Source organism: Carassius auratus, unplaced genomic scaffold (assembly GCF_003368295.1).
Source record: "Carassius auratus strain Wakin unplaced genomic scaffold, ASM336829v1 scaf_tig00216880, whole genome shotgun sequence".
Taxonomy (NCBI): Eukaryota; Metazoa; Chordata; class Actinopteri; order Cypriniformes; family Cyprinidae; genus Carassius; species Carassius auratus.
The window spans coordinates 1-70000 of record NW_020528783.1 but is presented as its reverse complement, the minus strand read 5'-3'; the positions used below and the strand labels follow the sequence as shown (position 1 = coordinate 70000).

The window sequence follows — 70000 nt, the reverse complement described above, 5'->3', positions numbered from 1 at the left end:
TTATCACTTTTTATTTCTAAAGTAATACATAAAATATGCATAACATAAAATGTGACTGTCTAACGCAGTTGTATCCTGTACATCTTAGTACCCTGTTACGTAATGATAAGCAGAATATTCCAAAATGGTTATAATAATAATTATTCATTACATTTATATAGTGCTTTTCTAGGCATTCAAAGTGCTTACATAGACGGGGGTATCTCCTCATCCACCACCAGTGTGCAGCATCCACCTGGATGATGCGACGGCAGCCATAGTGCGTCAGAACGCCCACCACACACCAGCTTACTGGTGGAGAGGAGACGGAGTGATGAAGCCAATCAGCAGACATGGGGATTGTTAGGAGGCCATGATGGTCAGAGGCCAATGGGCAAATTTAGCCAGGATGCCGAGGTCACACCTCTACTCTTTTCGGAAGACATCCTGGGATTTTTAATGACCACAGAGAGTCAGGACCTCGGTTTAACGTCTCATCCGAAGGACGGTGCTTGTTGACAGTATAGTGTCCCCATCACTACACTGGGGCGCTAGGACCCACACAGACCACAGGGTGAGCACCCCCTGCTGGCCTCACTAGCACCTCTTCCAGCAGCAACCTAGTTTTCGCAGGAGGTCTCCCATCCAGGTACTGACCAGGCTCAGCCCTGCTTAGCTTCAGTGGGCAACCGGTCTTGGGTTCCAGGGTGATATGGCTGCCGGCTAGGTTGATCATTTTCTATATATGCATATAGATTTGTGAGAGTAAACCTAAGGTATGTAAACCTAGTCGTCTATGTGCATATGTCTAAAATAACTGTGGTAAATGTGGTGACTTTGTGTTTACATAATGTACATTTTGAGTGAACACACAGAGAAATACCTGTAGTCAAACCACAACTCTGGGAGCCACTGTTGTACCTCCATCGAGCGCATCTTCTGAAGCCGGTTAGGTTTTGTGATGCTGGCGTTTCTGAAGAACAAGAAACTTAACACTAAAGCCATGGAGTAGGTGGAATGGGGGTGTTTCATGCCAAAAAGAGAGTTATAGAGAGTTTTATATATAGAGAGTTATAGAGAGTTATATATATATAAAGATCTGTTTTCTTCTGAAAAACACCTTTCTCACCTTTCATCTCAGCTGTATAGACAGCTGTATTGTTTCACATAATTTAGGGTCAGACCTCAAAGATGGGCAGTAAATGTCATGACACAATGGAACTGTTTTTGAGACGTTGTACTTTTCACCTCACTGAAAGTTAGATGTAGTTATGATGTGTGTGGTCAGTGACAAAATATGTCAGTGGACAGCATTACTCACCCAAGGGGCTACTCATCCCACTTGTGTACATCGGGGCAGCCCCCCAAAAACCATACTGACACTGACAGCCTACTATGGGATTATGGTAGAGTATTGTTTAAGATTAAGGAAGGTTTAGTCATGGGCCAAATGATCTGGACATTTGACTCTAAAGATATGATAATTATCATGCTGCGTCCGATAACCTAAAGATATATATATCTTATTGGTTAATCACTAATTATTTATTTCATCTAATTAAATAAAAACACACAGAAATAACAATAGAATAAACAGTTTTAAATGGGAAGTGGCAATGCAATGAATGTTTAAACACTTCAATAATTCTATTATCTCAAAATATTTTAAAGTGTGTCTTTATCTTTATTTTTATTTTATTAACCCTCTGGAGTCTAAGGGTATTTTTGGGGCCTGGAGAAGTTTTTTCATGCCCTGACATTTGTGCTTTTTTTCAGTTTCTTATAAATATCTAAATGGGTAAAGTCTAATCTCCCTGTAATCAGCACAAACTGGGCTATAATAATATGTGAAATGCATTTATGTACATGATTGTGTTTTTGAGAAAAAAAATATTATGCGTGGTTAGTAGAAAAAACAAAAATGTTAAAACACTTGAAAAAGGCCATAAACTGGAGAACTGGAGAGTCTTTTGATAATAACATAAAAATCCACAGGGAACAAACAAAGCAGATCGTAAAATTCGTATGCATTGCAATAATTTAATTTTTTATTTTATTTGCAATGTTTGTGTGCTCCTGTGTGTCCCTGGGTTTAATAAGCAACGTGTTTTAGACCAGCCCATGGACGATGGTTTGCTAATTAAATGACGTGATGCTGGACGGGAAAATTCTAACGGGCAAATACACTTGCGCTGCACCTTGCGTCGCATTGCATCGGGTCTATTATAGGGCCCATTATTTTTGTATTCTTTGCATTCAAAAGGCTACGCTTCATAATGTTACGGTTGAACCAGTGATTTGAGATGGACTATTCTGATGATATCTTTCATACTTTTCTGGACCTTGTCAGTGTAATTTACTTGGTAGTCTATGGTACAGTCAGAAGCCTCCCGAGTTTTCATCCAAAATATCTTAAATTGTGTTCCAAAGACGAACAAAGCTTTTACAGGTTTGGAACATCATGGGGGTAAGTGATTAATGGCAACAATTTCATTTTGGGGGTGGAGTATCCCTTTAAACTCGACAGGAACTGCTTGTACTGCTCATCACACGCTTTGAACTGAAGATGAGGCCACACCACAGAAAACATCCATATACAATGTGTATAAAGAAAGATTCAATTCAGCGTAATATGGAAAATCGCATTTTAGTCGTCACAGTTCCCGTACACTGGTATTACTGACAAGCAACCAAGCAGGCCCCAATTGGCTTCTTCATGTCGTTGTGTCAAACCCACAAGTTACAGCGAATTTCATGATAAACCACGACTGGAGAGTTCCCCCGTTCAAGATTCATTCATGACACATTCAGTGCTCACTATCTGTTTCTTGTTTTCTCCTTCTCTCTCTCTCTCTCTGTTTCTCTCTCTCTCACTCTACGTTTGTCTAAACCACAACTCTTGACATTCGTTGCTCTTCTGACTAGCCTGTGTTTATGGAGATCAATCTGGTGTAAGGTTGTGGTAACTGGGAACTACTTGTCATTCATGCCTTTTGTGTAAATCCTAGTCATTTTGATAGTCATTCTTGTTCAAGGTAAGCCATCATAGACTTTCATTCAGTTTTACTCCAGTGATAGTAACCTGCCTAATTAAAACAAAATGTTTATATATTGTGCAAATAAAACAACACATACTCTGACCATGCTTGAAATTCAAATAAAAATAAATTAGGCCAACAATAATTTTAAGACCATTCACTGCTGTATTTGGAAGCAGCATTTCTTTACATATTTGCGCAGGAAACTTATCAGACTAAAAGGGGGTGTATGTAATAGTTTCTGAGAACTGATGACCCACGGAAGACTTGCTCTAGTTAGGTTTCACTAGGACCCTTGCAAGGGTGGTCTTCATTTTAAACACATGTATGTGTTGGAAATGAGTCAAACTTAGAAGATGACAATTTGATTGGTTCCTTTCAGTATTCCTTATATGGTTGTTACAAACTGCAATGTTTTAAAGTTTTGATACTGTTGAGTCAAACTGGACCCTTAACTGTTTACACCCTGCAGCTTCCGAGAATTTTAAACAGTGCCCCACTTAGTTTAACTTTTCAGGTAGAGACGACCTGCTAATGTGGTCCCCCCTTAAGGTCTTACAGCTAACTGCAAATACCAAATTGCTAAATGTACGAGGTTTGCACTGGTTTGTTAATTTCTTGCACTATTAAACTTTGTATATAAACTTTCAAAAACAATATTCTGATATTTGGGTGTGGGGGAGTGATGCTTTGGAAAACCACCAAAGAGGTTCTCATTAGCAAGGGCATAGGTTTGCTACTGACATTGGTGGGGACATAAACTCTATAACCCAAGAAGCAAGAAGAGGCTAATTTGTTGTTCAAGCGCTCCAAGACTCGCCTCACTGTGTGTGCCCACTTAAACACCAGAGCACCACTTCCATGGGTGCTGAATTGGGCTTTTTCAAATCCTTTCAGTTTGTTGTCAGACTGCGATTTGTATTTGTTCGTTCAGGTCCAGGAGGATGCGAAGGAGAGCTGGGCTCAGTGATGCTGTCCGTGAGATTCGGCTCTCTACGTGCGCACCGAACACAGCATGTGAGTAGCCTACTGAGTTGAGATTTTCCGATTTTTCTTGTATTTGAATGCTTTAAAGTCATTTGAATGTTTAAATTGGCAAGGCTTAAAAACATGTGCAAATGATACGCTTTCGTGACGAGATGCAGCAGTCTACTGTCCTTTAATTTAGCTTGAATGTAATTGTAGTTACTGCAGGGGGGAAAGCTTGAGTGGTTATTGTCCATGGAAAAACTCACTTTTAGAGAGTAGTGGATTGTTGCCAGTGTGCTTCTATGCAGTTGCTTATAAGGTGTTCTGAGTTTCTGACTTTAGATACTAAATAGTTTTTAAGGTGTTCTGGGTTGTTGCCGAAATAGTCAAAGTATTCTGATATTATTCTCCTTAGAAATGACTGAAATTCATCTTTTCTTCTGTACTGTGATTCAAATGTATGCAATCAGTATGAAATCAATGTTTGCTTGCAGTCAATAGTAAATTTCAGTTTTGGGGTCCAGCAAACAATCACCAGAGATGTCTTTTTACTGAAAGATCAAACATTTTGATTAAAAATTAGAGTTCGAAGGGATAAAATATAAAACATACAAGGATGAACCATTCACAGTAAAATCTATAACACGCACGTAGAAAATTTTAATTTAAAGTCAAAGTCTAGAGGATACAACATGAAGTCTAAAGGAAAACTAATACTAGCCAAGCACCAAATGCAAGTAAAAATAAAACTATTTGCCACTTTGCCTACTTGTTCTCTCAAATTACACACACACTTTTCACATATGCACATTCACAGATGATGCAGGCTATTTCCAAGTGACTCATCATGCGGGGTCGAGGTCAAAATCGCAAGTGTGTAGGTATCAATATGTACGTGGTGATGTCCTTGTGTGGTATCCAAACTGTGGCTTTTGATATTAATGTCATGCTCACTTTACAGGTGGTCTCTGCTTTCTGACTGTAGTCATAGTGACATTTAAACACATTATTCACTCATAAACATTTGCTCAATGCATCTATGCATCCCTGTTCCAATATAAGAAACACATCAGCACAGCATGCTTGTGAATCCAGAGTTCTTTTATAACCGCTAGTGATGGATGACAGATCTTCAACCATCTCACCTTGTTCATTGTAAATGAAGCCAAATTGACTATGATGAATACATATAACAACGAGACATAGGTAGACCCCAAGTGCAAACACATCTAAAATGTTTAACCTTAGTGGTGGGGATACCCTTCTTTAAAAAAAAAAAACACATCAGAGGAGGATAGGAGCAGAGGGCGTCTTCAGGGTGATTCGGGTTCCCTGAGGGGTTTCAGTCGTTGTAGTACAGTTTCACTGTGCATCACCATGTTCATGTGACTGTGAGAACCGTTGAGTACAGTATGCAAAACTTGACATTTCTTTCAAAAGGTGAGGGGGGGCTGTCTGGAAATTACTGGAGCATTAAAGCTGTAACTGTTAAACGGTCTAACAGCAAAGCCCCCCGACAAATACTAACCAAACGGTTGGCATTGTGCACTTAAAAATGAAATGTGTAGATTTAACCTACAAAACCTAGCCTAAACACATTCACAAAGTATATATTGTTTGTGAAAAGTTCTACGCCTGTTGTTGGCTTTTAATGCTGCTTCTCTCAGATGTGGTTTTGTCAAGTAAGTGTTTCCAGAACCTGAGAGAAACTAGATGTAAACTGAAAGTGGAGGTTTATTTCAGTGTTAATTCATTAATAATTGTGTTACTCGTCGAAATTTATGTTTACAACTTTCCAAATAACTGAAAATATAGTTAACCCAAAAAGCTATCCACCACAAGTGCTTTAAAACCTCAATTCAACGGTGAACAACTAGTATTCGTGTGTTCTCACTTGTGTAGAAGGTGGGAGGAGACTAAAGAGAAATTCACACCTAGAACTATAACTACGATAACTATATTATAAATATATTAGTGTTCATGAAAAAGGACACTAATGTTCTTTATAATAAGTGTGAGATCAAGTTTTGTTTCCGGCCACTTTTTTAAACTCAACCTGGGTGGATTTAGATTGGCTGTTTTTTTTTTGCTTTTTTTTTTGTGGGGGGAGGGGGTGGCATTTTGGAAGGGATTTTAACAATGTTGTTCATGAAAGCAGCTGGTTTTAGCTGGTCTCCTGATTAGCTAAAGAAGTGGTCAAAACCCCACTAAAACCAGTCTCCAAACCAGGCTGGAAGACCATAATCTGATGCTCTGTTTACATTTAAAAATAACTCCTTAAGAAAGAAATGTGTCTATTTCATTTTCACTAATGAAAACAATGTAACACAAAATCTGTTGTAAATTCGCGGAACCGGTGATTCAAATATGGCATGCACGGAAGCCTCACGTAAATGTTCTGGTGTCACATGATCGGACACGACGTGGTGTGTTTAAAAATGCAATTTATTATATTTGTGAGAGCAAAAGCCCATACGAAGATTATCAGTCAATATCAACAAAAAAAAAAAAATAGCAATTCTTTTTTATATATATATTGGCTTTTTCAGGTTCTGCAGATATCATGATTGTGACTGTGTCCCCATAACACCATTGTAAAAATGGAGAAGCTCAACAATTACGAGAGCAGGTCTTTAATTACGCTGATTTAAAGGAAGTGCCACTTTCCATGACAGTTTCCATGACAGTGTGAAGTATCACACATAATAATTTGATAAAGATCTCCAGCCTCCACTGCAGTGACTGATAAGGTGATTTCAAATAACAATTTGCACACCTTCGCTTTCATTTTCTTCATGGAATTTTTGTTATCTGGTGGGTCGAGTTGCTTATTAACCAGTCCCTTCATTTTATAAAATTGGATTATATCATCAGTGTCGGTAAAGAGAAATGCATGTGTGAATGGATGTTTGTTCAGAGAGATGAGGAGATGACTCTACAATGTTTTATTTATTTATTTATTTTTGGAGAGGGAGTTTCATTTGAGGCCAGAGTGACAGTTTTACTGGCTGTTTTCCATAACATGATATTTTTGTGATTTTTTTTTATGCAAGTGTGGGCAGTTGCATAAAAAAATGGCACAAAAAAAAAATGTGTGCCTTTTAAGGCAAAGGTAGTCTATTAGCAAATAGGAGGAAAGAGTGTTTCCACTATACTGTTCTAGATACGTTTCGGAGAAGCCTGTTTATCTTGTACTGTTCAATATCACCAATACGTATAAGTGGTTGCTTACCTCACTCCCATGACAAATCTATTTATCTTTACCACTTTAAAGAATTAGATTGGCAACCGAAGTTGACACTGAAAAAAAAGGTTTGTAGGTTAGGTCTCAGACATTGCTTGAAAATTGTACTTGTAGTTTAATATTAGTTGAAATACATCTTCATGTCCCCATCATAAATGTCTTAGTGTATCATATCAAATATTAAACTCACTTTTAAGTATAATTGAAATTATATTTATTTTGTTTTATCACTGTTTCACTTATGAGTGAACATGTACTGTCATTTTTGTCATGTTCTCAGGTGCCATTTCTAACGTGAGAAACTTATTATATTCAAGTTTCTCTTATCAAAATGTTTTGTTGGAAATCTCTTAATTAATCAACTTTCTGAGCTTTACCAGGTCATGGTTCTGCATCTATCAGGTATGAGGTTTTAAAAGGACAAATAAGTCAACAGCACAGATGCACTTGACTACTAGAAAAAAAATTGTGAAAGAAAGACATCAAAAAGCAATAGAAGACCAATCACAGATGTCTGAGGTGCAAAGGGGAGGGGCTGGCTTGAGTTTTGAGGTGGCCTTGCTAGATCTCACCCACATGTAGGCTTCCACTGGTCGATGACACCTCTGGTTGAGGTCGCGATGCATGTTAATGCGTCTCTGTTGACTCGTTCGCGGCAGGACACAGCCTCCACCTTGATCGCATAGGTACGTCTTTGAAGGTTTCTGTCAGCCAGGCTTCTTTTCCATCTTCTAGTGTCATCTTGCTATTTCCTATCTTGTCTGCCGTCTGCCTGCATCTTCTCCTCCCCCATCACCAATTGCAGTGCTTTCTATATCTGGAAAATCATCTTTTGATTACAAAAGCATCGGTGCAAAGTGTCTGATTGTGTGTGTTGAGGTCTTTTCTGACTGCAGGCCCGGAGAGGATGTGTCACTGAAGACAGGTTTTCCCCTGTTACTCATGGGCCTCTTTCTCTCGCCGTGTTTCTTTATGTGGGCCTGACCGTTACACTTATGCAGTTTTGTGAAGTTATCACCTGCATTTGAGTGTCTGTTATACAGTCTATAGGTTCCTTCTTCTCTAGTGGTTTAGATTTATGTTAATAGCGCTTTTTAGATTGTTGTGAGCAGGGCTACTGAAGGGCTTTTGTTGGGCAGTAGTTTTACATCTGATGTGCTTTAGTTTCGTACAATGAAGGAAAGGATTCCGTTTGGTTATGGGACAGAGTATAACCTGCGTTTCATATATAGACATTCACAGACCTGCATGGCAGGTAAGTCCATTGCTCATTGCACTATTGCCGAATTTACAGTCAAACTGCATCGCAATTACAACACATCTTCCTCAGTTTCATTCTTCTTATTGTTATGCTCAAATGAGTCTTCAACTGCACCAGGGCTTTAAAAGAAGTTGGCAAAAAAATAATAATAATAATAAGATTATGAACTGGTGAGATATCGTTTGCTGTAGTGCTCTTTGTTTGGCGTACTTGAAAACTTTTTAATTTGCATTTTATTTAGCATTGTTAATTGCACTGTTGTCACAGCAACAATATTCATGTTCCTGTACTTTTTTTTTTTTTTTTTTTTTTGGTTGCTAGAGTTTACAATAGCTGTAGAAAATGTGTGAAATGTATCCTTTTATTATATTATAGCATGCATGTACAATATGCTTTACATGACTAGCTATTTTTATAAAATATTTTCAGATTTGATTATAAATTGCTATAAACATAAAGCAAGAAATGAGTTTCGGCTGGTAGCTTTCGCAATATGATATTAAGGTTTGCATGTATCGCTTGTTTTGCAAGGACTAATAATAGCTTATTATTTTCTAAGCATCATTTTCAGTGTAGGCTAGAAGTACAGTAATATGACTCACTTTTATTTATGCCACAATAGACTATTAATATTTTAGTATAACACATGACTCATATAGCTTTTTCAGAAAAAAAAGGTACACACACACAAGCTAATGCTACAAACAAATGTGCAAAGGAGAAGTAATTTGTTCTGTTGGCAGCCGAGTATATTCAGTTTTAAAGGGACCGTACACCTAAAAATGAAAAAATAAAAAAAATATGTGTAGTCATATACTTATACACTCATGTAATTCCAAACAAAATGTCTTATACATTGCACGCTCGCACAATGAAAACCAATGTAGTTCAGTATGTTTGGACACCAGTGCTCTTCAATGACCTTCTTTTGTGAAGAAATGCGTAATGGCATGAGCATGAGTAAATGACGACGGAATTTTAATTTTGGGGTAAACTATCCTACTACGTTACTTCGTTCCGGACACCATAAGCTGTGTTAGCTAGAAATGTAAACTACGTTGTGAGTGTTTGGGCAGTTATGAAAACAAAGTGTCTGCACACACCTGTTTGCCGTACAGTATTAACATTGAGTTGTTTCAGTTGTTTTTTTCATGCTTTGCTGGGTGTGTGTGTGCGATGCGTGTGTCTCACTTTTAAGCAGTTCAGCATCAATTCTAGTAATCAGAACATCGAGCATTGTCATCTCAGTAAAGTGTGTTCCACACAATCCGTCACCATTGCGTCCACGCTGAGGGGGAGTGATCGTTTCAGCATATGGTTTTGCAGGCATTCGATGATCTTCGACTTTCTTGTTCACGCATTGTCAGATCGACAATATAGCGTTGAGTGAAATATGTGCGTCTCAAATCTGTTACATCTCATTACTGTCCAAAGACGGCCATCTCTTATTCCAGGATGGTCATGTTTCTTATTTAAAGTGTCATTATGTGCACGCATTACAAGATCGAGTATCAAAACCGTCCTCCGTTGCCCCAGTCCGCACCCCACACACTGTCTGCATCGCTTTCTGCGCAATTGTGAGGAATTAGAACGCAGCTGACATGTACTGTAATCAAATGCTTCACCAGACACCACATCACACTGCTACTACAGTAGATGCGTATCTAAACCGACCTACTGTATGGCTTTGATACTATTGTTGTTGATCAAACAAACTTGAACTCTTACGAGTCTCAGCGTACCGGCATTAGTCAGAGTTTCACATTCTGAAGAGGTCTGTGGCTTCGTCACAAAAGCTCAACAACTAAATTTCAAAGGTGATGCAAAATGTGAAAGGTCCTTTGACAATGCCAGACATGTCCGCCTCCGTGTTGTGCCATACATAAAAAATGCAATTCCAGTTCATGGCTGAATGTATTGTGAGATAGTTTCATTTCGTGAATTAGATTGTCTGTCTGATGTATGAAAGTAGGTTAGAGGTGTTGTGACGCTGATGATTTCAGGAAAAAACCCTATTTGGTTCTTCTGAATATGTCTTTCACAATCTCTGAAATTAAGTCAAATGGCCTATATCGCTAAGTGTATTTACGCCTTCAGGCTTATCTATGTTTCAGTCTTTTTTTTTTCAGTATTTCCGTCTGAAAGCCATGAGGTCTCTTTTTAAAACAGCTGAATGATGAAATGTTCGATCATTCCTCAGATGCATGTAAAAAAAAAGAAGTCTGCTTTAGATTGATCATCTTATTCATGACTGTTGGATACCTCAATGTATGTGCCATCTAATGAGCGGACAAGCATAGTTTGAGTTTGGGAACTTTATTTGGACTATTAATTATCTTTTTTCTTTTTTTTTTTTAGATATCCAAACAATATCCAGATACATACAGAAATTGAAGAATTAATGGTAACACTTTAGAATAGGTAACACTTGTTAACTATTAACTACAACATTTCTCTCAATAAATTCTTAATTTGCTGCTTATTAATAGTCAGTAAGGTAGTTTTAGGTTTAGGTATTGGATAAGATTAGGGAAGTGGAATAAGGTCAAGTAGGCATTAATATGTTCTTAATTAGCACTAATACATGGCTAATATTCTAGTAATATGCATGCTAATATGCAACTTATAGGTGTTACCTATTCTAGAGTGTTACAATTAATGACAATTAACCTGTCAATAAATAAGTAAATAAAAAGATAATTCATTAATCAGAGAAGCGTATTATAGTTAAAAATAATAATAATAACATTAATTGGCAGTATATATTAGTGTTATTTTCAGTATATATTGAGTATATAATATATAATATTCAATGGTATAACTTTACCATTGGGCGGGGCTGTATGTGATACATGTGTGATATATATTAGAGTTTAGATTTTATTTTATAATATAGCATATTACACAAAAATGTGTCTTTTACATAATCCAGTTATTTCCATATTTTATAATTTCCTGGGAGATTACTTTAAGATTCTTAGATCTGAGTAGTTTATATCTCTCTCCATTTTCTTTCAGATCGACTATTATTCCTCATTGTCCCATGACAAACTTACCCTCTGTTTTTTCCCCCGTCTAAAGGCTGACATGAGATTTCTCATCTCGACATCAAACCCGATCATCTCACTTCAGCTGCACCTTTCGCTCTTTGAAGATGATCCGCATTCATAACCCTCACCACGTGCCATTTCTGCATCAGACGGAGCAGCTCCGCCAGGCAGGAACCCTCTGTGACACACTTGTCATTGTGGAGGGCCTCACATTTAAAGCCCACGCTCTGATACTAGCCTTGGCAAGCAAATGGCTGAAGCGCCATTTAACAAACCAGCACGGCTCAGGTCAAAAGTACTGCTGCTTAATAGACAGAGTCTCTTCTCACACCTTCAAGCAAATCCTGGACTATGTGTACAGCGAATCGCTGGAGGTGCCCAAAGATGATCTCGAGGAGCTGCTGAGGGGTGCCAGGTACCTTGAGATGGAGTCTTTGGTAGAACAATGTCAAGCAAAACTTAGAGATCCAGATTCAACTAGGACAGACACAAAAGTAGCAAATGCACTCCGAGATGACAAAGCACAGAAGGTCACCGAGCTGTCTAAAAGAAGCCAGAATTCGGATGAAGACCACCTTGATTGTTCTTCAGAAGAAGAACGTTCTTCCACCAAGAGGTCGGTGCACGATGCACATAAGAAGAGCTGTTCTCCCGTGTCTCCTCTGCCTCCCATGTTCTCCAGAGAGACCATCATCTCCTCCAGAGCTCAGTCTCCCACCCCTCGCCTCTGCTGGCCGCCGGTCAGCTCGTCTAGAAGCATGATGTTAAACTGTAGAGAAATAATGGCATTTCACTCCCTTCGAGCGTATCCCTACCCCACACCCATGTACCCCATCCTCCACCACTCGCTCCAGCCACAGGTCAACTCCTCACTTATGGGTTACACAGGGTTGCTTCAGCCCTATCACCCTCTCATACACCCTCCTCCGTTGACTCCAGACAATCCCTTCATTCCTGGTCTGAAAGGAAAGACCACCTCTATCAGCACAGCTTTAACAGGGTCCATGACAGATGATCAAGAGAGGTAAGAAATGACACATAGATGACACTTTCAATGTATGAATGTTATTGGATTAGATCATTTATCAAACAATGTGGAGTTTCTTTTAAAGACAGACAGCACAAGCTGAATTTATAAGGATTTTACTTTTTGTGATTTAAATTATAAAATGTTCAAAGCACCTCACATCTAATGTAATGATATTCTTACATCTTATAAAGAGATTGTTCACCCAAAAATGATCCTATTTTTGTTTTAAACTTGCATTTTTATTTATTTATTTTTAATAATAATATTTTTTTGGTGGAACATCACAAAAGATATTTTTAAAAAATTCTCCATGTTTTTTTTTTTTTTTTGTATGTTCATACAATAGAAATAAGTCGTAACCAAAACTGTTTGGTGAACATCCTTCAAAATATCTTCTGCAGAAGAAAGAAAAGTAATTCAGGCATGAAGGTGAATAAATAATAAAAAAAATAGTTAAAGCCCTTTAAGTGTTCAAATACTTGTTCAGCCCTCGGAATTAAACAATGAATGTTCAATAACGAAATTATATATTTTTTAAACATAGAGCTTCAGAAGCTGTGCTGCCAGCATTTTTTTTTTTTTTTTAATGATATGTTCAACAGGAAACCACATTAAAGTCAGCTAATTTCAGTGGAACACCATTAGCCTGCTAAACTTGTTTTTCACCAATCCAACAACACATTTACAGTTTTAACCTAGAGCAAACACCGCAAAATCTGACCTTACTTTCATTTTTTTTCTGCCTTTGCATCAGTTAACATCACCTCTCATTGAATATTAACATATTGAACATTTTGAATATTTCAATATTTAAAATAGCAAAAAAAAAAAAAAAGGAATAGCTACTACTAAAGTAGTGAGTAATTTTTGTTATGTTTTATTTATTAGATTAAAAAAAATATTTTTCCAAATTTTGGTTTTGTCTGTACAGACCAATATAGTGTGGCTTGATTTATTTAAATTATTTGTGACCCTGCACCACAAAACCAGTCATAAGGGTCAATTTTTCAAAAAAAATTCTATATTTGAATATCTGGAATCTGAAGGGTTAAAAAAAATCTAAATAATGAGAAAATTGCCTTTAAAGATGTCCAAATGAAGTTCTTAGCAATGTATATTACTAATCAAAATTTAAGTTTTGATATATTTACAGCATGAAATTTACTAAATTTCTGGTAGTACTTTATTTTACAGTCCTGTTCCTCATGTGTATACTACTCATACTCATGTGTGTACTTATTAAAGTTATTACAGTAATGTATTATGTAATAACTAGTTACTAACCCACCGAACCTACTCCTAAACCTAACCCTACATGTACAGTAATTCCCTTGTATTACCAGAACTTCTTAGATAAATACACTGTAAATACACTATAAATACATGTAAGTACACATACTGTAAAATAAAGTGCAACCAAATATCTTCATTGAACATGATATTTACTTAATATCCAAATTTTTGGCATTAAAATAAAAATCTTTAATTTTGACCAAGACAATGTATATTTGGCTATTGCTACAAATATAGCCCAGCGACTTAAGACAAAAAATAAATAAATAATAATAAAAAATAAAAAAACCTTGTGATTGCTTGAAATTGATTTTAATAAAAATATAAATAAAAAAAACTGTTCCCTAAAATATTTGACTTCAGTAAACTATTTTTTGTGTTTACACTGTAGTGCCAAGCTAGTACACATGATACTCATTCTTAAATTTTTTTTATTTCACCATTATTTTACTTTCCATTATTTAAATAGTAGTAAATTCTCAAAAGCTTTTTAAACAGTATTGAAGGAGTTCACATGTGCACTAAAAAATCTAACAATTTTTACTTCACTATTCGCTCCAACTCATCCTAAGTAATTAAAAATATTTTTAAACAATAGCTAATACACAAGCATTATATTTATCTACAACACTATTTTATAACATGTTGTTTTTAAGTTGAGAAACAAATTCAGTCAAGTGTGTCAAACTTTTGACGGGTGGCATATATGCTTGCATATGTATTCATAATTCTGTGTGTGTGTGTGTGTGTGTGTGTGTGTCTATGAATGTAAATTAGATGATACCCCTTTTATTCTGTACTTTCCAACGGACACATTTTCCCCAACCAGCCCCCTTTTCCACCTACAACAGTTATCTTTCTACAGGCTCCATTAAAACGAGGGGAACTAATAACAGCCTGTGGTTCCACTGCAGTGGAATAACAGTATTTACGCAATGAAGACGAATGTTAGAGTTGCAATGATTTAAGAATAATAAATATTTTAATTTAAATGTAATTTTAAATGCATCATTTGTATATATGTGCTTAGGCTCACAAGGATCCGTAAGTTACACATTTAAGTAATTTGAGTGTTTTTTTGTTTGTTTTTTTGCTTAATTTGAAGTGTTTGAGCCAGTATAAAAGCACAGAAGCACCATGTTAAATATATACTGGATATGTTGGCGGAGTGTTTTGGAACATAACACTTACTATCAAGGCCGAAACTGAGGGGAGCTCCCCATTTGTCCCCAACTTTACAAACAGTAAACATGAAAGTCAGTCATCTCCACCCTCGGAGCAGGATGTTCTATTTCGGTCTCATTTTTAGCCAAAGTCTGTTCCACTCCCTAATTTGCCACACACACACACACAAACAGGTGCCCCATTCAGACAGAGATCTGGATGCTTCTTTTGCTCAGTGTATGGTGAAATGAAACATCTGAGAGCAGATGCAGTATTTCTTAAGCTAAGCACGCATAGGGAAACAGTACAAGCCACCCACACACCATTTTAGACTCAAATATATCATACTTTGTGGTTAAACATCCCAAATAATGTAAAATGTATAAAAGCCCTTCAGACTAATGTAATACATTTGGAAGGGCACATTATTTCTATTTTGATTCTAAATACATCGAATCGCATGAAATCGGATGAGCTATCCTGCACACTGTAGATGCGCTGCAGGTTGCTCGACTCCGGCAGAGGAAACCATTGTCTGCTTGCTTTGTTTCCTGCTACCTGAGCACAAAACCTTTGTTCCTACTCTTTTTAGTCATATAACGAGGTGATGTAAGTCTAATTTTTATGATTTGCTAAAATAGATTTGACCAGTTCGAATGGCAGTTTGTCGCCTCATGTCTACATGCGTTGGGCTACGGAGCGGTGTGCGCTGTATGTCGATGTTTGTCCGTGTATTTTTTCTTCACACACTTAACACCTACTTATTTCTCAGTATTTTTTTCATTCTGAAACATCGGGTACATCCTGGGATCCTTTATAAAGCTTTTAAGAAGTTCATACAGACATCTGTAGAATGCTTTACCTTCACAACAGTCCAAAAATAGATTAAAAAGATCGTTTGGTGTAGAAAGTCATATCTAGGCATGTGTGCATTCATCTACAAACATCTGATCTACTAGTTTAAATAATGTAAGCTGAAGAATGTGTGTGTGTGTGTGTGTGTGTCTTTTACAAAACTTAAATGATAGTGCCTTTTCTTCTAAATAAAGCCGCAAATATGATAACACATTGGTGGTAATCAGCAGTAACACCTGAAAGCATCAGGTTTCTCACTTCTCATTGACCTTTACCTGCTTGTCTGAATTAGCTGTGGTCTAGCAAACACACTAGAGTGTGGAAATGCAGCTCTTGAAGTGCAACTGAACCTGCAGGTGTTAACTGACCAGATCAACAAGTGGTTTAAAAAAAAAACAGTAGCGGAAAAGGCAGTGACTAAGTTTGAAGATATTTGTTGATGATGAATAAAGTCCTAAAAGCAATCGTCTATGCTAGATAGACATTGGAAAATATGGACCTTTGGATCTTTGAGATGAGCATTAACGTGACGACATTTTCCACAGGAAGCCAAAGGTTCAAGAGGAGAGGGAGATATGCTGCAGACACTGCGGTAAACCAGCTCTGGAAAACCCCTGGAGGCCAACGCCTGGGTCATCAACCTCAGGTAATATGACAAAAATGAGTCTAGACACTCTTTATCTGCCCAGAATAAAGAAGGCATATAGATAATCATACAGAAGCTTGCAGAAACAAACGAAATCCACGGCAGTAAGCTGCAGATTTTGTCCGGGATGCATCTACTTTTTACGCAGATCAGAGGAATGGATGCACACAACAGGATGTAAATGCTGTGTATCTCTCAAAGAGCTGAAAGATGGTGGCTGTGGCCTCTCTTCCGCTTGCAGTAGTAAAAAGAAAGGATAGTAGACAGTGAAAAGTAGCTAGATTTATTCATGCATCTGTAAAACTGAAGTATCGTATGAGTTTGATTCTTTTGAAATCTTTCCGAAACAATACCAAGCCAGAATTTCCCATTAAAATGTTTTTTTGTACATTTATTTTTACACAGTACATTTATGCATTTAGCAGATGCCTTTATCTAAAATGACTTACAATAGAGTAACAAAAGCAATTTTTTTTACAAAGCTAATGATATTAATTTACAACTCCATGTTTACCAGGAAACAAGCCTAGGCCAGACTGAATAAATTATTTAAATTAATTCATTTAAATGATTTTTAAATCACTTTCTTGATTTTTATGAATTAATTTTGTAATGCAATTCTTTTTTTTATCCACATTTTGACTCCCAAGGATTGCACAACTTTTTAAAATCTATACTTTCAGTGCAGTTTAAAGTTGCTTTTGAATAATACATAAATAAATGCTAGCACCTTAATAACTAAAATGTGAATGTCATTGCCACTTCTCAAAATGTTTTTAATTCAAATGCACTGATTTGCAAGGCAATACAGGCTCACTTTTCAAACAGATGTAGTTTTCAGCATTAAACGTATTCAGAGCTTCCTGATTGTCAAACATTAATGCAATGAACTATAACTGTGGATATTCTTCTAGCACATCCGTGTGAACCTGAAGGAAATGACTTCATACTTCAGATTAAAAAAAACACACGCTGACACCCGTTAACGAAAGTAAAGTTAGTTCTGAGAAATGCTCCTGCAGCACAGATGCCGACTAACAAAAACATTCGCGTACTGTAAGTTCCTTGACTGTCCAAAAACACTTTAGGGGTTACTGTGCAGTCAAATGGTGGTTATGCTTTGTCCTGGTTTGCATATTGTTCTCAGGACACAAAGGCAGAAGGAAATGACCCCTTACCTTCTAAACTGGGGTGTAAAGCTGTATGCAAGAGTCCTGTGTGGCTTTTGAATCGTGGTGCATCAGCACAGTCCTGCGGTCGATCAGCTCTGTGCTTCATGGTGGTTTGTATACAGTACCAAAAGAGACGTGTTGGCTTGTTCCTCTTTCATCCAAATTGGGGTTAGAGAGCTTTTTATGTGTGCTCGAGCGTATACACTCCTGAACATATTGGGGTGAGAATGATAGTAACACATTTTTATGAGATGTTTATCTTTAAGAGACTATGTGACTTATGTGGTATATTACATGTGTGGGTAGTTTTAGTTTAAAATAAATATAAATGCATATTTTTGTAATTAGAGGAATAGAGCAGGCAAAGATTGGCTTTGCGTGAAAATTGGCTGAAAATACTGAAAGTATTCACCCTCAGGCCATCCAAGATCCTTCATCGGAACAGCCTGAGAAATTTAGCATTACTTCACTTGCTCACTAACAGATCATCTGCAGTGAATGGGTGCCGTCAGAATGAAAGTCCAAACAGCTGAGAAAAACATCACAATCCACAAGTAATCCACATCTCCAGTCCATCAAATAAATGTCTTTCCAACAGCCAAAAGCTGTTCATTTGTATGAAACAAATCCATCAAGGCATTTTTAACTTTAAAGCCATTGCTAAAATACAAATTCTTTTTCCAGTGAAAACATCGGAATCAGGAGAGAGATATTCACAGATCAAGCACCGTTTATAAGTGAAAACAGTCCAAAACGCTTTTAAACAAACATGTCAGTTTTGCTTTGATGTGAGAGGAAAACAGTGGATGGGCTGTTTGGACTTTCATTCTGACGGCACCCCCTTTTTTTTTAGTATGCATATTTCATATAGTCTCCTAAATATTTCATGTCTAATAATGATAAAAATAACAAAGTGTCATATGATGTCGTTTTAGAAGAATAGCATGCCAACAATATTAGATTCAATTAAGATTCAATTCTGAAAAATAATATTTTCTTTGTCTTTAATGAAAATGTCACAATCTAAAAATGTGGCGGCATATGACTCATTCAACCTGACAACATTAGGTTGCGCCAAACTAAAGTCACTTTTTTGCAGGTTAACATGAACAGTTTTCACTTTTTACAGATCCTCCAGATAGATTTTGGATTTATAAAAATGCATCTAACAACATGAACCCTCAGTTTTAAGAATGCTCAACGTCATCTTTTCCAACAGCAATGTTGTGCTGTAAAGGCGCAGGTTTCTGCAGCAGTTTTATGTTACTGTGCTGCATCCTGAGTTAGTGTGAGTGAGAGCGAGAGCGCGCGAGAGAGAGAGTGTGAGCGAGAGAGAGAGAGAGAGAGAGAGAGAGAGTGAGAGAGAGAGAGAGCGAGAGAGAGCGAGAGCGAGAGAGAGAGAGAGATTGTGTGTGTGGGTGGTATATGGGAGTTTATATATGTGTGAATACACACTTGGGCACATATGTTTGCTTTGGTTTCACACGACTTTCACGTTTGCTTTTGTTTCAGCAAGCTCTGAAGTATAAGCTTACACAACCGTGCAAGTGTCCGTATGATTATCACAAGATCTGTCTTCACGAATATATATGCAGAAAGTGCTAACCATGCTTTTTCTTCACATTTAAGCTGTACAGGAGAGGATGTGGTGTGTATGTATGATTGTGTGTGTGTGTGTGTGTGTGTGTGTGTGGACAGGGAGAGCTATAAACTAGGCCGCACACCAAGAGAGAGTTGCCACAGGATGTGTTTATCTAAAATTGGGCCCCTCGGCTGCGCACTACCAAAGCTCAGATGTCACTTTATTTTGGACCATAAATCACTTTTAATCCCCCTTTACAGATGACTGAAAAATAAACATTTGGTCGCTTTATTTTAACAGAACTGGATATTAACCAGCAAACAATAATGGATGTATGATGTGAATGAATAACAAAAACTTATATATTGAAATATACAAAAGCCCTAAAAGGCCATACATTTTTTCTTTTATCGTTTCACCTTCAGATTTTTAGTGTTTTTTTTTTTTACTATAAGAGAGTTGTGTTACATTTCTAATGGCAGATGCAAACCATTTAATCAGTGCATCATGCAGTCCTCTACACTGGCTGAGAACGACCACATAGATATGTCTTCAATGATAAAGGTGTGGTTTCCTTCCCAAGTCATTTGAGAGTGGTCAATATGAAAATGTATTTTTTATATAAAAAATAAAAAAGGATACAATTCAGATTTCCTTGCATGCAGAGAAACACAAGAGCTTCCGAATTTATAGCAAAGTAAAAAATAATTAAATATTGTATTAAATAAAAAAGGCTAAATATATGCCCCCTTAGTGCTATCAGACTTTGGTTTTATATATTCTAATATAAATGTTTTCGGTGCATTTTTGTGGTTTCTGTAATAAGCTTAATTATATTGATTCTGTTATTTAACACATTAACTGACATTAATAATGAGCAATACATATCTATTAATCTTTGTTAATTTAAGTTTATATTAAAACTGTTCATTGTAAGTGTACGGTTCACTACATTTAAATAGATACTTTTAATTTAATGTATTAGTAAATGTTAAAATTAATTATTTTTCATTGTTAGTTCTTGTTAACGAATGAAGTTAACTTATGTTAACAAATGGACCCATATTATACCCTTATTTTTAATATTAATAATTAGATAACACCATAAGTCTCCTTTCACTTTCACACGTGGTTAACTGGTGTTTTAACGAATGGAACAATTGTCACCAGCAGCGCGTTAGACAACACTCAGACAAATTTAAACACATTTGAGTAGACATGAGGGGCCAAAGAGCTGACCAGTATCACACCTAAAATAACCCTCCGTTCTTGTGAAGCGCTGCTTCTGTTTCGGACTGAGGCTCGGTAACCATAATAATCTGTTGAGAGTTTTAGTAGAAAGGTCACTATTTCTGTCACTGGTTCATTGCGTGAGATACCATTCAAGGTTATTTGAGATGCTCAAAACGCATGCATAGCTCTGAATTGGAAACGTAGGTAAGTGCTAAGATGAGTTGAAAAATTAATCTGTAAATTTTTTAACAAAAATGAAGTGCTCCAAAAAATTTGGAAAATTTGAAATTTCCTCACCCTCAGGTCATCCAAGACGTAGATGAGTTTGTTTCTTCATCTGAACAGATTTGGAGAAATTTAACATCACATGCTCACCAAAGGATGCTCTGCAGTGAATGGGTGCCGTCAGAATGAGAGCCAAACAGCTGATAAAAATAAATAAATAAAAATCACAATAATCCACCAAGACTTCAGTCCATTTCGTTAAGCAAAAAGCTGCATTTTTATGACAAACAAATTCTTCATAAAAGACGACATAAAATACACATCCTCTATCCATATATTTATAGTCCACCAGTTTTTCACTCACTGTTCTCTCGTCATCTGTTGGCAGGTTCGGGGGAGATGGCGCTCAGGTGTAAGTTCTGCGGCCGAGGTGGACGGGACAGGCGATCTCTGCGCTCACTCAGGAGGGGTGTCGGAGGGGAGAAGCCTTACCAGTGCAAACAGTGTAGCAAGAGGTTCAGCCTTAAACACCAGCTGGACACACATCACCGGGTCCACACAGGTACAACCGGCCTTTAAACCCATGGGCCACTTTCCTCCAGTGTTGGAAGTTTCTAGTGATCATGAAGACCTGTGTTTAATCATTGCTGGAGCTGAACTCTGCTGAAAAGTGGCTCTATAGGAGCAGGATCAGATAACATTCATTTAAATAAAGATTTCACTTTCTGAGAAACTGAACGTGGCATTTCACTGTATCAAGATTAGATCTGTAATCTAAATTAAGTGGTATTTTAGTATCACTGACATACTATTGCACTTATATATTTTTTTTAGTTAGTTTTAATAGTTCTTATTTGTTTAAGCTTTAATTTAGCTTTTTCAAATTGTGGTTGCAGTTGAAGTTTTTATTTTATTTTATTACTAATTGTTTTTTTGTGTTATAGCTTGTATATACTTTTTTATAGATAATTTAGTACATTAAATTGATAATAAACTAAATAATAATGACAAATGTTGCTTCGGCAGCTAGCTGAAATAAAATGATTTTTTATGTTTGTTTTGTTTTTGTTTTTTAGTTTAAAACAAGTCCATCACTTATAACGTCAAGTCTGTATTTGATTTAATGTGATCTCCGTGACTTAAAAATATCAGCTCTATTTTCTGTTGTCTCTTGGTTTGACAGCTTTCTCAGAAAAAAAGGCTTTGATTTTTTAAGGTTTTTTTTTATTCTTATAATTTTTTAATATTTTATATAGATTTATTTTATATGCAATTATATATATATATATATATATATATATATATCTACACACACACACACACACACATGTAGATAGATAGATAGATAGATGGATATAAATGTTTGTTTTTTTTCATAGTGCTTTAGCTGCCAAGGAAACATTTCTAATTTTCTAAAGTTTATTTTGTTTTATTTATATTTTATTTCATCTGTATTCCCATTTCCAATTTTTTATTTTTTTTTATAGTTTTAGTTAACAATAACAACACTGACTACAAAACTGATTAGGGATTATGGGAAATCATGATAAAATCTTCAGCTCAGTTCTCTCTCCTCGTCTCTCTTCCAGGTGAAAAACCATTCGAGTGTCGGCTGTGTGGCCAGCGTTCACGTGACTATTCGGCCATGATCAAGCACCTGCGTACTCACGGTGGTGCCACTCCCTACCAGTGCACCCTGTGTCTGGAGTTCTGTAGCAGCCTGGCAGCCATGCAGAAACACCTGAAGAACCACCCCACGCAGGACTTCCCTCCAGACTGGAGCCTGAGCAGCACGTACCTGTACAACTGCCACACCTGAGGCCCGGGGGATAAAACATGTAGATATGGAAGGTTCAATACGGTTTGGTTATTTTTAATACATTAATGAATTATTTTGAAGCCATTATGCAAATATGATAATATATTTAATATACATACAAAGGTCATTTATGCCAGCTGATTTTGATTTTCTTTGAAGAACGACTAGTTGGATGAACATTTCACTCAGTACTTAAGATGGAGTAGATTGTAATTTGCCGATGCTTATAATTTTCTCTGTGAAATATCATCACAACAGCATGCAAAATATGTGTTTGTTTTATTTATTGAGCTGTTCAAATCTGTACCATTTATCTAAGCACACTCACTATGTGATCTATTTACGCACTGTATACAATCTTTTAATAAAAGCATTATAATTAAAGCAGTAAGAGTTTGTCAGTGGCTGTTTTAATGCAGAAGAAGAGCAGCATACAGAACAGCAAGCAGCTTCAGGTCTGGAAGTCTGTGTCAGTATATTATGAATAAATTAATTAATATTGTTTTAGCTTTAAGCACTTAAGACAATTCGTGTACAGTGATAAACTAGACGCAAATAAAATATTTCTGTCTTCATTTACAATAATTCCGACAGAAGTTACCATGTAGCGTAAAGTAACAATAAGACAGAATAGACATATTTTGAATGGCCATCAATGGTGAAAAGTGACTAATGGTGTAGTCTCTGCATCTACCAGCAGGAGATGCCAAGCAGGTCAAATAACATTAAAAAAAAAAAAAAAAAACATAAACGTTAGTTTTCTCAATCTAGCAAAACCTGGTCATGTGGTTGCAGTTATGATTTGCGGGAGGGAGATACCCTGGGGTTGAATGTGTGACGCAACCAGATGCTTCTTAGCTTACTGCAACTCTAGGCTACATCAAGAATACCCAAACGTTTCGGTTTAGAGTTCACAGACAACTTAAACGTGTGCAATAATACTTCAACAATTTGGAATATTTTTTTTCAAGAATACAATGCACTGTACTGGTCTCTTCCACGCCATTATCATATACATTTTTATAAATGTACAACTTAACTTAGGTTATATGGTCCATAAGAATGATTATTAAATAAAGTAATTCCTTTAACTGGAATTAGCTCAGTGTTTCAATTTTTTATTTTTTTACACTTTAGACTATTATTCCTACTTAGAGCATATTAAATATGTATGCCAGTCGAGCTGATTGTACATGACATTGTTTTTATGTGTCGGTCACGGTCATGCCTCCTCTCCTAACAACACGGTTTAGTGTATCTTATTTAATGTGTGTTTTCGTTTAGTGCATGATGTTCTGTTTTTCTCTGTAACCACTTACAAAGTTGGCAAATGTACGATGCCTAGAGTTTAAAAACCTGTTACGACTCTAAATGTTGCGTAAATGTTGCGTATTCCGTCCAAAAGACGGCGTTCCCACCAGTAGCGGCGCCAGGATTTTTATTGTAGGTGGGCCTCCAGAAAACTGGATGGGCCAGTTAAAATATGAACCCCCCCCCCCCCTCCCCATTTATTTACACAAACACGGCACGCAGTGTAAATTATTTAATTGTTTCTTATAAATTCAGAATGACAAGAAGAACTGTATCGACATGAAATAACAGCAGCATTGAATCTGAAGCTGCTAAACAGGACGAGATCTATAACAATCATGATGTGCTGTCTATGTCTATCGATTAAGGATTTGTCGCTGGCATCGAAGCTCAGCTGGTTAATAATATTTCCACGTCCTGGCTGGTGACTTTGCTTGAAACCATCCATTTTCCCCAGCGCTGCAGCATATCGGCAAAACTGTCTGTGTCTGTCTTGAATGAATGACGTCCGCCAACGTCATTCATTTGACTGGATCCCTTGCTGGTGGGGTAGAAGCCGCTGATTGGCTGAAAAGCTTTCGCTCAAAGCTTTCCTCGGGCTGCTTATTGGATGAACCGCTAGAATGAAAATCACTCACTACTCATAGGCATTGGCCAAAATGGGTGGGCCTGGACCTTAAATGGGTGGGCCCAGGCCCACCCGGGCCCAATGGTAGCGCCGCGGCTGGTTCCCACAGAGGGAAAGAAAACAACCTCTGCGGTGATCGCACACACTCAAAAAGTATGTTAAATGACATAACCGATCCAGTCTTTATATTCAGAATTATTCAGGCTACTAAAGATTTCTGGACATGCCTACAGCGAAAACATATGGTGACCTGACCCTGAACCGCTGAGAAAGAGGACCGTCAGTATCGCACTAAACAGTATAACAACTAAAGAGATTCGGATTCGTTGATTTCTGACACTCGCTCCTCCTGGATGTTGTGGATCGTGAAAGTACATGCTCCTGGTGGTTTTATAATGTCGTCTTCTTGGTCGTCTCCCCCCAGTTTCCAGTTAACACTGTCTTTGAGAGATTCCTGGAGCTCCAGTCCTACTCGGAGGGTCTGCAGGTGATGATGCTGTTCCTGCGCGCTGCACGGCGGAAGAGGCGCGGGATACGTGCTGTGGAAGCGTCTCAGGTCCACTCGAAACGCCCCTTTCTCCAGTGTCATGCACGGCTCAAAACGGGCTCCCCACTCGATCTCCGTCTCGATGTAGGAAGTCTTCGCTTGGCACATCATTCCTGTCAAAATAAAGTTGCCAAACTATCTCAGAAGGAAACACTACATCCACTAGATGGCGCCATGCTGTAACAAATTGCATGGTTTTAATCTGGCGCGGTTTTTCCATTTAATTTAATAAAATTTAATTTAATTAAATTTTTTGCCAAGAGTTTATTTTTCCCATGGTTTCACATCACTCTCATGATAATTCAGCACATATCTGCCAAATTCTCATTACTTTTGACTTTTAGTCACTTCTTTAGTTAGCTTTCACTGCTGTTATAAGTGTTGTTGAATAAAACTAAACATTTAAATGATGTAACTGAAATCAATCTGAAATAGAAATATAAATATTAGATTAAATTTGAAATGATGCCTTGGAAACTAACTAAAATAAAGTTGACATAAAACAATTCAACCTTAATTAAAATTAACACAAAACACAAAAATAAAAATATGTCCATGTATACTGATATTTAAAAAAAAAACTTAACTAAATAAGTTCTTGACAGGTTTTTCACTGATGAAAATAATTATTATTATTTATTTTTTTCAATTGAACTTCTTTTATGCTTTGTTTGGTTTCAAACTCCCCATTTCTCAACAGCCCAGTGAGGAAGTGAATAAAATATACCAACTAATAAAATTTTTATTGTTTTCTTGCATTCATAGTTCTTTAGCATGCCATATTGGTTTGTCATGGCAAGACATTTGGGTAATTGGGTGAACAGGTAAAGTGGGCTATGATTGTGAACACACCTGTTGCTTCCACAATTCCCTCCAAGATGACAATAATCTCAAACTGTTGCTTCCGCAGCTCCTCCGGCCCAAGCTCCCAGAAAGGACTGCTGGAATCGATGGTGTGTTGAATGACCTGCGGCTCCACCAGGAACAGACGGTCAGAGCCACTCTCGTAGCCCAGGTCGATCTCAGACTGCTCCAGCGGGAGAAATTCCCCCTCTGACGTCTGCCGAGACTTGATGAGTTTAGCGCGTACTTTGGCATCCACCATGTGGCTCTCACGCAGATCGCCGAGACGGAACATAAGGCAAAGGCGGTCATCACGGTTGGCCACAACACAAGTCCGGCTGAAAAGAAGCGTCTCTGCACGCTTCTTCGGACGTGAGATTTTGACGAACATGCAGCCCACCATAAGGGCATCAATCATGGAGCCCACAATGCACTGCGCCATGACCAAAAGCACACCTTCGTAGCAGCGTGATGAGACCGTCCGAGCACCGTAGCCAATAGTTCTCTGTGTTTCTACTGAGAAAAGCAATGCTGACACAAAGCCATCTATATTGGGGTAGCAAACATCAGAGTCACCAGGAACTTCGAGATCTCCACGCAAGAATGCATTTAGCGAATAAAGCCCAGCGAAAATAAACCAGGTGACTGCGTAGCACATCATAAACATGAAAAGAAACCATCTATACTGAAGATCTACAAAAGACGTGAAGATGTCAGCCAGGAATCGTTCTCTCTCAGCCATATGTGCCAAGTCTACCCTACACTTCCCATCTTTGGAGATGTAACGGCACTGTTCGCGAAGCTCCGGTGGACAAGTTGGAGTCTGTGCATTCTCACTTTCTATTAGCTTGTTACGTGCTTTAGGACTGCACTCTATGTCCCGTACAGGTGTGTAGAGAGCACTGCGGGACGGGGTGCTGCATAGAGGGCTTGTGCTTGGACATGTCATGTTGGGAACGCTAAGAGCATGGCGACAACATGGCCGAATGTTTGGCTCACGTAAAGAGCAGCGCCTCATAAGTGCCAGCTCTGCCTCGGTAGGGGCACAGATACTTGGTCTCTGGCCACGCATGTACCCACGCTGAGGGCTGTAGGGTAAATCTGTGGTGCTCTTGTGGCGCCGAATAGACACGCTTGGTTTGGAAGTCTGGTTTGGCATAATGTCAGGCAAAGGAAGGGAGTTGCCTCCTGTTGAAACGGGGCGAATGTTGCTTTGAGGGAGAATCTGGAAAAGAACACAGATGATGACATAAATCGTTTTTTTTGCATTTCTTGCGAAAGCCGCTATAGTGATAGCTGTGGTGTCGATATTCTCATGCAATTAGTATGATTATTAAAACTCTATAGTTTTCATCCTTACTGTGAACAGGACTATACAGTGATTATCAGTTGTTAAAGGGGGGTGAAATGCTATTTCATGCATACTGAGTTTTTTACACTGTTAAAGAGTTGGATTCCCATGCTAAACATGGACAAAGTTTCAAAAATTAAGTTGTACGTTTGAAGGAGTATTTCTGTTCCAAAAATACTCCTTCCGGTTTGTCACAAGTTTCGGAAAGTTTCGGAAAGGCCCAGTTTGACGACGGATTTGCACATCGTTTATTTCTTAAGGATAATGCAGTCCCAACGAAAAAGGGTCACGATCGTGTGTTGGAACCACAGGCGGTGAGTAAAACTGCTTCAAATATCTCTGTGTTATTAACTTAGTTATCGGCGCGTAAGCACATCAAGTAAACAACATGTGATGTTGTCATCAAACTGCACTTTCCACATGTAAGTTACAGCTTAAAAAAAAAAAAAAGACGACAAAGTGGAACTTAGTCATTTTCCAAAACCGCTTAGCAAATATATATACTATTTCAGTACATACCACATAGAGACGCTGTTGTTGCTGCTGCTCTTGTTAAATTTCAGCCTCTGGATCTGATTCTGGATCATAAATATACGCTGAATCTGACTGTTAGCCATGGTTTGTTTTGGTTGGTTTTGTCCTCAAGCTTCCAAACGCTATCAAAGCAAAAGCCTACTGGCGCTCGTGATTCTTTAGCTCCGCCCACACGTCACGCCTACAGACGCTCGTGTTTTTCCGGGAAAAATCGGTACAGACTATCTTTCTCTTATGAATATAATAAAACTAAAGACTTTTTGGAGTTATGAAGGATGCAGTACTACTCTATATGTACTCAAGATTAACAGGATATTGAGTGAAAACGAGCATTTCACCCCCCCTTTAAGGTCTTAAATTTCATTATACAAAATTATTGTGTCACTTCAGAAGACTTATGTCATATGGACTCCTTTATATTTTATATAAACAGTTTATATTTCTCTAAGTGCTCAACAAAAGACTGAAAACTGGTTTTGAATGACTTGAAGGGATAGTTCAACCAAAAATAAAACCTCTGTCCTCATTTACATTCTAAACCCATGTGACTTAATTTTAAAGTGAAAACAGTTTGAAAAAAAAAAAGATGTGAATGATTCATTGTTTGGATGATAAACATTTTACTGAGAATGTAAACATTTCTGTGAAATAGTGTTTCACGGATGAAGTCATGCTGGTTTGGAACTACATGATGGTAAATGATGATAGAGTATCTTCTAAAGAATGAGTAAAAATTATTAAAGAAAAGAAAAATAGTCATGTTTCAACATTAGTGTGTGTTGATAAAATCCACCCACTGTAGGAATATACAACTGATGGCGCACTCCATCTCCAGGTTTACACGATGCAACCCAGCTGGATTTGGGATTAAGATTGATGATTGTGGTAGGTCTGGTCCTGGCATCATCTTGGGTCTGCCCTGAGGTGCCTCTGCCTTCTTCAACAGGAACACTTCTGACTCCACTCATCATGATTTAAAAATGGCACTACTTTACGCTAGTGTGGTGAAGCTGGATCCAAAACCTTCTAAAGAAAAGAGAACGTCATATATTTCTCTGTAGTATTAAATAATGAAACTACTTGTAAAACATCACTGTTTAAGAGTAATTAGAAGCACTTCAATGTACAAAAGGCTATTTCTTTATTTTTTTTAATCGATGAAAATATATGAACTGTGTGTGAGCAAGGATGGATGGGCTTAAAGAAAGCAGTCAGACAGTCTGCTCTAAGCTTCATTGCTGCTGGTTCAGCAGGATTTAGTCTTTTCCTTCCCCATCAGGAAACAGACATTAATATGCTTACATGAGCCTACAATAAACTTTACTCTGATGACTAAGGCATTAAAAAGGTCTAACTCATGATTGCTTATGGGCCAATTGTTTATCAGGACATTGAACTGATAAGTGCACCCAATGCTGCTAAAAGATATCTTTTAGATAATTTCATTGCTAAATGGCCCCTACATCAATGAGCCAAAATTGCAATGCAAAGGTAGCAGAGAAGCTCTTCTGAAATAGAACTAAAGATGTCTTTACACAGTCGAGATAAGGCTGCTCTGAGCCTGCCCAAAATTCAGTTTAAAGGCGCATACATGCCAGACTAAATTATAACTGCTCAGTCCCACTTCAGCCCCTAGTATAAAAGTATACAATTGTAATAGCTGTCAAAATGCATTAATGCCACCTCTGAACAACATTAAACAGTCTGTGTAAAGACACTTACAGTAAATGCCACTTTAGAAGTGCTTCTATGCCACCGTTGAGTTTACAACTGTTATCAGATGTATTTACACACACTGTTTAATGCTGCTCAGATGTGGCATAAATGCATTTACACAGATGTGATAACCATATAGCTTGGTACTAGTCTCTGGCCAGGTGGGCTGGCATTATTTAATCAGGCATTACATCTTTACCCAGAATTTTGAGCAGGCAAAGAGCAGCCTTAACTCTGTGTATAAAGTAACATGTCATCAATAAATAAATAAGAGAGCACAGAGCACTTTAAAATAAAATAAAAATAAAATCAAGTCAAGATTTCTAGCTATTTCTTGCTTAGGCTTTTAAAATAGAGTATTTTATTACTTTTTCTTGTTCCCCAAAGCATGAAAAGTAAAAAAAAAACAAAAAAAAAAACAGCCAGTCTTACCTAGGTAGTGTGATTCCAGCAACAGCACTGGGCAGCCGGTCTCACAAGCCAGTACTGAGAACAATATGGATGTCTCGACTGGACATCAAAGTTAATCATGATCAGCTTATAGTAATCCAGGTGTCTCAACAGACTACAGCAGAAAGGACAGATCAGTAATGTCATATCGCCCTTGGAATCCAAATAATTGAAAATGATTAGCTCTGTCATATTACACCGTTTTGAGGTAAGGGTGACTAAAAAAAATAAGACAAAAAGATGAAAATGTCAAAAGCATGAACTTGACTTAGAGAAAAATACCTTGTTTAAACCTAAAATATCACACTTTAATTATAGTCATTGTTTACACATTCTCTGGGAATTATCTTAATCACTGTGTCTAAAATGAAGGGTTTAAGACGTAGCCTATAATACAGAATCATTACATATAAGCATCAAAGAAGCGTTCCGAATGAAAGCCACATGGAATACAGCTTGTCCTGCATTTAAGGCATATGCTGTATGAACTAAATCATATGAATAACAAACTCTAAAGTGAGAATTAATAATTCTTCTTTGGACAAGTGTTACAAGAGAAATACAAGAGAAAACATGGGAATACCAAACGGAAGTGAACATGACGTTCTCCCCTCGAAGGGCAGTGCCCTGGAAGTTTGTCATTTGAAGGGTGTAGGACATTACTGTTGCATTTGGAACTCCCTTGGCAAAGGAAATAACTGTCCAAGTGTTACCTTGGCAACGCTGCGAGTGCGGCGTGGGTGCAGCATGCAGCACTCAATAAGTTGTTGCAAATAAATATTAATTCTTATTATTTTTTCTATTCAAATATTGTTTAATTGTGTCCTATATACTTGCTTGCACTACCATCTTATATTTCCATCACTGACGAAAAATATTTTGACAAATTTTAATAGTTTTAATACTTTCAAAAAAAAAAAAAAAAATCAAATCGAAAAAGTGTGTGTTAGCATGGATGATTTAGGCCTACATAAACTTTCATTTTTCTGCATACTGCATTGTTTAAGATGGCTTTCAGTTCAATAAATAAAAAAAAACTACATTTTGGATTTTTATTCAGCAAAAGTGGGCAACTGTGATATGTACTGAACTTTACTGTAACTGACAGATTCCGTCCAAAACAAAACAAAAACAAAAACAGAAAAACAATCCAAAGGAGTGGGAGGGAATGGCAGTCTTCTGGTTTTGGGACAGAAAGGGGCACTACAATGACCCACAGTTACGACAGAGTGAAATTACAAGAGCAACTGAAATTGTAATGCTATAGACGGTTTCAACGGCATCAACATAAACAAACGTTACTGCGCGTGAGCGCTTTTGTGGACCCAACTTAACTTCCGGTAGACTCCAAATAGAATCAATAACAACAGCCAAGTCCCTCTAGAGTAGATATTTTTTGATAACAAACAAAATATGTTTGCTGCGTGGATCAGGCGGACTTAATGAAAATGCAAATTCATTCTTTGCCGACAGGAGATGTTTTAAAGCATAGACATAAAGCGCGAGAAATAGAGGTTTCCCCAGTAACAGCTGTAAACAAAGCAGAGCTATGTTCACACGCTGCTTTATCAGGCATATAACATGCAAGTCTTCTTTCAGAAATACAGCGATATAAAAACAACTGTGCCTCGTTTTGATATTTAAACATAAATGTAAGGAATTATTATTATTATTAAACGTGCAGTACGTTACGTAGTTATGTTACGTTACTCGTGTTTATTTAACGAAGCCTTTTTGAAAATCGATCAGTTTTAAAATTGTGGCGAGTCTCCAAAAATAAATAAATGTATGGGAAACACATCCCGCAGCACAACCACCTGAGCCCGACTTCAGTTTACTCATCACCTTGGCTTTAACTGCGTTTGTAGAAGGCACTGCAGCCAGACCGATATAACACAGACCGGAAGTTAACTTAGGTCCAGGCGCGTGCGCCCGATGAAACCGTCTATACATACATTTTACAGCAAATTAGAACATTTGTGAAATTCAATTCACTAAATTAATTACAAATAAATGTTCACTGCTACGATAGTGTGTAAACAGTTGGTTAGCTTATTTAATTCGAGTCCAATGTGGAGTTGTTAAAACATCTCAAAAGATTTAATGACGGCTTTTATCTCAGTTGATTTAATCTGGGTTGTGGCTGAAGTCAGTTGTAGTTCTTGTGTTTTTCTTTCATTCAGTAATTCTGTTTGTTAACAGCAGCTGTTCATCTCTAAAGCACAAACATCACTTAATAATTCACATAATTATCTGAACTGTATTCATGTGTTTTTTGCAGAAGAGAGATCTGTTAGTTAGTCGGTTAGAGCCTGTGCTTCAGTCACACTGCATGATGTCCTGCTGCTTTATTTACAGTAAAGATGTCTTTGTTAAGTACTTCAGCACATACAGTAAATGTGGAGTTTGTGCAGGAAAGATTACTTTGTTAAGAATTTCAGCAACATTCATCACAACGTTTGTGTGTGTTATTGCTGATGATGAACTGCAGTGATTTGAGTTAAAGTCATGTCTGAACTTTACTATTATACATTAAGTTTTATACTAAGAAATATTCCTTCTCAGTGGACTCAAATGAAATGAGTTAACCAAATGTTTACACACTAGCCTATCACAGCAGTGCAAAATCTTAGTTGGAAGTTAATTTAGTGAATTGAATTTAACAATGTTATTTACTGTAAAATGTATGTATAGTATTACAAGTTCACAGTTGCTCTTGTAATTTCACTCATTTTTAGAAACTTCTACTGTCATTTTAATTATAAGTTTGTTGTATGTTACAGTATAATTCACAGTAAAATCAGTACATAAAAAATAAATCGTAGTGGAGAGCGGGGTCGAAAGTAACATGGAAAGAAATTAACAAAGCGATTTTCTCAGAGCCTCTTACTGCATTTGCATCCCAAGCTATGACAGCATGTCTAGAGGCAACCCTTGACGGAAATGTCACATAATTTCGTCATCATTTCCTGCCATTAGGTACGTAATTTTTTAATACAAAAAGTAAATTATTGAGGCTGTAATTTTTTTCAAATTACTTACATAAACTTGTTTTATGTGTCACAGTAATGATCAATCTACAGGTTATTTGCATTTTCAGAGTTTTTCAGTATAAAAGTAAATCGGGTTTAAATGTCTGAAGTTTCTGACGGAACAGAACGAAAGTAACAATTGTTACTTTTGTCCCACTACAGTGACAATAAGTATTTTCTGTGTCTTGCATCAATTATTAAAAATGGTTTATGTCATATTATGCAAAAAGAATATGTCTAGAGTGAGGGTCAGACAGACAGTACTGTTACATTTTGTAAGAATTTATATTATGCTAATTTAGTTCAATCTTTATAATGTTCATTCTGTTGAAAAAAAAAAGGTTTTATAAAAATACATTTAAATTGCAATTTAAGTGTACACAGTTGGGTTTTGAGACATTTAATGAAACTTAAATTCAAAATGAAAGTATGAAAATGTAATTATATATATATATATATATATATATATATATATATATATATATATATATATATATATATATATATATATATATATATTATTATTATTATTATTATTATTATTAACAAAATTTTTCAAAACTCAAAGTGTGAAGATGATTTTATTCTTCAACACGATTGTGTCGTCATTGCTTTATATTAAAACCCACCCAACTCCTTCAACTCACAGCAGCTTAGCTTCACACAGTCGAGCACGTCAGGGAGAAACGCGATATCAGACTCGATGAATTCGGATAGGTGTTTAAAAGGGACATTCTGGAATCGTTCCCGGTACAAATGTGAGCCATGTGAGACTAAATATGGAATCATAAAAGGTAAGTTTTAAATTGTGTGTTCGATAAATCGCCTCTTAGTCCATTATGTACATGTAACTTGAATGCGAATTACTGGTAGGGTGAATTCAAATAAATTGGGACACTTTTTTGCCATTGAGATGACCTAGAAAATGTCCAAGTTATCCTGAATTAATTTTAAAGGTATAATTTCTCGTCGCGCGAAAGAGATGTTGTCGACAGCACAGTCGATAATAGTCAATTACCCAAAAGACTTTCTTACAAAACATACAGATTTTATATTTGTGATGTACAAATTCATAATAAAGTGATACATCGATCTATTAGACATCGAGAACACTGATCGCATCTTTAAGAGAACGTGTCTGTAAATGAGTCTGTTGTGCGAAACAGCCTACAGAGTAACTTACAAGAAAGAATGCTCTTTTACTCATCGTCCTTCTGTTTTGAGGACAGGTTACGAATTTACTGAAAACTGTGGGTGGTCCGACGAACAACAACAGATCAAGTCACCTTACAAACCATGCAGATATGGGACATTTAATGACGGATCTCAAGTCAAATGCCAAAATTGTCATTCTTGCCCAACTCCACTGTTTCCAGCGTCTGAATGCAGCACAACATCGGATGCAATCTGCTGTAGACAAGGGTACGTTTTAGGGTACTTTCATTTTTTTTTACTACTATTAATTTGTTTGTTGGTACCAATAAATTCAGTCTAATGTGGATGGATATATTGCTAAAGTTATTTATGGCTAGTCCACGATAACGGTTTGCGTTTATTCATTTTTGATTAGAGCCCATATAACCTCCATCTACACAAACAAGTTAGCTTGCTTTTCTCTTTTATTCCGATATGCAGTGATAATATTGCAAATGTAACTTTTTTATTTTTTTTGCAGGGAGCAGGTTTTTGATGGAAAATGCATCCCTCAACCGCCACAGACCACAGAGATAACAGTAATAACGATTGTTCCACTTACTTTCAGCCCTCTCTAATGCTTTTTCATCGAAAACAGAGATATTAGCATAAACCAAAAGAGAACAAATACAACTGAAATGCAATAGAGCTTAATATAGGCTGTTTTTCTTTTTAGACTGCAAGTACGCCTGTCTTCACATCTAGCTCTGTAGCCAGCTCAAGCCTTTCTCAGAGCACTACTCAAAATGCCTTTACAGAGCCCTCTGCAGTCACTGAAAACTTTACTCCAAGCCCTCAAAGCTCTATGCCAAACTCTTCTTCAAGTCCCAATGAAATGTCATCATTTAATCAATTCATAGGTATTGCTTTGCATCTCTTTAGCATATAGCCTACATAGGCTACAGTCCGGTTCAAAAGTTTGAGGACTGTACGATTTTGTATGTTTCTGAAAGAATTATCTTATGCTGTAGAAAAAAAATAGTTAAAACAGTACAGTGCAGAAGGAACATCTATTATAATCAATTGTGAAAACTGCTTAATATTTCTTATATCTTTTTAAAAGGATTCCATAATGCATAAAAAGAAGCAGCATTTTTTTAAATACAATTTTGTAAAAATGTAAAACATTTATTTTTTTTCCTGCTGAATTCAAACATCAATTTTACTGATCCCCAAACTTTTGAACTGGTATTGTACACATTTACAATATATCACCAACCCAAAATGTGTTCAGTACTTTTTGTTGATCTGTATCTAGATTGCTTATTAAAATTGAGACTATTCAGTTTGTACGTACAATTTGAGAACGTGAAGGTGTTGGCATCGATGCAGATGAAAAGCCGATTTGATGGTTTGTTTTCTCATGCATTTTTGTAGGGATCTATGTATGTTTTGGGATTTTATTAACTCTCATTCTGGTGTGTATCTTCCTTTTCATCAAGAGGAGGTCTAAGCCTTTCAATAAAGGTCAGTGTAAAATATGAAGGAAATCCTGCAGGTTTTATACATACTAATATTTCCTGTTGTGACAGACTAATGCTGATCCAAAATATTTTAAAATTAACTCCTTAAAGACTTTCCTCTTGAACTTCTCTTGTATTTACCAGAATTTAAAAAATGCTGCAATGGAGCTAGTCATAAAAGCCTGTCCAAAAAGAGCATTGGCAGATATGAGGAGGCCATCTCTTACAACATAATCAAAGAGAGTAGTAACAATGATCACGTAACTGGATTGTCGCATCTGTTAGGTGGGTATTCAAAGAACAAACTAGTTTCACGTGACCCTAGATAACTCCTGATTACTGCTTAAGTGAGAAACTGTTAATTTTCTGTAAATCTGTTCACAGCACCTGAGGTCCAGGATGCACCTCTCAAAACCGTGCTGAACAACCTGGATGTTCTTGAGGAGCTTGTGTTGGTATTAGACCCAGACATCTGTGGTGCCAAGAACACACGTCACCTTGCCGCCCGTTGCTCCTTTTCCTTTGCCTGGATCAATTATGCATATTCCATGAAGGACCACAAAAGCCCCCTCGTCGCCGTTTTGGAGGGTGTCATCACCAAAAACCCACACTGGACCGTCAGCCACCTCGCTGAGCTGCTAACTTCCATCGGTCGCAATGATGCAGTGGAGATTTTAGCGAAGCTTCCTGCAGGTGTTTAAGAAAAATTCATGTGATATTTTAAGTACACAAAAGTACTCCGTTACTTAACGTAACCTCGGTTCCCTGAGATAGAGGAATGATTTCTGAGTCTTGCGAGACGCATATGGAAAAAGCGTTAAAAAAAAAACTAACCCATGGCTAGGGAGCGGAGCTACCCTTGCCAAGGACTGCTTAAGTCTGATCATTCAACCCGCAAGCTCGTCGTTGTTTTCCTCCAAGGTAAATAGGAGAGAAACCAGATCGTGGGAAGGCCGCCTTCCGCGAACGAACAGGGGTAGACTGCTTTACTGGTAAAAAAGCAGGCCGCCTGTGAGCACAGTCATAGTGAGACACAAATTTGAAGCTGCCAATGGCAGCATCTGCTCCGATCTACTTCAGAGGATAGAGCCGCTTGATGTAAAGAGGGGCATTGATCTTTACATGCGAGACACGGATTGAAGCATAGTGGGAAGAGCAAGTACGCAGGCTCTGTATCGGTGTGAGATCACTTAGACCCGGTTGCTTAGTTTCCAAACTTCACCGTTTCTCTCTCCGAGGCTTGCTGAGAGAGGAGAGACATAAGAGTGGGGCTGTTCAGTGAAAGTCGGTCCGCAAGAAGAGAAGAGCGACACTCATGCTTGCGTAAGTGCATAACTCACTGTCTTTATGCAGCTGAGTGCAATGGAGAGAGGTCTTGATTCGAGCTGCGAAGGTGTATTCATTGGCAAGCGGCTTCGGATCAGCGTGTAGTCGTCGTCGCTTAATGAGAAGAAATCTTAGAATCCTGTGGCGAACACCAGCTTATATAGCCAGAACGCCCCACCCATTCTGCCAGGTTTTTTAATACACTACACGAACCACTGGTCGTGCAGTCTCAATGTCAAATGAAAAAGGCTTCTGTTCAGGAGAAAAAAGTATTTTTTCCCATATGCGTCTAGCAAGACACAGTATGAGTATAGTATTGAAAGGGTAAAGTAATTCACATATTATACTGTATTATTCAACATAACCTCATAAATATTTTACATGTGGACATTTTTGAATTTGCATTTTCATATGAATCAAATTGTAGTGTGCATTTACATGAAATTGCCCACTTGAAAATAGTTGTTTTGTCATGTGATGAAGTATTTTTGTTCCTATAAGTTCAGTATTCAATGATAGTTGCAGTCCTGGGGTAAATCTGGGGTTACTTTGGATGAAAACAACACGCACTTCATTCATAACAGATGTGCATCTTGAGGCAATTTAGAAGCATTTAGAAACAAAGTCGAGACACACTTCTTGGGGTTTATCCTTAATGTTCTATGTGCATTCCATCTTTCAACCTTATTTAGCTCTAAAGGGGATAGTTCACCAAAAAATGAAAATTTGATTTTTATTACGCCCAGGGCATTCAAAATGTAGATGACTTTTTTTCTTCAGTAGAACACAAACAAATATTTTGAACTCAACCCGTTGCAGTGCGTCAGACATATAATGGAAGTTAATGCAGACAATAAAAAATGTCTGGGGTTGCTTTGGATGAAAACAACATGCACTTAATTCAATGGATAACAGATGTGCATCTTGAGGCCATTTAGAATCAAAGACAAGACACACTTGTGGTTTATCATGCATATTCTATATACATTCCATCCTTCAGCCTTATTTAGCTTTAAAGGGATTCCCGTTACAGTCCGTCAGTCCTATAATGAAAGTAAATGGGAATCACGGCTTTGAGAGTAAAAAAAACAACAACAAAAAACACATACACTAACAAAACCAAATAAACCCTGTGACTCATGACTAAATGTTGAAGTGTAAATACATGAAATGATTGGTTTTTTTGACTCTCAAAGCCATGATTCCTATTTACTTCCAATATATCACTGACAGACGGCATCGGTTTGAGTTAAAAAGTTTCTACTGTGCCCTGGGTGTAAACAGATAAAAATTAAATGTTCATTTTTTTTGTTGACCTATCCCTTTAAAACTGCATAACACTATTAATGTTTCATTATTTACATTTTTGTTAAATTACTATAAAAATCATAAAATGTTATTTTTTTCTTACAATTTTTTTATATGAATTATAAATCTTGTAAATATAATTGTTTGCAAACCAATATAACAGGTTTTCAGTTTTTAAACAGGATTTGGCAACAAACCTTTTCTGAAACCAATATATCATAGTTACTAATGGTGAACAATTGATTATTTTGTATGTTCAGCACAAATGCCACAATAAATCTTGAACTTTGTTCAAACATTGTACATCTTTATTAAGCAAAAACATTATAAATAAAAAAAGTGCATAGAAAAATTAAACAGGTTTAGAAATATGTATACAACTATATACAAACTTAGGGGTTGTTTGTACAAGGTAGCAAAGACACTTTTTTTTTTTTTTTTTTTTTTTTTTTTTAAGTCTATTTCGATACAACTTTTATTTTTTTAATGATCTACAAAGAAACAGATTTTCTTTTCCCAGGAAGCTCTGGGAGACACATTAAATCACAGGAGGTCTGACTAGTGCTTTGCATCCTTCATTGCACACACAAGCCAAATTTGCACAACAGAACAGACCAAGCAAATCTAGTTTTGCATTAGTATTACTTGATGTTGTCTGAACAGCTTGAGGTAGAATCCTTGCAAGTTTGGGGTGGTTTGATTAAAATCGGACATTTTAACCTTTTTAAAATCTGAGATATGCTAAATTTCAAGATCTTGACGGAGATTCCTCCTCCACACAAACGCACAGAATATGGAAAAAGCAGGAGACGACAACATGATTTAATGCCAGGAAACTTCTCCTTTAAGAAACTCAAATAAAATCAGACCACTAAGACATTTAAAATAAACAGCTGGCTCAAAACCTCACCTCATAAAAAGGCCACGTTGCAAGAACTCATCCTCAATGTTCAAGTTAGAAAATGGGGAAAATGGTTTAAAAGAACGGCAGAAAAAACCCTGAAGAAAAACTCTGATAAGACCTTGGTCATATACAAAAAGCACAGACCTATGGGTAAAAACTCCCATAAAGACAAACCAGGACTAAACAGAACGCCCATACAGTCCAAACGATGGCATCAGCTTGTTGATTTTTCTCCTGCATGAAGAAGAGAACCAACTCCCAAATCTTTCAAGGAAAATTAAGGTGCCAAGTGCCACCGTCTACTGAAAAACATTTTCAATAACTCTTCTATAAATATATATATATAGAGATTTTGTAACCAGTATACGCGCTTTCACACTCAGGACATTTTAAGCAGTTTCTAACTCCCTAGATAAATGTAAAACTCCAATTGTATGTGCAATTGTGGCATTAATGATTTATTGCAGGAACAATCCACATCATCACACCTTGACGCAATGAGGATTTGTTTAGTCACGATTAGCTTAAGTAGTGTCCTCTACTACAAGACGAAAAGAAACAAATATCCACTCAGGCATGATTTTGTTCCAACACAAGTCTCTATAGGTATAAAAAGCACAAACATGCTAAAGCGTTGGCGTTTAGGAGTACTCCGAATTTCCACACATCACTGACATTTATGGGCTCGAGGTTGGAAATGGTGTATGGATTGCTTTGCTATTTTAGTACCAGGTGCATCAACTACAGCTCGCATCGGATCTCTGACATGACATGAAACCGAGGAAGTATCGATTTTATCCTCTTTAGGATTCATGTTCGGCTTAGCACCATGGAAGTCATCAAGTTTAAAAAACGCTTATACAGTTACACCACAGAACAAGCCCGCAGAAACAGAAGAGTTAGACCTGCCCATAAAAATAGATTATTAAAAATAAAGCCTTTGAGGAGAATAAAAGCGAGAAAAAAAAATGGTCACAGACAACAGAGTGAGTCTTTTTATCCGACTGCCATGTGCAAGGAATGGATCCATGGGTCATTCTGAAGGGTTTACAGTGTTGTCCTGAGCAGTGGGAGTCTTTCTCAGCTAAACATGAAAGTGTGATCCAAAATAAAATTGACAGATACAGATTAGAATACGTTCACATCACTTCCTTAGTAATATGCATGTTTTTACAGTATCTTCACTGCTGCTAAGCTTTCACACACACCAAGTTTTCTGCACAGTAATATGCTTCTCAAACAGGGAGGTGAAGAATCCAGCACTTTAACGTCAGTTCAAGAAAGGAGACAAAGGGAGGTCGTTTGGAACTTGAGGTTTTTCAAGGGAACAGAATGCCCGAAACTCTTGGAAGCGTGTTCCAGCTTTTGGAAAGCACAAAAAAAGCCTGCGAAAATAACAAAATAGTAGTCACAATTTTGCAGCAAAATATACAAGGACTCCGAAACCGAGATTCATTTCAAAACCACAACTATTCCGATAAAACTTTTAATGAAGCAAAGACGATGCAGCATAGTGGGAAATGTTCTTGAAAAGGCCATGGCCTTGTTACCACACATCTACTGGACTGAATGTCAACTGATCGGGAGGAATCCTGGTTGAAGGGTGTGAATGGCTCCACAACAATTGGTGGTCCTTATATGTGCTGGTTGAAGGACTTGAAAAGGTGACTGTTAAGCTTTGAAACCTTCAGCTTGGACCTGCCTTCTATCAGACAAGCCTTGGTCCACCGTTTTTACCCGTCAAACTCCATTGTCGTGCAGTTGCCCTGCAACTTCTCCAGCACTGCTCTTCAGTTTAAGAAGCGCCGACAGCGCTTGGCACCACAGTTGCAGCCAAGCTTGTTGCTTGCATCCTCTATGGGGAACTTGTAGTCATAAGTCAGCTCCTCTCCACGGTAGATTTTCCGTAAAGCAAAAATGACTATGTGCTTCTGACCCTCCACGTTGATGACTCGAGAGTAGCAGTTTGGCTCACAGGAGTGGTTGATGAACCGCGCCGCATTACCATGCATCGTGGCATCTACCACGTCAAAGTCGTCGATGCGGAACATATAGCAACCAATGCCCTGGTAGGAAGAGCAGAGGAAAGATGTGGTATTAGAGTGATATTCAGACTCTGACCCAAATATAGTACAGAAAATGATGTGAAAATAAATAATATTATATTATATATAAATATATATGGATAAATATATAAATATCGTATGCCTGCATCGTATCGTATTTACTGACATTTTTTGGCCATGACTACCCAAAATGAATTTCTGTTGTTAAACCTGGTGGTGATAAGTGATCACAAATACACACATCTGCTCTTAAAAAAAGCACATTTCCACTTACTTTGCCATCATAATACTTCTCTCGCTTGTCCGTGAGAACGGAACGAATGACAATGCCTGAATACTCAATGACCATCTCTCCCGCCTCGATGTTTCGTTTACAGAACAGGCCTCTTCCATGAATCGCAGACCTAGAGCAAAGATAAGTTACAGGAAATTAACGTGACCTGAGAGCAAAAGAGAATAAACTAGAAAAGGAATGCAGCATGGATTCAAAAGACTACATTTGCATTGGCTGTGTCTAAAACAGACATATTTTAAAGGGATAGTTCACCCAAATAGTAAAATTATGTCAATAATAACTTACCCCTCATGTTGTTCCAAACCCGTAAGACCTCAGTTTATCTTTGGAACATGGTTTAAGATATTTTAGATTTAGTACAAGAGCTCTCAGTCCCTCCATTGAAACTGTGTGTACCGTATACTGTCCATGTCCAGAAAGGTTAGAAAAACATCATCAAAGTAGTCCATGTGACATCAGAGGGTCAGTTAGAATTTTTTCAAGCATCGAAAATACATTTTGGTCCCAAAATATCAAAAACTATGACTATTCAGCATTGTCTTCTCTTCCGTGTCTGTTGTGAGAGAGAGTTCAAAACAAAGCAGTTTGTGATATCCGGTTCGCGAAGGAATCATTCGATGTAACCGGATCTTTTTGAACCAGTTCACCAAATCGAACGGAATCATTTTAAACGGTTCGTGTCTCCAATACGCATTAATCCACAAATGACTTAAGCTGTTTTTTTTTTGGCGAACCGGATATCACTACACTGTTGTGTTTTGAACTCTCTCACAACAGACACGGAAGAGAAGACAATGCTGAATAAAGTTGTAGTTTTTGCTATTTTTGGACCAAAATATATGTTCGATGCTTCAAAAAATTCTAACTGACCCTCTGATGTCACATGGACTACTTTGATTATGTTTTTCTTAGGGCTGGACGATTAATCGGAAAATAATCAAAACCGAAATGCATAACTTCTAACCGACGTAATTTCCCCATGTCTGTTATTTCGGGTTTTTAATCCTGTTAACACTTCCCCCTTTAAAGCATACTAGCGCATGTGTAGCCACATGACTCTGGCCCATCCAGTCAGTGGCATAAAAGCAAAACACGGAGGTGAACGCCGGTTCAACATATATAGTGAGCCTTGCGTCTTCACCAAACTATGTCAATTGTGTTTGTTTTATGGTATGGACATTCAAGCAATTAGATGATCGGATGTGTATTATTATATTGAGCTACCATGTTCGCGCAGCTGCATGGTGGCACAAACACTCATATAAACAGTGAAGATCACGCGCACAGAGGAACACAGAAACTAGTTGTCAGCGCTGTCCTGTGATTTATCACTAAAGTAGCTTAGAATCTCAAAACTTATCATAACATGTTTGTGTGCAGCGCACATGAAGCACAAGCGCATGCATAGAGAGCAGCGGTCGGCAGTCGCGCTGCGGGTTCCTGGTTTGTCTCCGTTCTCGGACTGTTCTGTGTATTTTAACTGTAGAAAAGGTTGTTCCGAGTCAAAATTACGATACAGAAAACTACATCAGTATATCATCATAAACGCAGCCGTTTTTGTCTTACGTGAACATAAACCGATGAGAAAGAAAAAACATGTGCAGTATTTTTGCTTGAAGAGACAACAGCCTAATAAACGTTATGCCTGTCATTAATGTTAATCAAGGAACAAAAGAAAATCATTCACTGATCTTGACTGAATATATTTAACTTCACTTGATTAATCTTTCTTTTATTTATAAAAAGAAAACTGTGTTTTTAAACTTTTAATTACAGTTTCTGTACTGAAATTTAGTTTAGTTGTATTTATTTATAATATTGCTTATTGATTTGTTTGTTCCTTTCTTATTACTGACCTATCTTATTACTTGTCTTTAACTATTTAATATTTGAAATTTATATTAATCTAGTTGTTTTTGCTATGGTATTTTTTTTTTATCACAGGCAAAATTCCTCTTGCAGTGTTTTTGTAGGCTGCTTATTTTTGCTAGCGTTATTCAGCTTCAACAGAATGCTTTGTAAAAATGTTTGACATCTAAATGTTTGACTTAAATAATATTACATTTAATATTGGATTTTTTTTATCTTATTGGAATTGAAACTAGGAATCGATAAGAATCGGAATCGATAAAATTCAAACGATACCCAACCCTAGTAAGAAATGTCACAAACATAACAAAATAACTGCTGATAGTCAATCATATTTACAGTGCAAACCTAGTCAGTGAACTATGAGGGCAAAAAACAAAACAAAACCGAAAACAAAATAATCGTTCATTAATCGTAATCGATTAATCAGACTAAATCAAATATCTTAAACTGTGTTCCAAAGATAAACAGAGGTCTATGGGTTTGGAACAACATTAGTGTAAGTTATTAATAACATAATTTTAATATTTGGCTGAACTAACCCTTTAAGTAGATCTTAGGGGATGTTTACAAAAAAAAAAAAAAAAAAAAGAGCATTTTTATAGATTGCCATGTCACCATAGTTTTTTCCACATGTTTATTTTTGGGAGATCACTTGGTAACTACAGGTGGACATTTCCTTCATGCGACTGGTGACTTCATCTCATGCTCATATTTTCTACTGAAGTTGCTCAAATTTGGAATCAAAGAAAAGAACTGAAATAAACTCGATTCCTCATTTAAAGTTTAAAAATGGTCAACCTACCTGTAGACACCAACCGCTTCTTTAGATGTCTTCTCGAGATGTCTAAAGCGCATCGCCATCGGAAGCTCCAAACTTGTTGCACGCCTACAAAGTGCAATTTTATTTATTTGTCATGTGAATCAAACCACAGTTGACTAATAATAAAAAAAAAAAAAAAAAGAAAGAAATAACCAAGAAAGAGGAAATACGAACAGTAAAAGATTAGGGGAAGGGAATATGAAGGGAACACTGTCATAAAAAAAAAAAAAAAAACATCTTTTCAGTCTTCTTTTTTTTTCCCAACAAAAATATGACAATGAGTCATGATTATGAGATTATGAGTATCTCTCATAATAACTCCTATTAAAATATATATTTCTACAAATAAAATTAAAAACAAATCAGCAGCGGGATGGCTTTTCAACTGCGACTTCATGCACTTCTTATTTGACCTGGTGGATTTGAGAAGAATCTCATCCTCCTCCTCATCATAGAGGTCGGTGTCAGGAAGCTGTCTGTGTTGTGACGCCAGGAAGTTGAACATATCAAAGGTAGATTTCCTGTGAAACAGAAAAAAGAGCAGGTGTGAACTATACTCAGAAATATCACAATACTTGTGCTCCTAGATAACATCTCTTCTTGCTCTCCTAAACAAGTATACATTCGAACCCCCACCCCATGCCTGCAAGGCAACCAAGAAGCACAGTGCAGAACATTTTCTCCACTTTAAAACACCTACTTTCTTGTTGATCGTTATTAGTCATTTAGCTGCTTTCTATTCAAGTTAATGATATAGGGACATAACCCTAACAGAGACCTACTATTAATTACGCTATTTAAGACCACAAAGTAACTGGTTCTAAATTGTAAACCAAGACTTTCAATCAATTATAAAACACAACCGAATTAATAACACAATAAGGTCACAAATTAATCATATGAACAGCAAAGAATCACATATCAGTTTGCTGGAAAAGGCTCTTTATTATTAATTATAATTATTAATTATTATTATTATTATTGGTGGTATTAGTAGTATTACATAACAATTAAAATGTGTTTTTAGAAGTCAAATTGTTTGTCATCATGTACAATGATGAATTCAAATTATGCTGCACTTTATGCATTTGCCCACTGTCATATTCATGTCATTTTCACTGTGTGCTGTGTGTAAAATGAGTGTTACCTTGGCTTTATTTGAAAAAATATGATTCCCAATGCACACCAACTTCCCAGAATACTGAGTGCCTGGTTGGTTACAGTTACCTCCTTTTTGATTATATTTTTATTAAGCATTTATTTATTTGTGAAAAATACTTTGTCATCTAAAGTATAAGTATGTTTATTTAACACATTTATTTTTTAATCCATTGTCAAATTATTTTAAATTTCTTAAATACGAACAAAATAATATATACACACACACACACATATCGGCTTTATATCAGCTATCGCCCATGCTTTACAAGATATCGGCAGTGGCATCGGCTGAAAAAAATAAAATAAAAAAAAAATAAAAAAAAAAATATATATATATATATATATATTTTTTTTTTCTATCACTGTTACCAGCACTTAATTGACAGTTAAGCAAGTGAACTGACCTTAGGTAGACTTCAGAGCGGGCACAGCCACTTGGGTTAATGGGCAGATCTTCCTCCTGACTGGCTTGCTTGTGGAAGCGGAAGTTGTGACGCTGGCAGCGATTGGCCCCCTGGAGCTGTTCCACCAGGTACACTATGGCATCGTACAGCATTCCCATCACATGCGCTCCGCTTATCCCAGAAAAAGTGAGCTGCCTCAGTCCAGCGACAGCACGGGCCTCCTGGACTCCCTCGATAACAGTGGACCAAGCAACTGTGAATGTGAAAAATAAACATTTTATTTGGTTTACTCTATCGCATACGTTGTCAGTGTCGGCCGCTTGCTTAGACCTTTGTTGTGATAAACAGTAAATTGTGTTCAACTGAATTTAATTTTAAGTTTTGTCGGGTATAAAAAAAGGTTAGTATACCGCGGCAGCGGTCGCAGCAGCCCTCCAGTTAAGCCCAACTCTTGTGAATAACGAAGAGTGTAAGGACTATCGACTCCACCAGGCAGGAACACCAGCAGGGAATATAAGTATTGTTTTGATCAATCTCTTTTTCCTTCTACTAGTTTCATTTCTGTTTCAGTTTTTATAACCAATTCTAACTATGTGTTTCCAGACCCTACTATCACTACCACTCGCAAACCACGCATCACACAATCTTAACAACCTGCACACTTTGCCTATATCTGCTAATACACCATTTTCTTTTTCTATTGGTCTCTGGAATTGCCAGTCTGCTGTAAACAAAGCAAATTTCTTTACATCTATTATTAGTCATTAAAGCTTAATCTCATGGCCCTAACAGAGACCTGGATCAAACCAGAGAACACTGCTACACCTGCAGCACTCTCCAATAATTTCTTATTTTCCCATTCCCCCCGTTTGACTGGAAGAGGTGGTGGTACTGGTCTGCTCATCTCTAATGATTTGAAATGTAATACTTCACCATCTTTGGGTATCAACAGCTCCTTTGAATCTCATTCAGTTACTGAACTACCCTCTTAAAATACATTTTGTAGTTGTCTATCGACCCCCAGGACCACTATGGAGCCAAAAGAGTATCAATAAAGATAAATGTGTGTCGAGCCAAGTCAGAGGAGTCTCAAATGCAGTGAAGTTCACAGACCGCAAGCAGTTTGTAAATCAAGATATATGTGTGTGTGCATCAGAAATACATTTCTGAATCTTGTCCTGTGCATTTGTGAATCTTGAGTGCATTTGTAAATGTTGTTTGCATTTCTGAATTGTGTGTGCATTTCTGAATTTTGTAAGCATTTGTGAATCTTCTGTGCTTTTTACATTTTGTGTGTGCATTTGTGAATTTTGTGCGCATTTGTGTATCCTGTGTGTGTATTTATGAATCATGTGTGTGCATGTATGAATCCGGTGTGTGCATATGTGAATGTAGTGTGTGCATTTATCTTTATTGAGACTCTTTTGGCTCCATAGACCACTAGGTAACTTTTTGGATGAATTAGATGTGTTACTCTCAACCTTTCCTGAGGATGGTACTCCCCTAGTTATGCTTGGAGATTTCAACATTCACCTAGATAAACCTCTGTATGCTGATTTCCACACTCTGCTTGCCTCTTTTGATCTCAACTGAGTGTCAACTACTTCTACTCACAAATCAGGCAACCAACTGGATCTTACTTTTACGTGACACTACTCCACTGCAAATGTCAGATCACATCCTCCTCACTCTTAACCTCAACATGATCCCTGACACATCACTTACCCCTCCAAATGTCATCTTTCGATGTAACCTATGCTCACTCTCACCCTCCCTTTACTTCCTTCCCCTAAACTGTGCTACTGTTACTTTCTGCTCCACTCTTACATCTTGTTTAGACACTGTTTGCCCCTTGTCTTCCAGGCCAGCCCGTAAAACCCCTTCTGCTCCTCGGCTATATGATATTCTACGCGAACACCGTTCTAAGCTTAGAGCTGCTTAAACGGTGTGGCGCAAATCAAAAAATACGACTGACCTTAATATGTATCAATCACTCCTATCTTCCTTCTCTGCTAATGTCTTCACTGCTAAAATGACATACTACCATAACAAAATTAACAACCTAACTCAACCTAACTCGCCTAACTCTTGCATGCTTTTTAAAACATTTCTCACTTCTATGTACTCCTCCTCCCCCTCCAGCTTCATCTATAATAGCTGATGACTTTTCCACGTATTTCATTAATAAAAATATAGCTGCAAGCAGCGATGGCGGGCTCAAGCCACCAATGCCATCGCCACCCCCGGTGGCATCAGGTAAACTGTGGCCAGCGGGCACATGCATTCACAATATCCCTCTGGCAGTGAGGTTTTAAAGGGTATGGCGGTTAAAGGGTTAATCCGAATCATCTAGACTTTAAAATCACATTCACAGAACAATATATATATATATATATATATATATATATATATATATATATATATATATATATATATATTTAGTAACACTTTACAGTAAGATTTCATTTATAAACATTATGTTAACATGAACAATATTTAAATAGCATTCATTCATGTCATTTAATATTCCAAACTTAAACATTAAAACATTGTTTTATTGTGATTTTTTTTCCAAGCACATTTTACCAATTCCAAGCCATATCAATCTTAATAACTACCATTATTTTTTATTTAATCATTTATGAGTGCTATACAATATTCCAGGAAAGCTGGAAGAGAAAAACTCCTTATATTCATGTGCAGAATCATTAGGCATGTTTTCTTTTACAGATGAAATGCGCTAAAAAAGAGTTTTAACTCAAACGTTTTTAACTCAAAGTCGAAAATTATGAAATACCCATGAGAAATATCAAACACAAATGCAATACAGAAATGGATAAGTTAAGATTTGACCATTGTACAAAAATGCTGACTGGGTCATGAGGTCAGAAAAGAAGAAGAAAAAAAAAAACAGGTCAAGAAGAACTGACAAAAATAATTGCAAAATAATTAGGAATTAATGTGAAGATTAATTTTTAGTAAATTCTGCAAGACAGACTTTCAGGAAAGGAGGTGGAATAAAAATGATCTCTTAAATCTTAGCCCCGGATTCAGGAAAATATATTCCTCAAACCATCGGACAAGAGGAGGTGGTGCTGGTCCTTCACGAGTCACTCTAATCTGTTCATAAAGCCTATATATAAAGTCTTAATATATAGTATTTCACAATACTTCATGGTATTCTAATTAAATCATTTTTTGGAATCTTTGATTTCTCAGAACCTGACACATTGTAATTCTGAGACTCCAGGAAAGTGGCAGTTCTGTAAAATGTTGGCACTGGAGACTAAATGCTCCCTGATAGTTTCACAACTAATTCACTTAACACACACACACACACACACACACACACACACACATTACCCACAGTGACAGAGGGACAGAGTGACATCAGATGTATGATAGTTTTTTAATTTTCTATCATCCATATAGTGTTGTATAGTCATGAAACTATGCATATTTCCTCAGAATGACTTGTCTTCTATGTGTAAATTTTTTTTAAGTGTTTAGAAGCTGCACTTAAAAAAATAAAAGACATTTACTGGTTACTTTTTTACTAATATTTTAAAAAATCACCACGACAAAACCATTCAAGCCATTCAAAATTCATCCGCACCTGTACTGTACGATACATTCTTTAAACTGGTAAAAGAGGATGTGGTGCTGATCCTTCAAGTCACTCAAAACGTATCTGTCCATAAAGCCTATAAAGAATTATTCTTAATATACAGTTCACAATACTTCAGCTTGTTATTCTAATTAAGTGAATGTCATTTTATCAGTAAAATACATAAAATTCATATTATTTTTCTTTGAAAGATTTCTATAAATGATTTAAATCATACTTGTTTCTACAATAATTATTTAAAAGTAATCCTATAGCTCCATCTGGTGGCCATTATTGGTACTAAGAATTGCAAGCTTGATTTATATGTTATGATAGTTTTAAATTTATGCTGGCTCTTGAAAATGATGAAGCTATGAAACTTACTATGCTTCCTTCAAATGATGACTTCTACGTATATAAAAAATTATGAAGAGTTGGAATTAAAAATGTTAAAGATATAGTAAAATTACTATTGTATTTTTTTTTTATGTTACTTTAATAAATCGCTATGGCCACACCATTTAAGGTATCCTAAACCCATTCGCAATTTAACATCTTCAGTATATGGCTTCATGTTAAAACAGTTTGGTGTGAACTACTTGTGTCTTCTTGGAGGAGAATGAATTCATTTACAGGCTGAGTTTATCATAAATCCACAATAACATTTCTGAGTTCTGTATCAATCAGTGTTGTTGTTTGTTTATTTTTTATTTATTTTTTTCATAGGAAGATAACTGACCCTTTACTCTCCTTTTTAATAAATGTGCTTATAAACCAAGAACAAGCTATTTATAGCTGTATTTATAAACTGCTTACTACTGACTATTAATATTGGGACAAGGCTTTATGAAGCATGAACTGACTATTTACTAATGAGTGCAGTTATTATAAAGTGTTATCAATGCATTTGCTAATCTTAACAAATTAGACATTATTTTACAGTGTTATCAAATCCCTTAAATGATTTGTAAGTGTTTTGTAATGATTTTATTGACCTAAAAGCATTTGTGAAAGTTCTGCTTGCATTACAGCTTAGTCTTGATCTGTTAGCTGAACAGATTTACTGTTACATCCATGAGATTATGTAAATTCAAATAAATATCATGTCACAGGATGTCAGAGGTCAGTATCAAATTAGTTTGAAATTATTATTTGCAGCACAAATAAGGTTTTTTAGGATTTTTAAAAATCCCTAAAACTGTCAGAAAAGGATAAGGCCTAAGCTATTTCTATGTGAGTGGCTAAATTTGTTTGTTTTTATAACTATAATGCATAAACTATGAAACTATACAAAATGTATAAAAAAGTACAAGTTATTCTTTTCCAATGTTTTTAATTTATTTAAAAAAAATTTTTTTTTTTTTTTTTGGATTTACATTTTAAAAAATTAGCCTATGGCGATCATTCTAAACATCTTGAATAAAACCTGTCAATATTTATTATAGACCACTATAACTGTGTATAATCTAACAAACGAGTTTATTATGAAAATAAAAGCGTGTACACCAGATAACTTGGACGATAAAGAAATTGCTAACAATAGTATAATAGAGCATGTTTTAGGTTTTTAGGCGTTTAGATGCAGAAATGGACAAATCAAATGTAAAATAAAATGTAATTGATTTAATTAAATATAGATTAAGTCTTGTTAGAGCAAAATAATAAATAAATACGTACACACATTAAAAAAGCAGCCAAGATGAATGAGTTTCATTTTTTATATAGATTAAAATTGAAGACAGAAACAGCTGGCATATGCGGTCACTTAATATTAAAATCCAGTAGATCCACTTCAGATTTATTTCTCAACAGTTTATGTTCACGTGGCTGTTTTCGTTTATATTAGCCAAGCTATTATGTATTTTGAAATAATCTTGTCCGTGATGTGTTCGTTCTTACGACGAAAGGCAGAATCCTGCAGCTCGAGAGATCAATGTTATTCTGCCAGTCGCGCTTTCAAACAGTCTTGCACACTTAAACGGGTCACAAACACCTGCATTTAGCTCGTGTTGTGTTATAATGGATGTATTGTGTGCATTTATGGCAATAATTTATTTTAAAAAGCTCTTAAACAAGAATAAATTCGTTTGTTTTGAGCTCTGAGACACTGTGCGCGCTGATCGGAGGCAGATTTCAGATAGGCAGCCGCAAATATTTCATTTTCACACAAACAGTTCAAAAACATCTTAATTTAGCTCTTGGTGTGCTCTAATTGGTGAATTGTGTGATATCGCTGCAATACTTTATTTTTAATAGCTATAAAACAAGAATAAACTCGTTTTTTCTGAGCTCATCATTCCACACGCTCCTGCTCAGAGCGGGGATTCATCTCTCGTGTTTCTCACGTATCACTGACCACACATCAATTATTAATGAGCCCTGACCTGATAATAATCATATATGTTGGTTTAGCTTGTCACTGTGAATTAAATCCAAGTATTTATTTGTATTTTAACCGATTTAAAATCGAAACCAAAAGTCTCCTCCCTTTTTTAGTCCGGTAACTGAACCTGTAGGGGCGCTACTTCTCTCAGACAATGGAAGTCTAAGCACACACACTCAAACAGATGGACAGAGTGATATGAGATGTCTGACAGTTTTTTTAATTTTCTGTTATCCATACAGTGTTGTAAAGTCATGAAACTATGCATATTTACTCAGAATAACTTTTTTTTCTGTATGAAAAAAGGTTTTGAAGTGTTTGGAATTTAAAAATGCAGGAAAATTAATAATTCCATCTTTATTGTCATTTAAAAAAATCACCACGACAAAACCATCCAAGCTATCCAAAACCCATTCACAATTTAAGTTCCTCAATGTTTTTTCAACATGTAGACCAAGTTTGGTGTGTATAGTGTTACTCTCCTCTGAGCAGTATGCATTAATTCACGGCTAAATGTAAAAAATAATCCACATTCAAATCAAAATAGCCGACTTCCTGTTGGTCGTAGCTGATGACTGTGAATTAGAAAGTTGTCCGTCTTGATAAGAACAATTTTTGTACTGAGTTTGGTGTCTGTAGCTAAAACTAACCCCCCCACTTTTGACAAAAGGTGGCGCTATAGAGTGCCTATTCCACGCCCTCTTATGAACTTTTGCCAGTGTCTAGCTGTCACTAATACTGATATGTGTTCTGAGTTTGATGAAATTCTAAGCATGTTATATGCCTCAAAATCACCTGAGAAGTATTCCAGTTTGACATGTTGCCACGGCAACAATTTTTTAGATATCAATATCCCCCTTGCAGATTTATATCAGCTGTGTTTTAACATTATTCTGATGAAGTTTGAAGCAAATCGAGTAATAATAAGATGCTGAATTCAAATCATTTTGAAAATGACACACTTCCTTCTGCCAGTTGGTGGCGCTATAACTTTGACTCCTAATAGTCACATATATGCGATCGACATCATACAACGAATAATCTGATGAAGTTTGATTAAAATCAGGAAATGTATGTGGATGGTATTAGACACTTCCTGTTTCTAATTTCTTGCCATAATTTCAACGCCTCGCCACGAGCAAACCGTTCGAGATATCAAAAATCCCCTGGCAATTTTTCATCCCCAATGTCTTGAGATCATGTTGACCGAGTTTGGCGGCAATCGAGAAAAAAACCTATGACAAGTATTTCAAATTCCAGAGCATGCGCTTTTTACATAACTCTAAATAGCTGACTTCCTGTTGGGTGGAGCCTATGACATGCAACACGAAAGTTGTTCGGCACGATGAGATCTATATGTGTACTGAGTTTCATATGAATATGTGCAAGTATGTGTGAGCTATACATCAACATTTCTGACTGTGTTCCAGGGGGCGCCATAGAGCCCCTGTGCCACGCCCGGGTCCCAGCCTCTGCAGGCTCCTAAAGGCCACAGATTCCAAAGTGTGCGCAAATTTTCAAGAGTTTTTGAGTATGTTAAGGACCCCCAAAGCACCCACAACTTTGACGAAAAATTTGAATACTAAACCCTAAATAGCCAACTTCCTGTTGGGCGGAGCCTATGATATGCAATACAAAAGTTGTTTGGATTGATGAGATTTATATGTGTACCGAGTTTCATACGTCTACGAGCAAGAATGTATGATATATGGCCCTCCATATTCCAGGGGGCGCTGTAGAGCCCCTGTGCCACGCCCGTGTATCAGTCTCTGCCCGGCCCTAATGGCCGCAGGTTCCAATCTGTGTGCCAATTTTCAAGACTTTTTAAGCACGTTAAGGGTCCCAAAAGCCCCCGAGACGTTGGAAAAAAAAAATAATAATAATAATAATAATAATAATAATAATAAAAATAATCCTAAGGAAAACAATAGGCCTCTCGCCCTTTGGGCTTGAGCCCTAATTAAAACATCAGTGCACAATTTTCCACACCACAATAAGTCAAGCTCCTATCACCAGCAAACATACATCATTTACATCCTTCTATTCACTCTCTGAGGCAGAAGTCTCCAAAGGTCTCCAAAGGTTTATTACAAACCTTTCTAATATTACAAACCTTTCTAATAATCCTACTACTTGCCTGCTTGATCCTATTCCATTTCATCTCCTTCAAGCCATTTCTCCTGCAGTTGTACCTGCACTCACTCACATCATTAACACATCCCCCCACACTGATGTTTTTCCCTCAATATTTAGAAAGGCTTGTATTACTCCACTGCTTAAGAAACCCACCCTCAACTTAAGAAACCCACCCTCTGTTTTAGAGAACTACAGACCAGTTTCCCTTCTTCTTTTCATTGCAAAACACTTGAACAAGCTGTGTTCAACCAAGTCTCTGCATTTCTCACACAGAACAACGTCCTTGACAGCAACCAATCTAGCTTCAGAAGTGGACATTCAATTAAGACTATCTTGCGCTCTCAGTTGTTGAAGGCCTAAGACTGACAAGAGAAGAATCCAAATCTTCAGTACTTATCCTGCTTGATCTGTCCGCTGCTTTTAACACGGTTAACCACCAGATCCTCATATCAACTCTATTGGCAAAGGGCATCCCGGCAACCGCTTTTCAGTGGTTTGAGTCTTACCTAGGGGTGGGCGATATCTCGATATTTAAAATATATTGAGACAATTTTTAAACACGATATGGTTTTTGACATATCGTATATATCGATATAGTGCTCTGATTCCGCCACTTTGCTTGTTTGTCTTCTCTGTGCTGTGCTCGCCCCCCGCCTCCTTGATTTTATTCCCCCTCCCCTCGAGTGATGTCTCAAACATGGCGGCGTCCGCAACCAGACCGGAGGCTGCTGAACTACTATAAAAAAAAAGACAACTGAAAATACGTTGACGTGCGTGAAATGCGTCGACGCGTCACACTGTTTGTTTACATCTCGCGTAATGGCATACTGGGAATGGAGAAAGTTGTATTCTATCACAAAAACAGAGACTACTGTTATCAAAAGTATGGGAATACTTTAAACAGAGGACAAATAAAATGGCCCTTTGTTCCCTTTGCAAAACCGATATGGTGTACCACGGCAGCACAACTGCGATGCGTGAGCACCTCATAGGAAAACATCTTGGCGCTCTCCGGTGTTACGGTTTAACTGGTTACCGTGTGATCTGGTGACCAACTTCCTGGTTCAGGTCTGATATTCTTGCGCTTGTGGCATTCTGAAAAGTTGAGATGTTTTTAACTTGACGCGGTGCGGACGCGCCTGTAAAAAACGAGCGCGTCGCACCGCGTCGCTTCCATTATGAGCGTGCTTATCAAGCGCCTACATTGGAAATAACGAACTTGAGTGCGCAAAAGACATGATGTGAACGGCCCCTTAAAAGACAGCGCGCCGCGAGACAACAGTCACAAACCACCGAGCTTCCCAGAATTAGCTCCAGTTCTCTGGAAACCATCCTAAACCATAGCAGAACCCTGACTACATTTTATGGTTTGTGATGCTAAAGAACATTTCTTGACGTCTCAGACAGCTAAATTTATGGCTACTGTGGTTTAATTATAAACGCTATAATAAACTCATATTTACCATAGTGAAATAATTTTATTTGCCTCTTTATTATTTTATACTGTAAAAACTTCAACCACATTGGTTGAAAGTGAATAAAGGTTGAAATATCATATTAGAAGTTGTACTTATATTAGATTATATTATTTATTGTAATAAAAATAATCGTTAGATTAGTCGACTAAACAAAAAAATAATCGTTAGATTAGTCGACAAAAAAATAATCGTTAGTTGCAGCTCTAATTTACAGAACTGTAAAGGTAAACCCGTCAAAATAAAAGTATACTACTAATATTAACATGAAACGAACATAATTTAGGGAATAATCACACAACATTTCTTCCATGTATTATTTTTAATGGTAAATCCCCTTTGTTTACCAAAAAAGGTTTGCTTAATCTTCAATAATTAAAAGATAAAATAAATGAATGTTTTATGCCTTCATTTGCTAACCAGAAAAATGTGAATACACAGAATTTCAGAGGAGAAAAAACATTTCACATAAGGCTATTTTAAGAAAAAAAGTTGTTTTTATGCATTTAAATAATTACACTTGCTTAAACACAGAATTAGATAACAATAAAACATATGGTAAAGAAAAAAATAAAACATTTCATAGGGCCCTAATCATGTAATATTTGGCATTTTTGTTTTTATAGTAGTTTTTGGGGGGTTATTTTTCCTGTAAAGATATCGGGATATAGCAAAATATATTGAGATATATTTTTTGCTCCACATCGCCCGGCCCTAGTCTTACCTATCAGATAGGTCCTTCAAAGTATCTTGGAGAGGTTAGGTGTCCAAGTCACAAAATCTAACTACTGGGGTGCCTCAGGGCTCAGTTCTTGGACCACTTCTCTTCTCTGTGTCTACATGGCATCATTAGTTTCTGTCATTCAGAAACATGGCTTTTCATACCACTGCTATACTGATGACACTCAACTCTACCTCTCATTCCATCCTGATGATCTGACGGTAGCTACTCGCATTTCAGCTTGTCTAACAGACATTTCTTGCTGGATGATAGACCATAACCTTCAACTAAACCTTGCCATGGCAGAACTGCTTGTGATTCCAGCAAACCCACCGTTTCATCACAATTTCACCATCAAGTTAGGCACATCAACTATAACTCCTTCAAAAACAGCCAGAAGCCTTGGTGTTATGATTGATGATCAGCTGACTTTCTCAGACCACATTGCTAAAATGGTCCGATCCTGCAGATTTGCTTTATTCAACATCAAGAAGATCAGGCCCTTTCTTTCGGAAAATGCTGCACAACTCCTTGTTCAAGCTCTTGTTCTGTCCAGGCTGGACTATTGCAATGCTCTCTCTTGACAGGTGTTCCAGCCAGTTCGATCAAACCTTTACAATTAATCCAGAACGCGACAAGCAAGATTAATTTTTAATGAGCTGAAAAGAATACACGTCACAATTTACGTTTATCAATTTGCACTGGCTACCAATAGCTGCTCGCATAAAATTCAAGGCATTGATGTTTGCCTACAAAACTATCACTGACTCTGCACCCATTCACCTAAATGTATTACTTCAGATTTATGTGCCCTCTAGAAGCTTGCGTTCTGCCAGTGAACGTTGCTTGATTGTGCCATCCCAAAGAGGCACAAAGTCACTTTTACGGACTTTTAAATTAAATGTTCCTTCCTGGTGGAATGACCTCCCCAACTCAATCCGAGCAGCTGAGTCCTTAGCCATCTTTAAGAATCGGCTTAAAACACATCTCTTCCATCTTTATTTGACCCTCTAACTTTAGCACTCACTATTCTAATTCTATTCTTTTAAAAGTCTAACTTCATTTCTAATCTTTTTGTATTCTATTTTCTTTTCATTATGCAATTGTATGTAAAGACCTCTAGCACTAATTTGTTCTATTCGTTTTCTATTCTATCTGTTTTTTTTTATTTATTATATTATTTAAAAGTCCTTGCTACGTATACTGTGTTACGCTAACTGAGACTTGTTATAGCACTTATATATATCATTCAAAAATGTAAAAACACTACAATTTACATGCACACATTACATATTTAGGTATTTGGGCTGCCAATGGCAAATTAATTATTAAGTTTGACAATAAATATTACCTACTCACCATGCATTTTGCATAATTTAAAAATAAATAAACTGATTCAGTAGAACAGCTAAAAACAAATACAAAATAATTGTTAAAAAATATTTTCATACTGAAAGTAGATCACATTTTTACATTTAACAGCATATTTTTTCCAACCACAGTCAAAGAGATGACCTCCTACCCTCAATACTGTCTGCTTCTACACTGAAGCCGTCATCACTAGTGATCTCAAAGCGTAGGTGGGGCTGGTCTCGGCTGGGAGGACTATGCTCTTCACCATCTGAGGGAGACATCTCATCATCTGAACAGGACAGCATCCCTAAAAGAAAAGAGTCTCACTGTTTTATCCATCGAAACACCTTAAATTGAGTAAAATAAAACAAAAAAATTATACCCGAGTATTTGTTCCAGTCAGACAGTGCATTACGATTAGCAGGATCCCAGGTCGCTGGCTTGTTGCTGTCTCCACCACGAGGCAAGGAAAGACGATCCCAAGGTCCAGGCCTAAAATGAAATAAATGATAAATGCCATATAAGTGATAAATGATAAATGGTTTAAATATCCCATTTCAGTGTCTGACATTTTGTGTCTGATATTAAGTGGAAAAGCTGGAATTAACTGCCCACATAAAAAATACTGTGGCATTATTTAATATGAAAGAACTCTGTATTCTTTCTTTGAAATATATAAAACATTATAATAACAGACATTTGGCAAACTGCATGTATGTTCTGAATTTACTGTTTGATGAGCAAAAAATAAAATAAAGCTAGGTGCTAAAATGTGATTCTTCAAAACTGAAACACTATATTGCAAATACTTTAGCAGTGCACGACTCACAATGCTGCCAGTAACCTCATATTCTTGAAGTAGAAGGTGATGTTTGTTTATTATTTCTTAAATTCAAAAAGGAATAAATAATACTGAAACTTAAATGACTTTATTGAAATCACTGGAATTACCCCTTTTGCACTTAAAGGCTCACCTTGCACTCTCAGAGTCACTACTAGGCTCTTCATTCAGCTTGTCCAAGTCTAGAATTCCCTTGACGGTTGGGGTTTTAATGCGAACTCCATACCTGGAACAGAAAGGGGAAAAAATAAAGGAATATTCCATGCAGAGTTTGAATGCACAGAAAACATCTGTAAATTTGAGTAAATTCCTACTGATTCTATGTACCTGGCTGATATGGAGTTTGACTTGCGTGGTTCTTCCAATTTAGTAGGGCGGTCCAGGTCTAAAAAGTCAGATTTTGATTTCTTGGTGGCAATACGGTCAGATAAAGAGGACACTCTTTTCATTCGAACCTGTTTTGGTCGAGGTGCTGCTTCTGGTGTCACTGGTGGGGAAGCCTTCATCTCTTGTTTGACAAGGAGTCCTTCCGGTAAAACTACTGAACTTGTATGAATTTTCCCAATAATAGTACTGTTACGAGGTGATGAGGGAATTCGGGAAACAGTCTTGTTGGGATCATAATATCCAGCCATAGCTTGGTTGATGATAGCTTGTGCACTATCTGCTTGATTAGATATATCTGAGGAGGTTACTATTTGACTTGTTGATTGTTTGCTAGATGGGCCATGTGTGCTAGCAGACTTTGTTCTTCTAGGTGTGGAAGACTCCTTCTTAATCCTTGGTTTTTTCACTCTATCTCCAGAAGCTTTGGCATTCCTACGTGGCTTTTTAACATCTGGTGCTGGTAGTGGAGCTGCTCCATTAGTACTAGTTGTAAGTAGCTGTGTAATGGTGTTTGAGGTCTGTACCAATGGGGACACAATTTGTGGGACTTGGGTTGGAATGGTGGCACCTGCAACTGGTGGCAAGTTCCCAGCTGCTGCAAGTGTTGCCGATAAGGCATTGCTTTGCAAGAGGCTGGCGATTTGTGTAACACAGTTATATGAAGGGGAATTTGGAGTTGGCAACTGGAAGGTGTTGCTTTCAGGGTTTTTGACAAAAATCTGACCAAGACGATTAACAAGTAAAACATGTGGTGTAGGATCCACATTGGTTCCACCAACCTCTTTTACAGTAAGAATTGCATGACCTGGTAATGCTTGGGTAACCAACTGTTGTTGGGGTTCAATTGTTGATCTGGGGGTTGAAAAATTGATGGAAATTTTTCGTCCTAGAGCTGTTTCTCTTTGCATAGGTGTGGTGTTGTACCCATTGATGACACCAGAAGCAGAGGCTGGCTGAATGGCAGAAGGCATTGCTTGGCACAGAGCTGATGGCTGAGAAGTTATAGAGGAGGAGGAGGAGACTATGGCAACTGTTGTAGAGCCAACAGGCTGCGGGTAAGTGGGATGCAACGGGACAGACACTGTACCCAAAGCTGGCCCATAAGTCCCAAGGGGTACACCAGTGGCTGATGGTACAGACAGCATAGACTCTGGTTTCTGTGGCAAATGTGTGGGAACACATGGCATTGCCCCTCCAGGAACTGAAGAGGCAGGATGCCTTGTTTCAGCAGGTGGGTGTAATTTGGTTCTGAAACTCTCCATGGGTGGCAAGACCGTCTTACCCTCAGGAGTTTGGACTGGGAACAAGGACACATTTGCAGAAGGTGTCTGATTTGGGCATGCTGCAAAAGGAACGTGTGCAGAGGAATCAGAAGATAAAGGTTCAGAAGATGATGCAGATTTGGGTAACACTGTGGAAGGAACAGGATTTTGTTGCTGTAGACTCTGAATTCCATTCACTTCCATTAAGTCAGGGGAATCATCTTGCAAGTGGTTGTTTTGGTGAACTCTAGAGTCATCTATAGACGACACAAAGTGGCCACTACTAGGATCCAAGTACAATTCTTTAGGGTCTGGAGGGTCACTCAGAGAATCTTGGACTGGGACCAAATCAGTGAAATGTGCATTTGGTGAAAGAGGATCACATCTCTCCAGAATTAAGGGTGTCTCTGGTTCTACCATTAAATGAGGGGCTTGGTAATCATTACCATATATAGAAAATGCATGGTTTATAGGCTTTAGGTCAACAAAATTAGTCAAAGTGTCTTGTGAGTGTACAACCACCCTAGGGTTTGATTGCAATGTTTGAGTTACACCAAAAGAATCTTGATCAGCAACAACCTCCGAGTTGGACACGGGTTCTAACCAAATTGAAGAAAAATCAGAAACAGGATTTGGAAATGCCAAACATAGCCCATTGCTAGCAGTCTGTTCATGAGGCACAGCGTTGAGTGGTTTGTGTGGCTTTTGGGCTTGATTCAACAATTTTACACCCTGGTTATCATTATTAGCCACACTTGTATCACTCTCTGTCCCATCATCCACACCATCAAGTTGTGAAATCTGCCTTAAAGATGGAGATGCAGATGTCTGGGAGGCATCCCTCTGAGCCTTTGTAGTAACCACCATGCGTCTGAAGTTGAAGTAGTTTTCCATGTCCCCATCAGAAGAACTATTACCCCAGTCATCCCTACAAGGATCAACGGGACAAGACAATCCCTGGGTAGACATTATGGACTTCTCTTCATCTGGCTCCCAGAAGTCTACCTGGTTGTCTTCACCTTCAACTACAATTTGTGCACTGCAGTTCATAGCAACACCTTCATTCAGTTCGGTTTCTTCAATTTCAAGTTCTGTTCTCAGCTCAGGTGCCACAGTCAAGTCTGCCTCTAAGTGGAAGGATGTGTAAGGGAAATCCCTGTCACTACCTAGATGATTACCTTTTTGTGAACCCAAAAGGTCTCTTAATGGCAAGGCACCATTTTCTGCTGGATGCTCCTGTGGTGATGCTATAAAATTATGTGGAAGTTCAACAGAGTCTATTTGATTAAAATCAAAAGGCCTTGGTCTTGTGGAGAGGTGGGTGGGAGAGGTGAGGGATCGTTTGGTGCAAGGGCTAGAGCCAATGCCACCTTGCTTTGTGGACTGTGAAAACAGTCCTGAGGTAGAATGGGGAGTCAATATTCCAGAACCCCGGACTGAGGAAGCACTTCGACCAACAGGACGAGCTGATGAAGAGGTCAGCTGGTTTTCAGTAGCACCAAGGGGGAAAATGGGGGAGGTAGGCTGGGAGGTTTTAGGGTGGTGGGAACCACCTGCTCTAGATGCAATTGGGCCTGCAGGAGATCCAAGAGTAGGGGAGGTCATGTGACTGCGGGTACCACTATTCTGTGGGTGTAGGCTATGCCGTCGTGGCCTTCGAGTGTCATCCAAATCACTTATAGTCAGGATGTGGTGAGGTTTGGTTGGGGCAGCTCCTGGTTAAAACAAACAAACAATCAACCATTAAAATGCTTCTTATGAACTTTGTGAAGGCCACATATGCATCTTCATTGAAATTATATTAATTACCTGGAGAAGGCAGTGGTCTGGATAGTCCTCCAGCAGGTCTTCTGTTCTGGGGGTATAAAGGGATTTTGGGACGAGCACCAAGGTCCGGTTTGGCAAAGATAGATAACGAGGTGGAATTTGTTTCAGTGGAAGGATTAGTTGAAGATAAAACCACTCCCGGGGCTTCAGATTCTAATGAAAACATATATCTTTATTTGATTATTCAAAAAATGCCATAAGCACAAGCTATTAATTTGCAATTAGTAATATTATTGACCTGATTGGGGGCATGGGCTGTGGGCAATTGTGCAGTTTCCTCCCTGATCAGTTGACTCTTCCACTGGTTTTTCCTGAACAGTTGGACAGACCTCCCTAACGCGAAATGTGTATTTGCATCGATTTAAGGGGTTCACAGTACTCCAATACCAGCGAGAGCATCTAAAAAGCAGAAGAAACAAAATATGTATTGATGTGCAAGTAGGTTCCAATACTAAAAGTGTCATAGTAGTAGCATGTCCATTATGTCAGGAGCAAACTCAAAAACAAACAAAAAATTAAAATCTACTTACTCATAACCCACGGGGAAAAGTTTTCCATGACAGGCAGATAATTCACTCAGCTTTCCAAGCTTTTTTACTAGCAAAGAACCTAACAGGTGAACATTTTTGTTTCAAACATTGTGCAGGAATTGTACAATAATTTTTATACAACAGTGCATTACATTTATATTTATACACATTACAACATTGTGTTATTTATATATACTTCAACAATAAAAGACCAACCTATCATTAAATTGATTGACTCCGGCTCCAATCCAGTCAAAAACTTTCTGCGAAAACTAATCCCTTCAAAATCCACATAAACTCTCCGTAGTACTTCAAACCCTTGACCAGTGATGATCTGTTAAATTACAGAAGAAAAAAAAAGTGTTCTCTCAGACCAGCCATGTAATACCAAGTTTCTATTTAACTGATTTTTTTTGTAAATACTATAAACCAAGAATAAATTAGCAGCTATGACTAAATTAAATGCTATTAAACTGAAAGCTCACTTTTCCACTTATAAGGTCACGATGCTTGTGACAGAAAACTCTTTTATCATCCTGGAAGACACAGTTGCGAAAGCGGGCGCACATGAAGTGGTAGTTACTCTGGCACGAAGTAAGGCAGCAACCTACTGTTGCCCCAGTTCGGTTACACCGGCTCACAGCGCTATGGAAGGAAAGTCATAACATTAGCAAAGCCAAACATTATATTGAGTTTAACTGATGGAAGCAAACTGTTCATGTTTAAATACTAAATTATATAATTTCAAACTATTACATTGTACATTAACAATCTATAAACCACCATGTTTGTTAAAGTTATTAACTCAAGACAGTACAATGTGTCACCAATGGCTCAGTTGAACCAGAATTACATGAGATTAATGACCTACCATCAGACGACCTCTTGCAACAGCACTGTGAACATGCAGAAGTGAACCATTGTCCTCCTCAAACACCTCTGCAGACCACATGGTGCAATTTACATGAGCCCATTCATCCTGCCCGAGATAGAGCAACCTCCCTGCATCCTGGGAAGAGAAATGTATAATACAAAGGATTGTAATTCCAGTTAACAGTAAGAGTTGTATACTGCAGTTTAATGACAATCCATCTGATAATTATAACTTTGTAAGAACCCTTAGGAAAAGTACTGTGAACCATTGCACCATTCCTACAATCCATGCTAAGGCCTAGTAAAAAAAAAAGCTATAATAAAAGGTAGAATACTGTGGTGAGTTTACATTGTATGTCTTAACTACTTACACTGGCCTTTGCATCACCGTATTTTTGGCACAGAGCGCACTGTCTCTCGTCGTCTTTTGACAAAACTGTGTCCAGGTCAGATTTAGTAGGCCGAGCCTTCTTCCCTGGGAGAACATCAAAATCCAACGTTAGTCAAACAGGTTTTATAAAGAATTGTTACTCTTTCTCTAACATTAGACAATTTTGAACATTCTTTATAGACCCTCTCCACCCGGCACACTGGAGGTAGTGCTTTCACTAGATGCTAAAAAGGCTTTTGACCGGGTGGAGTGGGGCTATCTTTGACACATTATGGAGGTTTGGATTTGGCCATAAGTTTATACCTTGAATCAAACTTTTATATACGTCTCCATCGGCTGCTGTATGCACTAACAATAATATATTTGCTTACTTTAAGCTACAATGTGGCATGAGACAGGGTTGTTCTTTGTCACCACTTTTATTTGCAGTTGCAATGGAACCACTTGCTCTAGCTCGGAGACAAAATGAGTTGCCTCATTTACAGAAGAGTAAATGAATGCCTATTGGTGATAGGGTCAGTCTATCATCTTTAGGTTTGGTTCCTTTTAAAATTATCCCTAAGAAATTCAATTACCTTGGAGTTTGCATTATACGCAACTATAAAGATTTATATGTGGCCAATTATCAGTCTCTCTTGTCCAATCTAAAGCAAGATCTTGAGCATTTGGACCACCTCCCACTGTGATTGGGTAGAATAACAGATAAAGTAGAGGTGAATGTACTACCCAAGTGTTTGTATATTTTTTCAGTGTCTTCCGATTTTTTGAAAGCACACAACATTCCAATGTAAAGTAATTTATGTTATCTTTATGGATATTGATTATATATTGTCTTTAGGTCTGGTGTTTGGTGAAGGAGGGCTTATTTGTGCTTTTATAAGCTGTATAATATAAAAAACCTTAAGTTATGTTAATTTGCACTGCTTTCCATATTTTCCTTTCACAATAATGAATGGCTACTAATGTCATTCAAATACCTGTGTGTTTATTTACCTTTCAGGTTCATTTGTAATGCCCCATGGTCCATAAAGTATCCTGTAGAGTTATGGGCTAAAGGTGTGGACACATCCTCCTCTTCTCCCAATTTAACATCCACGTGTCTTCCAGTCATCTGTGGGGCGCCGTCCAACATCTTGTGACATGCATCTCTCTCACGCCATTGAGCATAAACATGTTCATAATTTGGCGGCATCACAGCATGCGCAAGCATCCCGCTGCACAAATAGAGGCATGTGTCATTGCCAAAAGAAACGGTTCCAGCGCATACATGAATGTTTATTTCAAACAGAAAGAATTTGATGGTGCTTACGCTGGCAGATGTTTAGAGCGTGGATCCCATACTTTAGGGTCCCGACTGTTAAACCAACCATATACTTCCTCTAAGAGCTAAAAAAAAAAAAAAAAAGATTGAAAAGCAGATTTTAACCACGAAAAACAAGAGCATTTCTAGGACTATACTTTGAAATGCATGCTAACATATTAATTTGTTTTATCTCATGTGATTGGACTGCCAAAAGTAAAAAAAAAAAAGTTTCATGCAAGATTAAATTAAACTTCTAGATGATAAAACTAACAGTCACTATTTTAAACAACTGTCGTGTCAAATAGCAACTGAAATTACAGTCATAACATGACTAAAACACCAGACTTGTATTTTTAAGAAGTGCATCATTAGTAATGTTTTCACAGAATGACCTAAGCCACCCAGACTGGTTGGGTAAAAAAAAAATTTGATTATTTGTAATTACATATGTAAGAATCTGACCTTCCAGTAATACGAGCGGGCAAGGGCAGTGGGTCTTTGGTCCTCTGGTAAAATTTCCTCATCTTCCATGTGATTGCGAATTACTTTCACCACATCTTCATGAAAGGATTTCTGCTTGGTAAAGGCACAAACTAAATCAACATTCCTATTTTTTTATTCTTCTGTTAAAACAATGGTTTAAAACGAACCTTGGAATATGGACCAATAACTATGGCATTTTTCAATTTAGCAATAACAATAACAAATACATTTTGTGACTCAGAAGGCAAACTTTGAGCTACAGTGCTAAAGAGTTTCTCCTTATGTTGATCTCAGATCTAAGACAAGCACAGACACTGACCAAGGATGTGTACAGGCCTTCCTCAAACTTCTTTCCAATAGCACGGAAGTCACAGACAGGTACATTTTCATCCACAGTGTTCAGGGAACCCATTGTAGTGCACTACAAATAAAAAAAACAAAATACCAGAAATCTGTAACTAAGCAGTGTTCCTTTTTATAGACGTCCTGTTTATTTCCTGTAAAAGATTATACACACACACACACACACAGACATATACATATATATATATATATATATATATATATATATATATATACACATTTCCTCTTGATTTGGCTTTGTAAGACTGGACTGGAACGATTAAAAGCACAAACCGCAGAAATTCTGCACATTCTGACTAATGATTTTCCAAGACTTTTCACAGTTGATCACAATGACTGATGCTGGTTTGAAAGAAATGACTAGGACTATATGAATCGTGACTTTTCTTTAACCTCTCAGACTATTAATTCCAATGGCTTTATTCACAGAATAAAAACATTTAGTTGGAATTTTAATGGACATGTGTGAAATAACAGTACATCATTCTAACTGCATTTTAAACAATCAACGGAAACAGACTGCTGCAATTTTAAAAGGTTTATACTAGGTTTAAAAGAGGTTTTAAAGCCAAAAGCCTGATTTGGATGGTAATTGTTTCACATGGGATGCAAGTTTTTTACAACATTTATAGGAGACTGTAAATTATTTAATTGCAAACCGAATCCAGAATGTCGTGATTTTTTTCCCACCACTAGTAAAAAAACACACACAAAAAACAAACAAACAGCACAATTAGTTTTTATTAGTAATAATAATAAAAAATTCAATAAAAATTCAAAAATGGTAATTTAATTGCAGCCCCAAAGCACATCTGTTAAAATATTTAAAATGACCATCGACAGAAACAGTCTCGTGCCTTTTGCATTTAAATCTTTATCACAAGCAATCCCACAGGTCTTAATGAACTTTGTTTTTTTCTGCTTCCATAAAAGGGAATATATATATAGTTTTCCTTGTTTATCTAAAAACTCTTTTTCTTGTTTTAAACCTAGCCAGCAACATGTGTTGCTTGTGAAACAGCTTAATTAGTATACATTTATTGTGAAATGACTGCATTTCTGTGTCAATCCATGATCATTTTTCCTGCGAAAACGTTGACAATCGCTGCACTGCTGCAGACGCACTGCTCCATGAACGCACTGATGGACCGCAACCTTGTGCAGTATGAATGCTGGAATCCGTTAACATGGGTGTGTGTGAAACAGGCATTATAACATAACCACCAGAGCACTGCTGTGTTTACCCTCATCACGCCTCGTAGTTCGCTGCTTAGAAGTTGCAACATTGTAAAGGGTCCGTCTGAAACAGTGTCGCGCCGCCGCGGCGCAGCATAACGTTTTGTTCAGAACGTTGAGTAATTAAATACATCGGTATGGCGGTATATTAAAATGAACATCGTAACGAAAATATACACCAGTTTTCGGTATGAACCGGTATACGCCAAGTACTATACAAAACCATATTAAAATATATATTATATAAAATTATATACATATAACATAAACCAAGCAAATAAGAGGTTGCATTAGCTTGTTTCTGCTAATCTCCACATTTTTTAATGACATCCATATATTAATGACTTATTCTGCAGAACCCATATTAGGTCCCTAAAACTTACACATTTCTAAACTTAACAACTACCTCACTGACTATAAATAGCAGCCAATAAGCAGTTTAATCCTTATTTAATAGTTACGTTAATAGCGAGAATTGGTCCCCAAACTAAAGTGACTTTTTTTTTCTATTTATTCTCAGTTTCCAGAGTATTGATTAATCTGGAACTTATCGTAGTGAATGTGCTCTCTAAGATTATCATTATTATTATCTTTTACTTTACTACAACCCTACTATCTAGGCCCAAAAATATGGAACATAGGGAGTTTCAAAGTCGTCATCTGATTGGTTCAAATCAACAGGATGTCAGCAAGATGTGTGTCTTCTGGAGATTTTGATCAACAATAATGTGAGATGCCAAACCCCATCACGGAACAAGAAAACCGCAGAGTTTACAAATGAGAAAAATGGTTTATCGGAATCAAGTAAACACTGTATTTAAGACGTCAACAATCTAGAAAATGTTTATGCGAAACAAAGCAAACTGCTTTTTGAAACAATGGGCAATTTTAAAAGAACGCCATACTTTGGTTTAGGAGAGACTGGAAGCCCACCTTTTTGCAGGTGACCGGTGCTTAGTGGGGCTGGAGCTCAGCAGGCAAGAAAGCACCCTCTCCAAGCCAGTCTTCAGCTCCTGGTCGAGCAGTTCCCTCCAGACTGCTCCATTAACGTCCTCTCCATCAGGCTGCTCTTGTAAACACGGCTGACAGGAGTACACCACACTCTCAGGCAGACTCGACAAGATTTCATACAAGTCATCTGTGAGAAGGAGTCAGACACAAAGCCGTTGACTTCCTGACATACAGTTTTGTTTGATCACAGAGAGAGCACTGACTTGTATAAATTAATTTTGTAAACAAATAGCTTAGATGTCGTAAACTACTTTTGTCATGTTATTGTAGTTTAGCTTGCTAAATTTCCCAGGGCTGTAGCTTTAGTGTAGTGAAGTTTCATTAAATGATGAGTAACTGTTATTTTAGCTTACTACATTTTCCAAGTAGCTTGCCCAACACTTCCCACTGCTTAATAAGCATATAACGGTTAGAAAACTCACATTAATTACTCAGTTACTTCTGCTTAATATTAAAGAGTCATATATGAACAATATATTTAAGAAACTTCAAATTATGATTTGCACAAAAAAAATGTGCAATCGGTGGGAAAGTTCCACTGTGTTTGTCTTTATAAGTATTGGGAAATGCAATGTGATGCTTGCAAAGTGATAACCCTGTGAACGGAGTAGTTTAAATAAATACTAAAACGGCACAATGCTTTCTCCGTGGATTCAAAAAGAATGCTTTTTTTATTTCAGCCACATACAAAAAAAGGAAAAAAAACATTTATATGCACAATAAATCAATATAAAATATATAATTGCCTAAAAGTGTCATTGCAATAAAAGCCGAAAAGTCGTATTATATTTGATGGATAAAATAAGATAAAAATATGATAAATTAAGTATTTAAAAATAAAATAAAATAAATCAATGCATCAGATTCTGTCACTCACTCACCTGTCAGGCCTTCACATTTAGCATGGACCCAGTGGTTACACGTGGAGCACTGCATCATCTGGCTTTCATAGTCATTATCTTCATAACACTTGAAGCACATGGTGCAGTAGTTTCCTACACGCATAATAAAATGTTATCTGACTGTGCAGATGGGTTTACCACACATTTTATTTTTTTCACAGAAAGGATACATAATTAAAAGGTCAGTGTGGCGGACAAATAATTATTTATTTAAAAAAAAAATCTGTTTTATGCATTGCGCCAACTAAGATTATCTTTAAAGCAGCTAATTTGCTATTTCAAGCTAAATCAATTAACTACATGTTGGAAAATTGTATTTGCATTAACTTTAATAAAATTAATATATTATAAATTGCACACACACACACACACACACACAAACACAACAACACACATATATTATATATATATATATATATATATATATATATATATATATACACGTATATATACATATACATACATACCACACACAACACACACACGTACACATATTAAGCATGTAACGATTCACTGAACTCGCGATGCGATACTATTCACAATACTAGTTTCACGATACGATTTTCTCACGATTGTTTGTACAAAATGAGATTTAAGAAAGATAAATGAAAAAGTTTCCTTTTATTTCATTCTCACTCATGCAGACAAAATGCTGTACATTTCTTTCTGAAACTGAAATATCTTTGTCAAATAACAAAACTAAATTGAAAATGTTAAAATAAATAAATACCAAATAAAATAAATCTTTTCATACAAACAAACTAAGGCTTTGCCAGTGCTCTTTCCTAGCTTAGAATATATATATATATATATATTATATATATATATATATGTATGTGTGTGTGTGTGTGTGTGTGTGTGTGTGTGTGTGTTTGTGTGTTTTTTTTTTTTTTTATGTTTTTTTTTATGTTTTTGATATTTTTTAACAAATATCAGCATATCCACATTTTCTGGCAAAGCTGAGATCTCTGCACATTCACAATGTCCCCTGCTGATGAAACAACCCTTTCACTAGGGACAGAGGGTGGCTGGTGTGGAGAGATATGCTTTTGCTATACTGGATAGCAGTGGGTATAGCCGAGCATTCTCTTTCCACCCTTGAGTGGACAGCTATTGAGGGAAATGGATGTT

General features: G+C 37.1%; 4 protein-coding genes across 5 annotated transcripts; 2 read left to right on the top strand and 2 right to left on the bottom strand.

The window, feature by feature from the left end:
* Positions 1–7780: 7780 nt before the first annotated feature.
* LOC113099207 (zinc finger and BTB domain-containing protein 16-like) lies at positions 7781–23644 on the top strand. Its single transcript, XM_026264308.1, has 5 exons — positions 7781–7916; positions 11573–12565; positions 16429–16529; positions 21130–21303; positions 22331–23644. Exons 2-5 carry the CDS (start codon positions 11646–11648, stop codon positions 22558–22560), a joined length of 1425 nt encoding a protein of 474 aa, XP_026120093.1. The 5' UTR covers positions 7781–7916; positions 11573–11645; the 3' UTR covers positions 22561–23644.
* A 1128-nt stretch (positions 23645–24772) lies between these two features.
* Positions 24773–30607, bottom strand: LOC113099208 (G protein-activated inward rectifier potassium channel 3-like). 2 transcript variants are annotated; one of them, XM_026264309.1, is made up of 4 exons: positions 29923–30607; positions 28572–28800; positions 25899–27114; positions 24773–25159 (listed from the first exon to the last, which is right to left on the bottom strand). In XM_026264309.1, exons 2-4 carry the CDS (start codon positions 28743–28745, stop codon positions 24807–24809), a joined length of 1743 nt encoding a protein of 580 aa, XP_026120094.1. In that variant the 5' UTR covers positions 28746–28800; positions 29923–30607; the 3' UTR covers positions 24773–24806. The 2 variants fall into 2 exon arrangements, with proteins under 2 accessions (XP_026120094.1, XP_026120095.1); XM_026264310.1 differs by having other exon boundaries at positions 28572–28797.
* A 3003-nt stretch (positions 30608–33610) lies between these two features.
* Positions 33611–38559, top strand: LOC113099202 (IGF-like family receptor 1). Its single transcript, XM_026264300.1, has 7 exons — positions 33611–33766; positions 34202–34394; positions 34648–34705; positions 34843–35026; positions 35544–35633; positions 35774–35914; positions 36014–38559. The coding sequence occupies exons 1-7, from the start codon at positions 33676–33678 to the stop codon at positions 36328–36330; spliced, it is 1074 nt and encodes a 357-aa protein (XP_026120085.1). The 5' UTR covers positions 33611–33675; the 3' UTR covers positions 36331–38559.
* Positions 38560–38688: 129 nt separating this feature from the next.
* LOC113099201 (histone-lysine N-methyltransferase 2B-like) lies at positions 38689–68995 on the bottom strand. The gene is given in 24 exon segments (XM_026264299.1): positions 38689–41233; positions 41508–41637; positions 44203–44286; positions 44634–44741; positions 45786–46038; positions 57630–57767; positions 57843–57952; positions 58435–58527; positions 58629–61665; positions 61760–61930; positions 62016–62176; positions 62308–62386; positions 62524–62641; positions 62793–62942; positions 62944–62952; positions 63179–63316; positions 63552–63655; positions 64565–64785; positions 64881–64957; positions 65337–65447; positions 65677–65778; positions 67890–67906; positions 67909–68094; positions 68849–68995. Coding segments are annotated over 24 exon segments (5997 nt in total). The 5' UTR covers positions 68973–68995; the 3' UTR covers positions 38689–40957.
* Between the last annotated feature and the right edge of the window lie 1005 nt (positions 68996–70000).

What these genes read in the sequence shown, in the direction of transcription:
- LOC113099207 (XM_026264308.1), top strand. Translation starts at nt 11,646, where the DNA reads ATGATCCGCATTCATAACCCTCACCACGTGCCATTTCTGCATCAGACG. An exon ending in GCCTGGGTCATCAACCTCAG is followed by an intron (nt 16,530 to 21,129) that starts GTAATATGACAA and finishes ATCTGTTGGCAG; the next exon opens with GTTCGGGGGAGATGGCGCTC. An exon ending in ACATCACCGGGTCCACACAG is followed by an intron (nt 21,304 to 22,330) that starts GTACAACCGGCC and finishes TCTCTCTTCCAG; the next exon opens with GTGAAAAACCATTCGAGTGT.
- LOC113099202 (XM_026264300.1), top strand. Translation starts at nt 33,676, where the DNA reads ATGAATTCGGATAGGTGTTTAAAAGGGACATTCTGGAATCGTTCCCGG. An exon ending in GCAATCTGCTGTAGACAAGG is followed by an intron (nt 34,395 to 34,647) that starts GTACGTTTTAGG and finishes TTTTTTTTGCAG; the next exon opens with GGAGCAGGTTTTTGATGGAA. An exon ending in CACAGACCACAGAGATAACA is followed by an intron (nt 34,706 to 34,842) that starts GTAATAACGATT and finishes TTTTCTTTTTAG; the next exon opens with ACTGCAAGTACGCCTGTCTT.
- LOC113099208 (XM_026264309.1), bottom strand. Translation starts at nt 28,745, where the DNA reads ATGATGAGTGGAGTCAGAAGTGTTCCTGTTGAAGAAGGCAGAGGCACC. An exon ending in ATCAGTTGTATATTCCTACA is followed by an intron (nt 27,115 to 28,571) that starts GTGGGTGGATTT and finishes GTTCTTTTCCAG; the next exon opens with ATTCTCCCTCAAAGCAACAT. An exon ending in GGGAATTGTGGAAGCAACAG is followed by an intron (nt 25,160 to 25,898) that starts GTGTGTTCACAA and finishes TTATTTTGACAG; the next exon opens with GAATGATGTGCCAAGCGAAG.